Source organism: Cyprinus carpio, chromosome A13, assembly GCF_018340385.1.
Source record: "Cyprinus carpio isolate SPL01 chromosome A13, ASM1834038v1, whole genome shotgun sequence".
Taxonomy (NCBI): domain Eukaryota; kingdom Metazoa; phylum Chordata; class Actinopteri; order Cypriniformes; family Cyprinidae; genus Cyprinus; species Cyprinus carpio.
The window spans coordinates 3,163,154-3,235,242 of NC_056584.1; the positions used below are offsets into that span (position 1 = coordinate 3,163,154).

The following is a 72,089-nucleotide window of genomic DNA, read 5'->3' on the forward strand; positions in this document are numbered from 1 at the left end:
TAAATTTATTAAGATGTGAATGATTTTTTTAAAGTATATGGCTGCTCTTTTTAAATCGTTATTTAGATTCTGTTTACTTTCTGCATCATTCTCTTAGTACCTCCTCCCATCGGTGTGGATCCCTGTTAATTTTCTCTCTATTCTGTGTCCTCTCTCTCACTCAATTCTTTCCGTCTCAGAAACAAACTATCACATTTTACGCTTATTTTCATGACACTTTATAACTATATGTAATAATTGCATTTAATAACACTGAAAATTTTCAAAAAGTATAAAAAGGAGTAAAAAAAGATTATTTAAAATGCTTCTTAAAAAGACCTTGTCCTCTTGTGTGTCAGTAAAGGTATCACACTAGTGGACATTATCTGTCACACCAAAGAAAGTTTCAGCCTTTTGTGTCAGATAATGGCCTTGCTATTCCTAGCTTATATAATTTAGGGGTAGAGTTTAATAACTTAAACATATAATTTAGGGGTGTTGCACCAAAGGACAACAAAATGTAACACTTTTATAGTGGCTCAAAAAAAGTTAAATATTTAAATTCTGAGACAAAAACTTATTATTTGCACATGTCAAGGACTTCTCAGGGGGGTTCAGTAACACGACCAGAGATTGTCTTACTATAGCGAGATGAGAGGGTCTGTATTACTTACTACTGAGGAAAGCGTAACAGTCATCTTGGATCAAGTGTGCCTTAATAACCAATCACATTACAGCCTTGACGTCATTGACTTTCAGTCAGAGTTGTGTGACACTCAGTCGGCATTTACAGATACCATAGGAATGAATGAGAGTGCCATAAGCTGTATCCCACCTGCCATAAAAGGTCAGTGACTTCTCTTATAACACCATATTTTTTTCGGTGTAAACTCTAAAAATAGTTAAATAGTTGTATAGTGTAAAACATGTTGAAGATTAGCCGATAGCTTCTTAATTCATTAAATGACAGGCTGTTTCCTCAAAAAAGCTCTGAAACAAAACAGTCTCTAGTCTCCTTTCCCACATTCTGCCAAACTGTAGCGGCGTTTCACAAAATAATAGGGTATGGCTCGGGCACTTCCGCACTTCTGCCGAGCCCACACAGGGGGTTTAGCATGCCATTTGGGACAGGGCCAGTTGACATGACCTTGAATGGGGTCCTTTAACTAATTGAAGTTGTCTGTGGAATTGCCCGATTTAAAATCAGGATATGGTGCCACACCAAAGGACATGGTTTTCAGTGACAAAATTTACCAAGTTCATACACTTTTAGAATTTTTTGGATAAAAAAAAACAACAACTGCTATTTACTAAAATAGAAAATTGTTAAATCATGCCTGAGGTATTTATTAACATTTATGATTTTCTTTTTAATTTATTTTATACATGTATTTAAGTTGTAATTTATTAAACCATGCTTGTGACAGTCACACCATAGTATAATTTTGGGATTTGGCTAAAAAATTTGAAAAATCTAAAAACAAAGCAGTTTTTAAAACAACTGGTCCATGTAAGACAAAGAAACCATTTATTGCATTTTAAATTAAGACTATTTTTATCTTATGACAGTGAAAGTCATATCATGTCAACAAGCCATATTTATTTACATATTTATTTCTAGATTGCATGTAATAGATTACACTTTCATGAAAACGTGTAATTAGTCTGTAAAAGTTCTCCTCGCACATGTGTGTGTTCTCGTGACGTGTTCGCTGTTGTGACCGGCGGGTGTCGTGATCGCGCGCTTTGAATCAGTGTATCGTTTTGACCTGGAGGTTGGAAAAGCTCCGTTTCTCACATACCTAATTTCACGATTTTGTGCTTATAATAAACTGATTAATGATTTAATGATGTAAATGAGACGCTCCTTTTCTGTTACTCACATGTAGATGCGCTCACACAAAATAACGTTCATTAGTGTTATAAAAAACATTACAATGTTTTACAATGTAATCAATAATAAATAATTAATTTTAGATCACTTGTTAAAACTATAAAATAGACTAAACAATTAGCATAAGTTTTTTTTTTTTTTTTTTTTTTTTAACACGTTAAATAGCGGCGTGTCCTAATGACGTCACAGTACTAAACCGAAATAAATGTCCTATTTAAACGTGTAAAACAATTACTGGCAAACACACACACACACACACACATTCTAAAACATGTCAGCGCGATCCAGAGTTGAATTGATGTTGAAATACATATTTACAAAACACTTTTTCTATATTGTTGTTAGATATTTTTCCCCCTCAGGATACATAGACAAACAAGGTTTATCTTTTTCAATAGGTATCAGGATCAATATCACAATTTGACAGCAGAAAAACAAAATAAATGGTGTTAGTGCGGTGATTTTTTTCATAGTGTAGAATTAAATAGCTGTTTATTTGTAGCAGTGAAGAAATAAAACTCAATAGAGGCAGATGGTTCATGCCGCATAAGGATATGAGATAATCCAAGTTTGAAGAAAAACGTACTCGGTTACGAACGTAACCTCGGTTCCCTGAGATACGGAACGAGTACTGCGTATGGGGAAAAGCTCCTTTTTCCTCGATACTGAAGCATTTTTTCAATAACGCAGTGCAACTGCACTGCCATTGGTTTAATATGCAAACTTTTTTAAACCAATGACAGCGCTGCGTAGGTGCGCGAGCCTGTGGCGATGCAGTGCGCCAAAGCCCGCCAAAATGGGTGGGGCGAATGGCTATATAAGCAGGCAAATCGCCAGAGGAAATCAGGTCATTCGACTGAAGCGACGACACTGAAGCCGCAGCCTCGTGGCACGGCATATAACGCAGTACTTGTTCCGTATCTCAGGGAACCGAGGTTACGTTCGTAACCGAGTACGTTCCCTTTCGATACTTCACTCATACTGCATATGGGGAACGAATTCAACCGCGCCGTGCCATGGTAGGGAACGACAAGACTTATCTTGGACACCTTGGGGTCCAGAGGATAAGTGAGAGGGCCGGAGCCGTTTCGAACCCTTGACGCTACACTGCTAAGAGGGAGCTAGCTCCCTGGAGGTGGTATGATGACGGAGTCTGACTGAAAGAACCCGAGCGTGCAAGGTCGGGATTCCAAGTTATAGAATCTGACAAAAGTGGACGGCGAGGACCCGCCGGCCACCTCACAGATGTCCTTGATAGAGACACCACTAGACCAGGCCCATGAAGAGGCCATCCCTCTAGTATAGTGGGCTCTTACTCCTATGGGGCACTCAAGGCCCATAGAGGAGTAACATAGAGCGATAGCTTCAACTATCCAACGTGAGAGGCGTTGCTTTGAGACCGAAGACCCCTTGGTGCGGCCACCAAAGCAGACAAAAAGCTGGTCAGATTGCCTGAACGGCTGTGACCGCTCAATGTATATTCTCAAAGCCCTCACTGGGCAGAGCAAATCCAGCTCTCGCTCACCTGACAACAGAGGCAGAGCTGAGAGGGAAATTACCTGTGCAACGAATGAGAGCACTTTAGGGACGTAGCCATGCCTGGGTTTTAAAATGACCTTTGAGTCATTGGGCCCAAACTCAAGGCATGCAGGGCTCACCGAGAGGGCCTGCAAATCGCCAAAATGCTTGACCGATGCTAGAGCAAGTAGCAGAGCGGTTTTGAGCGTTAGGGGCCGAAGGTCAGCTGACCGCAGCGGTTCAAAGCAATAGGAGCATGAAATGTTGCAATGGCTGCTACGTAAACCTTGAGCGTGGAAGGGGTGAGACCCTTGTCTAGACGCTCTTGGAGAAATGACAGTATCGGAGATACGTCACACTCAACAGGGTCTTTGTTTCGTGCTGAGCACCAGTCAACGAAGACTGACCATTTCTGGGCGTAGAGCCCAATGGTGTGTAGCACGTCCCCGGGGAGGCTCAGAGGCTCTCATCGAGGGACCATACATGCAGAGCCCATGGCTGTGGATGCCAGATTGTCCTGTTCGCCTGAGAGAGGAGGTCCCGCCTCAGGGGGATCGGACATGGGGCTTTCACGGAAAGCCTGAATAGCTCCGAGGACCAAACTTGGCTCCTCCAGAGTGGGGCCATCAGGAGGACTCTGTGCCTGTCTTCCCTGACTCGTCTGATGACCTGAGGGATCAGAGCGATCGGGGGAAAAGCATAAAGAAGGAGGCTGGGCCAGTCGTGGGCTAGCGCATCTGTGTCCTTTGAAAAATAAGTTGAGCAATGAGAGTTGTTTTCTGAGGCGAAGAGGTCGACCTCTGCCTTCCCGAAAATCTCCCAGATTTTGAGAACCGTCTGGGGATGGAGCATCCACTCGTCTGAGGGGACATTGCTCCGCGAAAGCATGTCTGCTCCCAGATTCGTCTTGCCAGGTATGTGTGTTGCCTTGAGCGATCGCAACCTGGGTAATGCCCATTCCACGAGGCGCTTGCCAGTGCACAGAGGCGGCTGGACGAAAGGCCGCCTTGGTGATTTATGTAGGGCACTGTCATGCTGTCCGACTGGACTAAGACGTGGCGCCCTTCCAGGATCGCCTGAAAGGGATTGAAGGGCTCGTTCTACTGCCAGCATCTCGAGGCAGTTGATATGGAGATGGCTTTCCTCGTGCGACCACGAGCCGAAGGCTGGTCTGCCCTCGCACAGAGCACCCCAACCCAGGTTGGACGCATCTGTTGAGAGCACCGTCCTTCTGGAAACTGCCTGTAGGGGTACTCCACGACTGAACCAAACAGGGTTTATCCAAGGCTCCAGGGCTGCTAGACAGGCCTGGTTGACCCTGATGCGAAAGCGGCCGTGCCGCCAAGCATGAGGTGGGACCCGGAGTTTCAGCCAGTATTGCAGGGGCCGCATTCGTAGGAGGCCGAGCTGTAAAACTGGGGAGGCGGAAGCCATCAGCCCTAGCATCCTCTGAAAGAACTTCAGAGGGAAACAGGCTTTGTTCCTGACGGAGGCCGTGAGCTGCTGAAGTACCAGAGCGCGCTCTGGTGATATGACCGCCCTCATATTGGCTGAGTCAAAAACCACTCCCAGGAACGTAATACGTTGGCTGGGGAGCAGTGAGCTCTTGGCGAAATGGACCATGAGTCCTAGGCACTCTAAGTGGCTCAGGAGCACGGATCTGTTGTGTTCTAGCTCGGTTCGTGACTGGGCCAGAATGAGCCAGTCGTTGAGATAGTTCAGAATGCGGATTCCCATCTGTCTCAGAGGGGAAAGCGCCTCGTTCATGCACTTCGTGAAAGTGCGGGGAGCTAGAGACAGCCCAAAGGGAAGGACTCTATATTGGTAAGCCACACCCTTAAACGCGAATCTCAAGAATCGTCTGTGATGGGGGGCTATCTGGATGTGAAAGTAAGCGTCTTTCAGGTCCAGAGAGAAGAACCAGTCCTCAGGGCAAATCTGCGTGAGGATCTGCTTCAATGTCAACATCCTGAACTTCTGTTTCATGAGGGAGAGGTTCATGTGTCTGAGATCTAAGATGGGTCTGAGACCGCCATCTTTCTTGGGGACAAGGAAATAATGGCTGTAAAACCCCGATCCGCTTTCTGAGGGAGGAACCATCTCAATGGCTCCCTTCCTTAACAGTGTCATCACTTCGGTGCAGAGGACCTGAGCGTCGTCCGGCTCTACCAAGGTGGGAATCACCCCGCGAAAACGCGGGGGGTCTTCGGGGTGAACTGCAGTGAGTAGCCGTTTTTTATTATCCCCAACACCCACTTGGACACTCCGGGGATGGTCTGCCAGGCCTCGGCCCGCGTGACAAGAGGCTGGATAGTGTCGGATGGCAGGCCGCTGATTAGTGACAAGTGTGGAAGAGGAAAACTGCTCTCTTTTTGAAAATGTGAAATATTTATTGTGTTCGCCATAACAATGTCGCTTTGCGTGGACGCAACAACGGTGGGCCCAGGTCGCATAGCAGGCAGGCGAGAGAGCTTCTGGGGTGGTCCGGCCGTGGCGGGACTTTGCCCCTTCCTCTTTCTTCCCCAAAGATGAGGAGGATTTAGAGGGCGTCGGGTCCAGCACAATCCTTTGCCGGGGGCCCTGACGTCTAGGCGGTTTGGCGCGCTTAGTGGGGCGAGCTGGGTGCTGCTCCTTAGAGGGCACCGCCTGGGGGTAGAAGGGACAGGTTTGCTCTGGTGCTGAGTCGGCGCAGTCCTGGGGCGACTCGGGGCAGAGGTGGAGCGCTTGGGCAGGAAGTGTTGCATGGCCTGGGACGACTTCTGTGCTGCAGTGAAGCGCTCTGTAAAACCCTTCTACGGCTGGCCCGAAGAGACCGGATGGAGAGACTGGGGCATCGAGAAAGGCCACTTTGTCGCTCTCCTTAATCTCTGTTCGGTTGAGCCAGAGGTGGCGCTCCAGCACAACCAGGTTGGCCATGGATCGTCCGATGGCCTGGGCCGTGGCTCTCGTGTTGCGAAAAGCAGGTTCACTAGGGCTAGACTCATCCAGGGAACGGAGAAGCTTTGCCTGGAACACTTGCAATATGGCCAAGGTGTGTAGTGCTGAAGTGGCTTGGCCCGCAGAAGTGTAGGCTCTGCCAGCCATGGCAGAGGTCGTCCTGCAGGGCTTGGAAGGAAGGGCTCTCTTGCTTTTCCACCCCACAGCCGGGGGGGGGGGGTGGGGGGGGGGGGGGGGGGGGGGGGCCGCGGGGGGGGCAGAGGTGAGCAGCCACGGCCTCGTCCAGGGGCGGCAATTGCTCATTGCCCTTCTCCTGAGAGCCGTCTACTGAGCTGAGAGCTGCAGAGGAAGTGCGTAGGCGGGCCGAGTAGGGGGCGCGCCACGACTTCGTCAGCTCATCATGAACCTCAGGGAAGAACGGGGCAGAGCGCTGGCGGGGGGCCTGGCAGGTACCACTCGTCCAGCCTGCCGTGTGTCGGCTCTTCAGGGGGAGCCCACTCCAGATGGAGTTCCTCAACGGCCTTGGAGAGGATGCGGAGAAGCTCGGCATCCATCCCAGCTTTGGCGTCGATGGGCTCTAGTGACGGCAAGTGGGCGGGGTCAGAAGAGAACGGCCCAGTCTTCCGTTTCAGAAGCCGCGAGTGACATGGAGTCATCAAGCGGCTCGTCCTCCGATCTGCCAAAAGAGACAAGGTCGCTCGCTTCAGCCGGGACCCTGCTCTGGGCGTGAGAAGAGGACAGGGGACGGCTCTCTCATTGGAGAGGGTGAGGCACGCGGGTGCATCATCATGCAGAGGGGCTCTGCATGTGCCACAACTGTGGCGCGGCATGGCCGCCGCCGTTAAAACGGCGTTAGAAACGCTGGAAAAAACTCTTTTTTTGATCGCCGGATGGCGGCAGGAGATCGCTGAGAAGCGGCCGGAAGCGGGAAGCGGGCGGCCCGAGAATGGCGCTAAAAGTGGCTGTCTGCGAGAACGCCGGCTCAGCTGGTCCGCTGCGGTGCCTCTTCGACGGCGAGAGCTCATTCCAGGCGAAGGCGTTCAGCAGAGATCCAACGAAGTGAAGTCGTCGCTGAAGGAGTAAGATCTGATTTCCTCTGGCGATTTGCCTGCTTATATAGCCATTCGCCCTGCCCATTTTGGCGGGCTTTGGCGCGCTGCATCACCACAGGCTCGCGCAGCTACGCAGCGCTGTCATTGGTTTAAAAAAGTTTACATATTAAACCAATGGCAGTGCAGTTGCACTGCGTTATTGAAAAAAGGCTTCAGTATCGAGGAAAAAGGAGCTTTTCCCCATACGCAGTATGAGTGAAGTATCGAAAGGGAACTTTATTAAAGACAGATTTTCATCATCAAGTAACAGTATTTGTTTATTTGATACAAACAAACAAACAAACAAAGAGAGAAAGAAAGACTATAGTCCTAGATGAAAGCAGGTTTTGCCACAAGCACATTGAAATGTCAACTTGTTTTTACTGAATGCCATTATTGGAGGGGGGAAACTACATCAGTGTGTTATTGGTTGTCTACTGCTGCATATGATACAGTGAATATACATTTTTTGATAAGTTAACCTGCTACTGAAGATTAAAAGCACACACTGCATCAGGAATCATTCAAACCTTATTAGTAAATGTATATTTAGATGTACTATACAGGTCCTTCTCAAAAAATTAGCATATTGTGAAAAAGTTCATTATTTTCCATAATGTAATGATAAAAATTAAACTTTCATATATTTTAGATTCATTGCACACCAACTGAAATATTTCTGGTCTTTTATTGTTTTAATACTGATGATTTTGCCATACAGCTCATGAGAACCCAAAATTCCTATCTCAAAAAATTAGCATATTTCATCCGACCAATAAAAGAAAAGTGTTTTTAATAAAAAAAAAGTCAACCTTCAAATAATTATGTTCAGTTATGCACTCAATATTTGGTCGGGAATCCTTTTGCAGAAATGACTGCTTCAATGCGACGTGGCATGGAGGCAATCAGCCTGTGGCACTGCTGAGGTGTTATGGAGGCCCAGGATGCTTCGATAGCGGCCTTAAGCTCATCCAGAGTGTTGGGTCTTGCGTCTCTCAACTTTCTTCTCTTCACAATATCCCACAGATTCTCTATGGGGTTCAGGTCAGGAGAGTTGGCAGGCCAATTGAGCACAGTAATACCATGGTCAGTAAACCATTTACCAGTGGTTTTGGCACTGTGAGCAGGTGCCAGGTCGTGCTGAAAAACGAAATCTTCATCTCCATAAAGCTTTTCAGCAGATGGAAGCATGAAGTGCTCCAAAATCTCCTGATAGCTAGCTGCATTGACCCTGCCCTTGATAAAACACAGTGGACCAACACCAGCAGCTGACATGGCACCCCAGACCATTACTGACTGTGGGTACTTGACACTGGACTTCAGGCATTTTGGCATTTCCTTCTCCACAGTCTTCCTCCAGACTCTGGCACCTTGATTTCCGAATGTCATGCAAAATTTGCTTTCATCCGAAAAAAAAAGTACTTTGGACCACTGAGCAACAGTCCAGTGCTGCTTCTCTGTAGCCCAGGTCAGGCGCTTCTGCAGCTGTTTCTGGTTCAAAAGCACACGCCTGTGCACGGTGGCTCTGGATGTTTCTACTCCAGACTCAGTCCACTGCTTCCGCAGGTCCCCCAAGGTCTGGAATCGGTCCTTCTCCACAATCTTCCTCAGTGTTCGGTCACCTCTTCTCGTTGTGCAGCGTTTTTTTGCCACACTTTTTCCTTCCCACAGACTTCCCACTGAGGTGCCTTGATACAGCACTCTGGGAACAGTCTATTCGTTCAGAAATTTCTTTCTGTGTCTTACCCTCTCGCTTGAGGGTGTCAATGATGGCTTTCTAGACAGCAGTCAGGTCGGCAGTCTTACCCATGATTGCGGTTTTGAGTAATGAACCAGGCTGGGAGTTTTTAAAAAGCCTCAGGAATCTTTTGCAGGTGTTTAGAGTTAATTAGTTGATTCAGATGATTAGGTTAATAGCTCGTTTAGAGAACCTTTTCATGATATGCTAATTTTTTGAGATAGGAATTTTAGGTTTTCATGAGCTGTATGCCAAAATCATCAGTATTAAAACAATAAAAGACCTGAAATATTTCAGTTGGTGTGCAATGCATCTAAAATATATGAAAGTTTAATTTTTATCATTACATTATGGTAAAAATAATGAACTTTTTCACAATATGCTAATTTTTTGAGAAGGACCTGTATATGTATTTTAGGCATTGCCATGTTTAGTCAATAAAAATGCACAAAGAATGTTTTCTGACTTGTGGAAGTTTTTTCAGCTGCCTGTGTAGGAGTGTTAATGCTAAATTACACTCCACAACAGTGCTTAACAGTGCAACAGTGCACAACGGTGCTGGTAATTCCTCTGTAATGGTTATGTAAATTGGGGCACTTTATTTTACAGTGCCATTTCCCTGTACTTACTATGAATGTAATAGTGAATGTGTACCTATCAAGATCACATCACATTATCACAGCACTGAGTGATCAAACTGTGTATCTGCTAAATGAATGCACACCTCTACAGTATCTGCTTTATAGCAGCTGCACATGAACTTCACATTACAGAGTGTGAAGTCAACTTTATCTTAGCAGTTTAATTATTTGGTCATTTGTGGTTTGTTGGCAGTTCACAGACATGTGCATCAAATCTCAGAGTTTCTGAAGACAGAAAGTGTCCTAATAAATCTAAGCCGCAGTAAAAGATCTTCTGGGTGTGTTATGATGAACCACTGATGTGATCAGATGTCTAACAGTACACTGACATCTACTGGATTAATACCCTTCGTCATGCTGTTGCCTGTTCGTGTGGGATCTATCACTTACACATTATTAAAAACTGATTAAAAACGGACCAATTACAGATTGGTCTCGCCAAGAGTTTAGGAAGTTTTTTTTGGGGAAGACTTTTTTTTTTTTAACCTTACATTAGCTGCTTTAGAGTTACACATCAACTCTTTGTATTTTTTTACGATTTGAAATGTGCATAAATCTCTCCACGAAGACAAATAAAATCTACTGAAGGTGGCTCTGCTGGGGGTTGCTCCGCCCTCTGCTGGTGGATTTGCAGACATCAGCTTCAGACAGACATCAGCTGAACAAACCGAAAGTGAAAAAAATCATCAAACAAAAACACACTGAAATCCTCGAGGTAAGTTCATGAGCTTTATATCTTATTTGTAATAGGCTAATGGTATATTAGTTTTTACATGGACCTCATTTCAATCTCGATATTTACATTATATTTGCACCACGATCTCAATTATTAGTGCGGTGAAGATGGTCATAAAGTAGTGCCGACAGACAGCGTGCACCCTACCAGAAAGGCCCGAGAGCAGCGGTGTTGTAAGGTATATTTTTCGGTTACTAAAGATGACAGGTTAGTTGTGTGCAGGCCCAGACTCGCGGCTGATTTATTATTATTAATATTTAATATTTATGCATTCTCAATGTACCAAAGGGATCTTTTCTGTATTATTCGATAATAAATCATAAATCGGTTAGCCTTGACTGTCAGCGCTGCTATATTCGAATCGGCTGACGTGCGTTCCGTGATTCCGTCAAACAGTTCCGAACGGAACAGATGAAAGAGAGGAAGCGGCCAGAAGAAGCAGTGAAATGTAGCACCATCACTGACCTGTTCAGGGCTTCAAGTGCAGGTCAGTTTCATCTGTAAATACATCTGTAAAAGCACCCCATTATTGTCATCATTCAGAATACAGTGCTAAAGGACATCAATATCGATTGTAAAGTTACATTAAAAAATGTAGCAGAGACAGATATTAACATGGATTTTATTGTACAGTGAGGGAGGGAGCTAGAGACAGTAAGACAAAAATAATATGAGTAACAGGCTCACAGTCTAATAATTCAATAGTTTAGGCATATTAGACTTTTTCAACAAATATATTGTACTAATTTTGAGATTTAGGCACTTTAGAAATAGTTTAACACACTACCAGTCAAAAGTTTTTGATCAGTAAGATTTTTAATGAAGTATCTTTTGCTCACTAAGCCTTCATTTATTTGATCCAAATTACAGCAAAAACAAAAATATTTTTGATCAAAATATTTTGATTAAAATGTAATTTATTCCTGTGATCAAAAATCCAGTCTTCAGTGTCACATGATCATTCTGAAATCATTCTAATTTGCTGCTTAAAAACATTTATTATTGTTATGTTGAAAACGGATTCGTTTTTTAGTTTTTTTTTCTTCTCAGGTTTCTTTGATAAATAGTAAGTTCAGAACAACAGCATTTATCTGAAATATAAATCTTTTGTAACATTATAAACTTCATCATCACTTTTGATCAATTTAAAGCATCACTGCTAAATAAAAGTAATAATTTCTATAATAATCCCTCTATAATCTATAATATTTTTTATTATATTCTATAATAAAAATATATATATATAGTGACTCCAAACTTTTGGTATAGTCCATGGGTAATGTTACAAAAGCTTCTTATTTCAGATAAACGATGGTCTTTGGATCTTATATTCATCAAAGAATCCCGATGTACCCAACTGTTTTAAATATTGATAATAATAATAATAACAACAAAAATATGTTTTTGAACAGTAAATGATCATGGGATCATGTGACACTGAAGACTAGAGTAATGATGCTGAAAATTCAGCATCATTACTTTTGATAACAGGAATAAATTACATTTTAAATATATATTCCAATCGAAAGCAGTTATTTTAAATAGTAAAAATATTTCACAATATTACTGCTTTTGCTGTACTTTGGATCAAATAAATGCAGGCTTGGTGAGCAGAAGAGAATTCTTTAAAAAACATTAAAAATCTTACTGTTCAAAAATGTTTGACTGGTAGTGTATATTTGTATGAAATATAGGTTTATTAAATCTCAGGTACTTAAGTCATTGTAAGATAAATAACATTCTTTGCTAACAAATTGAAATGAGGTGATGAAGAAGAGATATTGGGGAAAATGAGGCCCCAGACTAAGGATTTAGACCTTTTTATGTGATGGTCATACAAATGATTGGTTTCAGAAATCGTCGTGGATGTATATGCTTTATTCAGGAAATAAGGGGACAAAATTGCACCTTTTGGGGTACAACAGCTTGTCACTGGAACAGGACCCGTAAAAGGACATATTTGTTCTTTTTTTTTTACCCCTAATAGGTAGGCCTACAAATTAATACCATGAGGGTACAAATTACTGCTCTTAAGTACTAATATGTATGTTGTACTGCTATGGTGTCAAGCTGTTGGTACAATTTTGGCCCCTTTTCTTGTGTGTGGCCTGGATGAGTGTGAGACATGCATCTCACTGAAATGGCATCCCAGTCTGGCCCTGGTTGTGTATCATTTTATCTACAAATTCAGAGATTACAATTTTGCAAGTCCACTCAATTCTGATTTATTGCTCTGATCCACATTATTTTATTTATTTATATATATTTTTAAATGTGGCTAATATCAGATTTAAATCACGGGCTTATCTGTAATGCACAAAATAACAGTAACAGAGAACGCACAACATGCTATTTTAAGTAAACATGGAGTGATGAAGCCACATGTATTCTGATTTTATTGTTCAAGACAGAGGACACATTGCAAAACACTTGTATCTGATTTAAGACCACTCATGGAAGTGGCCCAAATCACAACCAAAAATGTAATTCCTTGTGGTTTGTGCTGTTCACACTGTTCTGGAAAATAAATAAATAAATAAATAAAATCCTTATATGCCACATATGAGCAAAATAATCAGATTTGGCCCACTTTTAGATGCAGACTGAATGAAGCTATAGAAGAACACAGCCTCTAAATGAGCCTCTATGAGGAGAGAGAGGATGGAGATGTTGTTCACTACCAGAACCAGAGAGCAGCATCTCCAGAACCCAGCTGTTTGTCTGTGAAGAGCGATGCATCCATGGAAGTACCCATTAGATTCAGTGATGGAACAGTGACCTCTAACCACAGGTAAGACAATTACCAGACAAGGGACGGAAAATCTTAAGATAATAGTTTCCGACCTTTTTAAGTTATTGTTGGACCCACATTTCAAAACTTCCACAGTGATAACCCTATACATGCATAAATCATGCTAACTCTAACTCATCTGACTGTTGCTCAAGTCTCTAGCTAGTGAACAATCTGAGGTAAAACCTATAACTATATATTTTAGACAATACAACTTTATTGTGAATTTTTCAGTGCTTGGTGTGGTGTGTATGTTATGGTAAACCTGTTTGATATTGAAGATATTAACCCACATATCCAAATATTAATGCTGCATATTAATGCTGCTATATGCTTATACAATCTGATTCAATGAATGGTCAGGAGAAAAGGCTCAAATCCTTGAAAATGTCTGCAAAATGTGGTTTTATCTGACAGTGGCTTGATGTAATAAACATCTTTGTAGTGGACAGTGTCCTTAAAGTATCAGTAAGCTTCTTCAGTTGTACAGTAAAAGATGTGGCCCATGTAAACACTCAGCAACACCTTCGGCCACATCGTCAATTAAATGGCATTTTATGGGAAACTAAATTCATCCATCATTGCCACAAATGAGTCAGCTCCACACCACAAATTTCAAAAAAATAATCAGCTAAAAAGTTTGATATTGTTAATATTTTTTTCTAAAGAAAGACAAACACAAATAATAATAAAAGCCAAGGATTATTAAATGCCATGGATGAATATTTACACTATTTTGTAGAGTGGGGTCAAAATGTCAATTTTCACTTGAGATTTGGAGCCAGATTACAGCGGGGTGAAAATGACTTTAAAGACGGCAGCATCATTTTATTTTTACATGCGAGCAGTTCATCAGCTCCATCATGTGCTCAGATCAACTGTTATCATTGCCGTATTGTCAACCTGTCACAATGTTTGCTAATATTTTCATTTAAACTGTGATTCCTTGATTTCCTCAGTTCCTCAAAAAAAAAAAAAAAAAAAAAAATTGTGGCAAAACATTCCATTCAGATTATTTGCTAAAAACTGAGTAAAATTCAACAATTTGGACATGGAATGGATAGGGTCCTTTTGAAATTCCTCTTTAGAAGCATTGTGACCCACATTTTGTTTTTTATACTGAAAATGTATACAATTTAACAATATACTCATGGAGCCATAATAAGATCCCAATATCTCTGAAGTGGAAATATAAGGCCTTAAAAGAAAGAAAAGTAGGTTACACTTTATGGTTACACTTTATTTCGATAGTCCACTTTAGACATTCTACTAACTATAACTAACTTGTCAACTTATTCTCATTAATTTACAACTATATGTCTACTAACTCTCAGAGTAGACTGTTAGGGTAGCTTTAGGGTTAGTATAAGTTGACAAAGAAAGTGTTAGAAGATATTAAGCAGGCAGTCTATTAATACTCTACTAACTGCTAGTTGACATGTAGTTGCAAAGTTACTTACTGTTAGTAGAATGTCTAAAGTGGACTATCGAAATAAAGCGTTAACCACTTTATTTTAAGCGGTCCTTGTTACTGTGTAATTATGTATTTAAGTACTGAGTAATATTATTTAAATAAGTGCACTTCTATAAGGTTAGAGTTAGGATTAGGATTTGGTTTAGGGTTACTTGCATGTAATTATGCATAATTAATTGTTGTTATTATTATAGTTAGTACATGTATCGTGTAACAAGGGCACTTTAAAATAAAGTGTTACCAAAAAGTATGTTAAGAACCAGAATTTAAAATCATATTTAGATACCTTTAATAGTTCTTGAGTTACAAGCATGGTAGGGGGGATCTTTCCAATTTTTAAACGTTCTTTTATCTCAGATTAAAATAGTCATTTTGATCCCCCTCTATAAAATAATGGAAGTCTCAATAAACATTCATCCATGGCATTTAACATTTTGGTTTTCTTCTTCTTTTATGCATTTCTTTCACACACACACACACACACACACAAAGTCAAAATCTTTTTTTCTTTTCTTTTTTTTTTTACTTTTCCTCGATGACCTCTGTTTGAGTTGACACAGAATGGCCCATCATCATTTTATACACACACAGTGTTTCAAAGTTGTCATTTGAAGAATACAGTTCTAACTGATCTGGGATAGTTTCTTCATAAAACTATTAATACATAGAACCATTGTGTCATTGTCTCAACCGTTTTTTTTTTCTCTTTGAATGACACTTGGCTTTAGTAGAACTTGTTGCTTGTGACCTCATTCTTTCTATGTGTTGTTCTTCTTGTCCTTGCTGTGAGAATAGAGATGATTGGCTGACCTGCAGAGAGACTGGAAACCTGGAACTGGATCCTCGCAAACCAGTAGGTGATGAGCTACAGAGAGTCAAAGACCACCACAAAAACAACATGAAGAACAAATATAAGAGGTTATTTGAAGGAATCAATATACAAGAAAATCAAACTCTTCTGAACAGCATATACACACAGCTCTACATCATAAATGGAGAGAGTAAAAGAGTGAATGAGGAACATGAGGTTTTACAGATGGAGACAACCCCCAAAACAAAATTCTCACATAACACTCCAATCTACTGCAATGACATCTTTAAACCCTTACCTGAACAAAGATTTGAGGAGAAAGACAAAATAAAGGCAGTTCTTACTAAAGGCATCGCTGGAATTGGAAAAACTGTCTCTGTGCAGAAGTTCATTCTGGACTGGGCCGAGGGAAAAGCCAATCAAGATGTGGACTTCCTGTTTGTGCTCCCATTTCGTGAGCTAAACTTAATTAAAGATGGTCAGTTCAGTCTTCACAGACTTTTGCTTGCCTTTCATCCTGAACTTCAAGATCTAGACTTAAAGATTTATGAGGAGTGTAAAGTTGTGTTTATCTTTGATGGTCTGGATGAAAGCAGAATTACGCTGTATTCAGATGGTGAAAAGGTTACAGATATGACTGAGACTTCATCAGTGGCTGTGTTGATGTCAAACCTAATGAAAGGAAATCTGCTTCCCTCGGCTCTCATCTGGATCACCTCCAGACCAGCAGCAGCCAGTCAGATCCCCTCCAAATATATCAACCGTGTGACAGAGATTGAAGGATTCAATGAGCCACAGAAGGAGGAATATTTCAAGAAGAGAATCAGTGACAAGCATCAAGCCAGCAGAATCATTTCACATATTAAAAAAGTGAAAAGCCTCTACATCATGTGCCACATCCCCGTCTTCTGCTGGATCTCATCCACTGTGCTTCAGAAGCTCCTGGAAGAAGATATGAGTGCAGAAATCCCTCAAACTCTGACCGAAATCCACTTCCTGCTCATTCAGATAAAAATGAGGAATCAGAAGTATGAAGATCCAGAGAAACCCAAGCAGTCCAACAGAGAAGTGATTGTGAAACTTGCTGAACTGGCTTTCAATCAGTTGATGAGGGGCAATGTGATGTTCTATGAGGAGGACCTGAGAGAGTGTGGCATAGATGTCAATGAGGCCTCAGTGTATTCTGGGATGTGCACTGAAATCTTTAAGGAGGAATCAGTGATTCATCAGAGGAAAGTCTACTGCTTCACACATCTGAGCTTTCAGGAGTTTCTTGCTGCATTCTATGTGTTTTACTCTCATCTGATGAACAACATGGAGCCACTGGAGTTGTTTCAGGAGAGTGAATATGAATATCATGAGTATATGTGGGGCAGGTCTGGGGGAAACCCTCTGTATGCGTTACTAAGATCAGCAGTTAATAAAACTCTTCAGAGTGAAAAAGGACACCTGGATCTGTTCCTGCGGTTCCTGCTGGGGGTCTCACTTGAGTCCAATCAGACGCTCTTACAAGATCTACTGACACACACAGAGAAAAGCTCTTCCACCATCAGAGACATCACAAAGCACATCAAAGACACAATCAAGAGTAACAATGATACCGATTTTGATGATGATTATTATGATGACAGATTCAGCAATCAATTTAAAGAGCATCACAAATGTCTCACAGCAGAAAGATCTATCAGTCTTTTCCTCTGCCTGCTGGAAGTGAAAGATCAGACTCTGTCAAGAGAAATTCAGGAGTTTGTGAAATCAGACAAACTCTCAGAAAAGAAACTCTCTCCTTCTCACTGCTCAGCAATAGCCTACATGATACAGATGTCAGATGAGGTGCTGGATGAGTTTGATCCTATGAAATACAACACATCAGATGAGGGCAGATGGAGACTGATACCAGCTGTGATGAACTGCAAAAATGTTCTGTGAGTAGGATACTCATGTTATCACATAAGTTTCCCAAACCTTGGTCCTGGGAAAACCATGTTGTATGTTTCCCTAATCAAACTCACCTGAATCTACTCATCACCTCATTAAAGTCTGAGTCCCAATGTGCATACTATCCATCCTAAATTCTATGTGATATTAGTAATTTTCAGTACTATTTAGCGCAGATAGGGTGGATAGTATGCACATTGGGATGCAGGGAAAGGCCTGAAATGATAAGAGTAACATCTAAAATGTGTACTCCAGGGCATGCTCCAGATCCAGTGTTGGGAACCACAGACATAAGAAATTGATTTTTCTGTAATTGTGGCTCTGTCTAATTGTGAGTCTAATTAATATATGAAATTTCAACCCTGTTTTTATTCATATTACACAAATTTCTTATGAGCATTGAAGTAGAAAGGATATAAGAATTTGAAAGCACACTGAATAGTAATTTAAAGTATTTTTTTATTCATATTTGACAAATTTATTTTGTGAATTGTAGTGGATTTTTTTTACAGTGTAGAAACACAGCTTTCTTAGTAGTCAAAAGCTACTTAATTTGAACATGATCTATGTTCAAAGACCTTCTTGTCACACAGCATATTAGATATATGGTCAATTAAAGATTGTTCTATTGGCATTCTCAAAACAGAAAATATGACATCTCTATGACAATCTTAACAATGTTTTTTTTCTGTTATAGACTTGCTGGATGTGGTCTCTCTCTTCAGCAATGTGAAAGTTTGTCTTCAGCTCTACGATCATCAAACTCCTGTCTGAGAGAGCTGGACCTGAGTAACAATGACCTACAGGATTCAGGAGTGCTGGACTGAAGAGTTCTCACTGTAAACTAAACATACTGAGGTTGGATTTTTACATTTACTCATTCAATATGTTTAAATATGGGAATGAATAGCTGTTTGGAAGAGATCAGATTTTTATATCAAATCTTAATATCAAAGATTTTTCTTTTGTTCTAAGTAAAAAGTTCTAAAAAAATACATAATTGCACATGATTTACACAGGTTCTAATATTTTCTGCTTTGTTGCTTCTCATGCAAATGTAGTGTAGCTATGTTGCTGGTTTATACATTTTTATTGAACAAAAATACTGAATAAGAACAAGATGAGAATTTAAAAATATGAAACATAACATAATATAAAATAAAATAAAAGCTTTAATAAACTCACCACAATCACAAAAACATGACAATAAAAGATCTTCCCTATTCTAAAGTGTTACCAAAGAATTTTGAAATCAGTTCTGAATTGAATAGGCAACCAATGTTGTTGCATCGCATTGCCTGCATCTGGGTCAAAGATTGTGCTTGAATACACAGACTACAGCCAACTAGCAAGTACGGTCTGCATCTGCATGAGAGGAAATAATTTTCCATACCAACAGCTGGTAGTAGTCTGTCATTCAAGAAGGGGAGTAGATAAGATTGCGTATATACAAAGAGTAGGGGTGGAACAGTACACAGATGTCATGGTTCGGTACATACCTCGGTATGGGGGTCATGGTTCGATACGATTTGTACAAAAGGATAAGAAAAATACACTATGCTCAGTTTCTTTTCATTTATTTTGAACAGACAGTAGTACAAATTAAATTTTTTACACCTAGATGTGAAAATACTAAATATTATTACATGATGTTAAATATATATAAATTCTTGAAATATATTCAATTTAGTTTACAGATAAACAAGGGACAAAACAGTGCGACACATAACGTAGCCTATATATGCTGAGTTTCAGTTCATTTTTTTTGTTGGGTTTATTTTTTTTTTGGAAGGGAAATTAGGTTGGAGAAAGCAACATCCTGTTTGTTTTCTTTATTTTACAAAAGCACAATGTTTTATTTTCATTGTGAGTGTACACAAATAAAAGCAGACCTTTATACAGTGATGCTTTATTAATAAGTTAATAAGTGTTTAAAGTTGATTCTGCTGGTATAAGGAAACAGTTGAAGTGGTCGCGCCGGCACGCACGCACACGCACACACAAAACAAATAAGTTCCAGCATTGCTAACTTGACAGCACAGTTGGTAGTTTATCAAAATGAAATACACTGAACCAAACATCAGCGCGCAAGCCTCTGTGACACCGTTGGAACTGAAGTACAAAGCCTATAACTTACATAATAAACAATAGTTTAGCATTCAGATACGTTACATCGCAAATATGGAAATATTATTTATGCAAACTGTTGAGTGCACAAGGCTTTAAAGTGTACTCCTTTGCCAGTCTGTGAGAGACACATTCAGAGTCAGCACATGGTCAGTGTCTAGTGGGCTTTGTTTACAGGTGCACAACTCGCAGCATTTGCTGTTCTTCTGCTGGCGGCAGGTTATCAAACAGCATTTTATTGCTGCGGGTGCCCCCTTCTGGATTGAGGGTGAATTGCCTGTATACGTTGTAAGGCCTCATACACCGAACCGAGATGTCCATACCGCAACGGTTCGGTATGAATACATGTATCGTGTCACCCCTAACAAACAGTAAACAAAGCATCATTTGATGACTAAGATTAGAATTTTTACATGACTTAAGTACAGTTTCTTTTAGGGGTAAACAGTGGGGTACAAACCTTTTTCTTGGAGCAATATTGTCCTGAATTGTTTAGCTCCAACCCTAATCAAACACACCTTAACTAGCTTGTTGCAAGTAGGGTGGAGCTGAAAGTGATGGAAATGGAGTGAGACTGATAGCACAAGTTCTAATGAGCAACTCCTGCATGCCACACTAGTCTCCTTAAAAGGAAACATACAGTATATATACCAAACATATTTATTCTGTGCCGTTAACTATACCATAAAATAATCAGCATTAGTCTACATAAAAACTGATTCTGGGAGCATAATCAAATAATAATAAACGACTGCTGGCAAATCTGTTTTTTTTTTTTCTTCTTTCCTCAAATCAGGTCTTTTCAGTCAGAAAAGATCTGCCACTATTAAATTGCAAGTGATCAAATCATACGTGTGTGTCCAGACATAACCAACTTATCTGCATGGGCTGCTTTGGTTCCAACACAAATGTACCCACATTTTTGACGAGGCTTTCAAAACAGATGCAGGAAAAATGGAGGTACATAATCTCGATCTCCAAATAAGTGCCCTGTCAAATCACGGTGCAGAACTCCTTTGTTACGCAAGAAAAACTCAAGAGGCCTGCACCCATAAATATGAATAGGCCAGATTGTTTTTGTTGTGGTTGTTGTTTTTTGGTTTCCACCACCAGGTAGCAGGGTCATTAGATGTCATTGTAGTCACATGTACTGTATTAGTACTTGTTTAGCTCTGCACCCACTTTGTTCCATATGGAAAACGTTCTGCTCTCTCTGCATTTAATTTTCATTTCATCATCAGCTGCAAAAATTCCTCCAATGACGATATTATTGTTGCAGCTTGGTGGCTGTGATAAAGCGCACAACGATGAAGTATTCAAACAAACAATCTTTTAATAAGTCAGTCCAAATGGAACATGAAAACTCAGGACTAAGGAAACACAGCCATGAAAAAAATGGATCAGAATGGACATTACAACTAAGGAAACTCAGGGTATAAATACAAAAGGAAAGTAATTACGGAGAACAGAAACAGGTGTGGGACTAGTTAGAAGCCACAGAACCAAGAAAACAGAAAGGCTGATAATTATTGCCCTCTTGCATGGAGGTGGTAAAAGAAAGAGCAGGCTTATTACTTAAGAGAAAAAGAAGATGCTAAAGAAAAATTCTGGTTATTTTCATATTATATTTACATTGTCATCCTCTTCCTCACTCTCTGCGTCGTCATTATTTCTTTTTTTCTTCTCTCCTCATTTGACTGCATTGTAACCCTTTTTTGTCTACAATCCACTCTTGGCTAAAGATAGTGCAATTAAGATTTAGACAAGAAGGTATTTGGTCAGGACTGATGATATTAGACCAATATATAATTTTTTTGGAAATAACACAATTTTCAACTGTTTAGGATGAACTCTTATCCCTTTCTGAAATCTTCCTCAGTCAGCCAAGCAAGTCTGTATGAGAAAGATTACATTTTCAGAGTAACATAACAAAGAAGCTTATGGAAGCTTTCACCTTTACAGTCATAGCACTCATAGCAAAGAACCAGGTAAACTATTTGTTCTTTCTTGTCCCTCTCTGTTGGCTTTCTCAAATGCCGATCCAAGCTGGCTGCTTAAATAGCAGGGTACTGTTCTAGAAATCATCAAATTATCAAGTATAGGGAATTCCAGCTGGTTCTTACAACCAGAATAATGGAGTGTCGAGGCAAATTTAAGATAGAAGCATAAGTAAGATTAAATGTAGGTTTATATTTTTTAACAAATGTTGTACTTTATACATTTTAAAATGATAGGTGATTTCTTCTTCCAGACAACATTGTTCCGGATTCTTGCTGTCCATTTTGGCTCTGATGCCACTGAATAGCAGTTGTGGATGAAGTACACAAATCAAGTACTTGAGTTAAAGTACAGATACATATAATAAAATAATAATCCAGTAAAAGTAAAAGTACTCCTTTTTCAATTTTACTCGAGTGAAAGTCCAAAAGCACTCAATTTTTTATGTACTTAAGTAAAAAAGTACTGATAGATAGATTTATTTAGCAATTCTATATAGTCTACTTAATTTAATTTTATATTAGTACATATTTTTTTTATAATCCTACTGCTCAAAATACCTGGAATTTTCCCAAAATAACCACTACATGGAGTCAAGATATATTTTTGTTGTTAATATGGACTACACTGACGAGAGTGATGTAGTAATGTTCACTGTGAAGCTTACACTGTGATGTACCTGAGAGAAAACAGATTTGTGACCCTGGACCACAAAACCACTCATAAGGGACAATTTTTCAAAATTGAGATTTATGCATCCTCCGAAAGCTGAATAAATAAGCTGTTAGGAAAGGATTATATTTGTCTGAGATACAACTATTTGAAAATCTGGAATCTAAGGGTGCAAAAAAATCAAAACATTGAGAAAATCACCTTTAAATTTGTCTAAATGAAGTTCTTAGCAATGCATATTACTAATCAAAAATGAAGTTTTGATATATTTACGGTAGGAAATTTACAAAATATCTTCATGGAACATGATCATTACTTAATATCCTAATAATATTTGCCATAAAAGAAAAATTAATCATTTTGACACATACAATGTATTTTTTGGCTTTTGCTACAAATATACCCCAGCAACTTAAGACTGGTTTTGTGCTCCATGGTCACATCTGACCATCAGATTCTCACCACTAAGAAAAAAAATGTTTTAAAGTTTGTTGTTTTGCAGAACATCACAGTTATATATGACATGAGAATAAGGCCTGAAGTTAGGAAGAACATTTTCTCAAACCTTGTCTGTGGTGTAAAAACACCCCTGGTCAAATACTCCCAGAGGGCATCACTTCCCACTTTGATAATTACTGTAGTTACCATTTTCTGAACATCACAGCCTTTCTTTTTCCCCCAGATATAATCTATCTAGGTGGTTGAATAAAAATATTTGGACTTTATTTTTAAAAATAACCTCAACTTAGCACCAGCAAGCTTGTTAGCTAGACAGTTAGCATCAGCTACCAATATTTACTTATTTTCAGTATGGTTATGAATAAACATTCATATCTGTCTACTTGGGTGTGGTTAATTCAAACAATATAAACGTTTATACTGTTGATAAACAATATAAAAACAGACGTTACATAGGGATAAATGCGTAACATTTTAATAGAACTGTTAATGTTATGGCAGCGGGAATTTGAACGTGCATTAGTTATTTTATTTAATCTGTGTTATTTTAATGTTTTATTTTTTTGACCCAAGAGGCACAGATGCTCATGTGTTTTGCATTCAAAGCATTTCAGTGGGCTTAAATAGATCACGCTTTACAGCAGATTTAGTTCACAAACAACTGACAATTTTGACCTAAATATGATTTTCAGTTAAAATAATCAATAATCCTAAAATTCGACATTAGTAACTTACTTTTAGCAGCATCAGTCGTGCGCGCTTACAAAATCTCCCGGTTGTGAATTGAGTTCACTAGAGACTCGCACTAAACGGTTCATTTGAATCAGTGAGTTGTTGACTCTAGAACAGCTGCAATCAGATCATTCTAATTCGTGAATGAATCGTTTTAAAAAGTTCATTGAAAAGAATCAGTTCGTTCTTGAATCAGAAACCGCTTCTGCGTGTCAGAGCACCTGATATAGCCTATTATAAGGAGTAACGATATGTTTTATGAAATGTAGTTAAGTAAAAAGTATGATCTTATGCTTTGGAATGTAGTGAAGTAAAAGTTACTAAAAATAAAACTACTCCAGTAAAGTACAGATACTTGAAAAATGTACTTAAGTACAGTAACGAAGTAAAGCTACTCCGTTACTGACCACCACTGCTGAATAGACACTCTGATCTTCAAGATTAAGTGTATGGGCAAAACAACCTAGCTTTATAAATTATAGCCTTTTTATTGCCCCATCCATGTTCGAAGCATGTGTGTGTACTTAAGATTCAGCACCCTTGCCACTGAATAAAGAAACATTGATAGGCTAACTCAAAATAATAAAAAAATTGTGTACTTAAGATTCAGCACCCTTGCCACTGAATAAAGAAACATTGATAGGCTAACTCAAAATAATAAAAAACAATATAACTCAAAATAATAAAAAAATTTAACTCACTTTGTCTTGTGTGAACTTTCCTTTCAAAGCAATGGTGTGTCGTGTATATTTCTGAAATTGATCAATAAATGTGAAACTGAGAATGAAAAACCTCTTGCTTTTAATTTCTGCAAAAATTATCTAGTTTACAGAGTTTCAACCTCTGAGTGCAAAGGAGATAGAGAAAGGTCCCTGCTAACATAATGTTATACCCCAAAGTAACATTGAAAGATAACTGTATCCCCTGGACCTCTGGTCTTCACCAATCATATGCTCGCAAGTTACTGAAAAACATCATGCCACCAGATATAAAAAAAACAACAAGTACTGTTCTAATACAGTATATAGGATTCATCAATTTGATCATATCATTCATATAATTTAATCAATCAATCAGTCATGCTTCCTGCGATCTGGTCTATCGAAAAATGCATGAACAGGAACCAAAAAGACAAATCGAAATGTACATTTTATAACAAGTATCTAATTTTTAACCATAAGTATCCAATTCTAGAATTGGAATAGATTTTCGATTCCCAACCCTAGTTGTGACACAAATTAAGTACTCTCTTCTTTACTGTTCTCCTTAGATTGGTCCTCTGTAATCTCACTGGTCAATGCTGTGAAAGTTTGTCTTCAGTTCTGCGATCATTAAACTCCTGTCTGAGAGAGCTGGACCTGAGTAACAATGACCTGCTGGATTCAGGTGTGAAGCTCCTCTTTAATGGACTGAAGAGTTCGCATTGTCAACTGAACATACTGAGGTATTTAAGAACACAGATTTACTCTCATCAAACTAAACATATCAATTTAGGCTTGCCCTTGATTTCTGACACCAAACAAAATACACATTATAAAAAGTATGTAATTTTATTAAATAATTAATTAATATTAATTGGATTTTTTTTATGAATACAGACATATGCCCTATTCAGACAGTATTTTTTTTATTTTTATTTTTTGTCATGGGGACAAACTAATGTGATTTGGACCTGTTGCTGTGGGTGTGTGTAGATTGTCTGGGTGTATGGTAACAGAGGAAGGCTGTTGTTATGTGACGTCAGTTCTGAGTTCAAACCCCTCACTCCTGAAAGAGCTGGATCTGAGCTACAATCACATCGGAGAATCAGGAGTAAAGCTGCTCAACCATCCAAACTGTACGCTGGAGAAATTCAGGTATGTTGATCAGCAAGTATGAAGGTAAAATAGTAGCAAAACCTGAGAGCTTCAAATCTGAATTTGAGAAATTTGAGTACTAGAAATATCCATACTTGTAATCTGAAATTTACTTTTAAATCTCTGATGTGCAAAGTTTGAATATTTAAACTTTCACACATACACAATAATCAAAACACCTGCTTTAAATTCAGTGTCGCAGACCACTAGTTGCAAATGTGTAAACACCAATACAGGCACAAGTGTGTATTACATTTTTACTTTAGCACTTCATTTTTTGCTGTATAACCAGCACAAACCTAAATTGATTTTTGCTACTACTTTTGTGATATTTCTGTTACAAAATTCACTTACACAAATGCAAGATCTTAAGCCATTGCATTCATTGTGATGTTCAAGCATTATATAGTGGAGTGGACAAATACTGCAACACCATTTAGTAAATTCTATACTGCATATGTAAGTATGAGAATAACCATGTACCAAACTGAGATATAACCAGCTGCAGCCCCGCAGCACCACACATTTCAGGATGCATGCACCAGACCACCTGCCTCAGGTTGTACTTCCATGTCTCGATCCTACCTCGACACACACTGTTCCTTCAGTTTGCTTTCAAGGGTCAAGCATATTAGTACAAGGTCCTCCCCTTCAGGCTGTCTCTGTCTCCTTGCATCTTCACGAAGGTCACAGAGGGTGTTCTTGCTCCTCTATGGGAAGTGGGCATTTGGATACTCAACTCAACATCTTGACAACTGTTTGAGGTCTGCTACCTGACCCGAGCCCGACGGGTCCTGAAATACACTCAGGTTTTGGGTTGGGTTCGGGTTAATGTTTAATGAATAGCTTCAGGTTCGGGTCGGACTCGAGTTTGTAGCTAAAGTAAAACTATATGCAATAGACTATGCTTTCATTGATGCACACACACAATACTTGCACACAGAGATCGGAGATCATGCAGCGTACACACAGAAACACTCTGGCGCACAGAAACTTTCATTAATAAAATAGCTTTGATACTGAACTGCTGCATTATTTAGCAATGAGGCATAAAATCACTATTTTTGAAGTAACTAAGCTTTATTGCTTGTAAAGAGAGACACACAGATGCAGGTAATTCACACACACAACTTTAATCCTTCTCGCTCTCTCTCTCTCTCTAATTAATTCAAATAAATGTGATCTAGCAGAATGGTAATGAGCCATAACTGACGAAAATGACCGTAAGTTTTACCCTTTGCCTCCAAGTCATACATTAAAATCTTTTAAAGCACATGCTAGCTGTGGATTATCCCTTATTGTATAGGCTACATTTAAAACTGAACTTGTTTTGCTCTTGTGCCTGATCTCTCACCACAACACGGCAAACAGCATACGCACATTAGCTAGCAAGTTGTGAGCAACGATTGCAATACAGCAATTAGGAAAACTTCTTACAGTTTACAAGGAAAACTGCACAGTGGAATACTTAGGATGTTGTCGTTAAAACCATTAAAAAACTCAACGGAATTTATGTGACGGTTGCACCTGTTGTTCATAAAGTTTCATAACTGGTGTTTTTATTTGTTTAGCCTATTGACCATTGCATGTGATCATGAAATAAGGCATATATAAAAAGTTTGGCTATTTGTTATGAAAAAATGATTTCGGGTTAGGGCTCTAAATTAAAAGGGCTAATATGACATTGCTAAAAAGAACATTATTTCGTGTATTTGGTGTAATGAAATGTGTTTATGCGGTTTAAGGGTAAAAAAAAACACATTTTCCACATGCTGTACATTATTGTTTCTCCACTATGCCCTGCCTTCTGAAACACATCGATTTTTACAAAGCTCATCAGTCTGAAAAGCAAAGTGTGCTGTGATTGGCCAGCTACCCAGTGTGTTGTGATTGGCTGAATATCAAGCATGTGACGGAAATGTTATGCCCCTCACCATACTATAATGGAGCGACGAGACAAAACATAAAAAAAACATTATAAACAAGGCATTTGTTGCATCCAGAGGGGACATAATTACTGATTATAATGACTTATAATGTCTTTTTACATGTTGCATTGCATCGCCGCGTAAACATAAAACCATGTCTGCATTTGTGATTGGAGAAATGACAAACAACAAGCACTACTCTACACTGCTCAAAACTCCTTTAAATATGAAAATGTACAGGCTGTGAGTCAGAAGTGCTTGCATTGTGCTGTCCCAGGATTAGGAAACAGTCTTCCATAAAATGTGCTGCACACATCTGAATATTTGGTTTGAACTGTACTGGAACAGTGTTGTAAATACAACTTAACCATTGATTTCTAGTTGTGTCCTCTTTTGGAAGGCCAAACGAAGTAGTTTTGCTTTTGCAATGATACACACAGGGTCACACACGTCAGGTTTGAGAACGGCGTGGCTGAGCTTGTGGCAACGGCTTGATTTGACTACCTCCTGCTTGGTTAAAGTTGATCCGTGGTTTAACAGTGCGGAGTTGATGTATTTCCTCAGCAACCAGCTTGAATCAGCTCCAGGCATGATGAAGCGGATATCGCCTTCTTTTGGAAGGCCAAACAAAGTAGTTTAGCTTTCACAACAAAACACAGCGTCTCTACAACATGGTGGCAGCAGCAACAATACTACAGCGAGAATAAAAGTTATGCCTTTTTTCTTTGCACGAACATTTAGGTGGTGTTATGCAAATCTTCCCACACACTGACATAGACATGTGGGGGTGTGTTAGAATGAGCCATTTTAGGGGGGCGTGGACGAGTCTTAACTTTTATAAAGAATATCTCTTTTGATTTGAGACTTTAGTCTTTGCAACTTCACAGATCTTCTTTATTCACCAAGAGCTTGTAACACTCCAAAGAGAAAGAAAAAATTTAAATTGCATCATATGACCCCTTTAACAGTGCCACTCGGGTCGGGTCAGACAATCCCAGGTACGGGCTTCAGTTTAAAGCCTGTGCAGACCTCTAATGAATGGCTTGTATCAGCTCACTTGTGAGATCTGGTGTGCAAGCTCAGCCATCTTGCGCTTCTGGCCGGCTGGAAAAAAATCACCTCTCCCCTGTGCAGAGCATCTCTTTTCTCGGTATGGAGTTGGACTCTGTGAATTGAGAGCGTGTCCATTCTCTGCATTGTTGTGCATCTCTTTTTTAGGTGTTTGTTTGGGCTTTTTGAATATGACAACCACTGTAATGCTGCTTGGATTTAAGCATATAAGACTGCTTCAGCACTGGCTACACAGCCAAGTCCTGAGATCATGGCACACATCGGGTGGTCATTACACCAACATCTTTTGTCGCTTATTCAGCCCATGGTCAGACCTAGATTTTCTACAGACAGGAGTGCCCTTAGAACAAGTGTCAAGGCATGTTTTTGTCAGAAAGTTTTTGTCCATTTTAAGACACTATGCAAACATACTACTTTTACACCATTTTGAAAGTGCTACGGCATCAGTGTAGATGCATGGCCACCAATTTGCATTATTTTATTGTTTATTTTTAACATTTAACAATGTTTAATTTTTAAATAAAACCTACCCCTTTCAGATGGTAATACAGAAATATGGACATCTCTACGTACAAGCATTTCATAAAGTGGGCTTAAAGCAGGGGTTTTCAAACCTGTCCTGGAGGACCCCCAGCACTGCACATTTTGTTTGTCTCCCTTATCATGCACTCTCAAATTCAGGTCTTGCAGACTCTACTAACGAGTTGATTAGTTGAAACAGATGTGTTAGATGAGGGAGAAATACAAAATGTGTAGTGCTGGGGGTCCTCCAGGACAGGTTTGAAAACCCCTGGCTTAACCAGCCCTTTTACAGCAGCTTTAGTGTGCAAATAATGGACACTCATGACCTAGATATTTTAATTTACAATAAAAAATGCTAAAGTTTGACAGTAGTGACTTACTTTTCAAGCCATCAGGCACACATACACTCAAGCTCTGAGGATCTCCCATTCTGGCTCATTTTGAGTCAGACTTTGCCACATTGGAGTTACAAAGTTCTATTTGCATTCTGAGTGGTTTTCAGATATTTTGCTTCAAAGTTTTTGCATTCCATATACTTTGTAGATAGAACCTTTTTTGTTTTGTAGATAAAAAAGGATTAAAATGTACACAACTTAAAAAAAAAAAACATAATGTAAATAAGTTTTTATAAAAATGTCAGACAGAACCTTATAATTCCAAGGTGACACTTGGCCAGTGGCCCATTGGTTCAAAAGGTTGTCTCCTGTATTGACAGCGTAAACATCCAATATGATGAAGTATTCTGCTCTGCCTATATAAAGATCACTTCACCCCAACTTCTTACTCGTCTGCTTTTCCCACATTTTCACAGCAGCTTTATCAAGAAGAGGCTTGCTCTACATTGAGTGATGCAGGCCAAAGAGCCTGGCAGGAGGAGGAGAAGAGAGTAGTTGAATCGGTAAAGTGCTTGATAGGGACTCGCAGCGGAGACAGACATCTAACCGATCCTAATGTGTGCCCATGCCATGATTGTAGAATACGTAAATACTTTTATATAAAACGTAAATTCATCCCCTGCAATTTTTTGGCCAAGTCAAGTGTGTTCATAGAGGTTTCCATGGGCCAAAGCTAGTAAAGCTAGATTTAAATTAAAAAGACACGATATTGTCGGACACGACGTTTTATTCTTATCCAAAACAAGATGTGATATGAGTGTGATACATAGGCTACATAAATAAATACCAGTCAAAAAATATTTTGGCTCTGTGTCTTGCTTGCAGTAAAAGTAAGATGTTATTTTGGCTCTGTTTATTGGTTGGGCTGTGATCAAGGGTAAATCAGTGGGGATGCATCAGAGAGGCTAGCTGACACGTCGCCAACGCGTCGCAGATGGCAAACAAATATCTAGCATGCTAAATATCTGGACCGGTTGGTCGACTCAACATCATATGGTGTCAGGTGTCATGCCGAGCTACAGCCAGGGAGAGAGCAAGGCATGGGTTGTGGTCACTGGAAGAAAAACAGCAGCAGCAATGCGGCTTTAAGAAAAGTTTGGACACAACAAATGGATTGATTTTTTTCATTGTGCAAACATTATGCAGCACTAATTTATTTTCATTTTCAAATAAACAACTCCTGTTTCCCATCATCCCCGTTCAAATTCTTGCGTGTGTTTTTGTGACAAAACGTGGTTTGGGGATGGGATAGAGTCCTTGGGTGACAGAGTTGTTGTCAGCTTGTGTAGTATGTGACCCCTGTTGCGGATCATTTACGTAGTGTGAACACCACAACGACTTCAAGACAGCCCTGAAGTCATGTAGTCTGAACAGCACTGCTATCTGCCGACGTTTTAAAGCAACACTATGTAAATTTTGGTACTCTAGCGGTTAATAAACAGAACTGCACGCATTCCGCAGAATAACATTCTAACCGGAGCTACTTCTCCAAGTTTATGTCTATGCCGATTCACGCAGAAATGTGTTACTCCGCAGCGGTGACGACCCAAACAGGCTACAATAGTCCAAAAAAATTACTTATTATAAATGTACCATAATGATTCAGGATTAGACAAAAAGGCAGTTTGGTAGATGAATTTATGATGTACTCGCTCATTATATACATTTTGTCAATTTTGAAAAGAAAAAGTTACATAGTGTTGCTTGAAGTCGTGTAGTGTGAACTAGGTTTTATTAAGTTTTGTCTATTCTTTTCCAGTAAACGACTTTTCCAAATGGGAAGTAGTGTACATTTTGGGAATTTAGGACTATCTACCAAGTATATAGAATGCAAAAACTCTCACTCTCACCACTGAGAATGCAGATAGAACCTTATAATTCCAAGGTGATGATCTGTCTAGGCATGGTTGCCAGCACCTGCATTGCCAAATCTTGTGACACAGTTCATTGATTGTGTCATTTTCAATAGGGACCCCATTCAGTGTCGATAAGACATGACTGAACGAAAGGGAAAGTCTCGTTTACATATGTAACTCTCGATCCCTGAAGGAGGAAACAAAGACAATACGTCCCTCTTGCCACAACGTGAATTTAAATTGTATTTAGTATTGTTTTCTGCCATAATCGTTTGCAAATTAATTAATAAAAGCCAGGTGTTTTGATTAGTGTGTATGTGTGCAAAACAAAACATCAGCTTTTCACAAAGTGTAAATATCAGCTTACAAGTATGAATATATATTGTGCAAGTTCTCACATCCAAATCTACAAGCCCTTGAGTTTTAGTACACTTTTACCTGACAAGGAAGAGTTACTGCTGTGCAGAATGTGACACTGTGTGTTTTTTATAGTGAGGATCATGGAGGAGAGCTCAGGATTACAGCCGGACTACGCAAATGTATGTCTACACAACACAGACACAACTTTAGTGATTATCGTTGTGTTGCATTATAAATGTCTCTGTTCTTGTGTTCAGATGCCTGTAACATCACACTGGATCCAAACACAGCACACACTCATCTCATTCTGTCTGAGGAGAACAGAAAGGTGACACGTGTGAGAGAGGATCAATCATATCCTGAGCATCCAGACAGATTTGATGAGTGTCCCCAGGTTCTGTGTAGAGAGAGTCTGTCTGGACGCTGTTACTGGGAGGCTGAATGGAGTGGATATGCTTTCATATCGGTGACATATAAAGGAGTCAGCAGGAAAGGAGCGAGTGATGACTGTGTATTTGGATTTAATGAAAACTCCTGGAGTCTGATCTGCTCTGTTAACAGATTTACTGTCCGTCACAATAATAAGGAAACTGACATACGTGTCCCTTCAGGGTCCTCTAAAAGAGTAGGAGTGTATGTGGACATTCCAGCCGGCAGTCTGTCCTTCTACAGCGTCTCTGACACACACACACTCACACACTTACACACATTCACCTCCACATTCACTGAGCCTCTCTATGCTGGATTTGGGTTTATGTTTTATTATCCAAACTCCTCAGTGTCTTTGTGTGAAACTGAAAAGCCTGTGACCAACAACGGAGACTTCACCCGCACACCTGAATGATAGAAATACTCTCACTTTATATATTGTAGGGCTGCTGATTGTCAGGGTGTATGGTTCCCTTGGGAACCATTAGAATCCATGGAAGCTTTCTATAATATCTAACTACCAAAAGAAAAAATAATTTCTTCAGCATAAACCACCTTAAGTAAACTACTCTTAGAAGTAAAAGGTTGGAAAGAAAACATACAGGGGTTGGCACTCACCCCTAATCCTAGTGTGTATAATACGTGGTATGGAAAATCATTGTGTTTTACAGTGTGACTTACCTCCCCCCCGTTTTTTTTATCTTGGACCCCCTCACTCCTTCTCAGCTAGATATAGGCACAAATTCTTTAGTCTTGGGAACAAATACAAGCAACATTGCTTTTTATTTATTTTATTATTATTATTTAATAAATGCCAATTGCTTTGATATTTAGTTTCTAATGCAATTATATTAAAACCTTTTCTTGCTTGGTTCACTGTATTTTTATGTACGTTGATGAGTACGAACTACACCCTGACTTCTCTCCAAACACCTACGACTACTCATCTGAGTCATTTCAGTGAATTTCCAACTTCCAACTGCTTAGGTTTTTTTGGAAATGAAAGTGCTATAAATATTTTATCTATTTAATAGCCTACGAAAGGGATCCCAGTTCTGCACATAAGTGTAGCACAATATATAGCTTAATAAAACTTAGCATAATATTGCAATATTGATAATTCCAAATGTCTATGCAAAGTGTAAACTAATAAATATAATATACAAATCATGCAATACTGTACCACTCAATAAGAAATGTTTCTATGGAGGGCTTAAGCTAATCAGGTAAATTAGAGACAATCACTCTCATTTTTTATTAGTCGTTCTTTCATTTCACTAATCAACCTTTTTTATATTATTATTTTTATTATTATTATTATTAATAAACCAAATGCTCACATTATAAAATGTGCAGATTCACACACAATGTAGGCCTAGCTGTCTTTAATTTGGCCGGAATTGCAGGGTGCCTGTTTAGGGAAGATAAGTTCATAAGTTCGATGTTATTGTAGATTCTAAAGTGTTTTATAGGCTAATTAAATACATCTGAAAGTCCATCTAAGATCACCGTGATCCTTCCAAGCTACAGTACCTCCAGTGAATTTTGCCCATTCCCACCCCTGAGTTGAAGCCATTATGTTTCTGTGATTTAGGTTCTGTACATTTTGACAGTTGTGCTGTGAGAGTTCATCCTCAGACAGCAGACAGGAGCATGCAGACTGCTGTGAATGACACTTCTTACTCTGAACTCATGTTAAATGCGGGAGATACAGTAGCTATTATAAAGGTGAAGTCAGCAGATGGCGCCAACACTCAAATAAGAACTAAAACCTGCCTATACCAAAGTAAAATACACTAATTCATTAATAACGCCCCACAAGAGTCACAGTGCTACCATGTTTTGTTTTAGTCTTTCTACTTTAAATTGTCATGTGCTACTTGCCATTTCTTCATTATTTCTGAAATTTTCAAGCAGTGTGAAAACTGTTTCAAATGTGTTCAATAGTATTCCCATGATATTTTGGGGTTATATTGTTCCACCATAGAATTATATTCTGATACACAGCAATACTTTTTCTAATGGTTCAGCATGTCATTTTTTTACATTGATTTAAATAGGATAATAGTGTAACACAGTGGCACGCAGATGGATAAGAAACCTGCATACTGACGTAGCCTACATTTTGAGGTAATAACTTCTCATAGTCACACAGCCTGTTAGGAGCTATAAATAGCCTACTATTAAAGATGACAGAGATGGCCAATCAATTATTAGTCAACTTTTAACAATATGTTTTCGATAGAAATGTTAGTTTTTTTTTTTTTTTTTTTATCATTTAAAAATGTGCATGTACTATACAAAGCATTCATGCATACACTGTTGGCACAGTGGTTAACCAGAAAAAAAGCACGTCATGCTGAAAGAGTTGCCATCTCCTGGTGTAATATACAAATAAACAAAAAGAAAAGGGGAAAAAAAGCCTATATATTTACTTTTTTACAAACTGGTGTTTGTGATTTTGATGAAAAGCTATTAATTAAATGATAAAAATTGACATTTCAAACAAACCATTTTAAAATAACATTAATCAAAATAAAACAATTTTTTTCTGCATGTCAGGTGCAACATGCAAATATGTTTATAAACTCTGCATTACATGTCATTAAGAAATAACATAAATTTGTGCATTTTAATATGTTTGAAAGACAATGCCTTCCAAAGACATAGTACTGCATGATTAAATAACCCACTGAGTGATAATACAAATGGTTCGGTTTGTACCGAGCACCTCAGACCACCCTTCCGAGGGTGTTCACCCGAGTTCAGAAAACAGCGTTCACATTATCCAAACGAACCGAACTCTAAAGTCCAACAAATCTGGGTGTGCAGCTGACTAGTGACTGGTCTTTGCGTGAATGTCCACAAAACTGGAAGACTTTCTGTTGCTAGTTTGACATTGACTATCTCAATTTCTCAATTTCTTACCTCCTTTTTCAGGCCATGCATCTCTGTTACGTATTAGTGCTCCTCTAGTGTCTGCCCAAGAAGAAAATGCAGTTTAGCATTGTGGGGTTTAACTGGCGGCCTGCTCCAGATGATCCAGTGATGACTGTCCTGCATCATGCAGCATAACGTCACCTGAAGAAACAACAACACATAATACATATTTACATGTTTGCTAGAGAATATGTTAGATGGCTATTAAAATCAATGTACAACCCACATTTATGGTAAATGTTTAACTTTATTTATTTATCATTTATTTTAGTTCAATTGAAGTTTTGGTAAACTGCTTCTGATTTTCCTTGTATTTTTTCTGAGAAGTGATAAACCATTTCACACTGAGTTAATTCAAACACTAACCCTCCATGGCAAGATGAAATCACCTGTGTTTCACTCTTTTCCTCAGTAAGTCCCACAATTATGTATGAGGTGATTAGGCGCTCTTTCAATCATTATTAAGTGGTCATGTGCATTTCTGACTGCCAAAAGTGGTTTCAGTGTTTTGCACCCACAATTGTGATTGGATTTTAGTGCACTCAGTGGTTCTGACAGGTCTGCCTGGATTAGGAAGCCTTTTCTTGTAGTTCGAAGTGTTCCTCTGCATGGGCAATCAGACTATCTACGTCATGTTCTCCAAATGCTGCCTGCAGTCTTTTCTCCCAGTTTCGAATCTGTTTGAACAGGAAGAACCAGGTGCGGTTTTATATATTCTGTATTACCGCACACATCCAGAACACAGTGTACTGTCCATACCTCAAGTGTGTGATCAGTCATTATTTCCAAAGTATTTGAGGATGCAAAATATTTTCTGTACCAGTTTGTTTCTGTAATTTTCTGCAGTGATACAATTCATTTCATAAACAACAAAGAGCAGAGTAGACAAAGAGTAGAACTGTTTACTGAGCAATCTACAAACATCACTGAAGAGAAACAAATTCGGACACATTCAGACTCGCCACAGAATCTAGATCTGATGATGGTTTGTAATGGCACTCTTTTGTCATGTGCTCCAATCTCTGCATATCTTGTCTGCTTCCTGCATCCTGTTAAAAACTAATACAGTTGGTTTGAACAATAATTATTTCAAATCTAAAAAATTCACCTTTAAAATACCAAAAATAAAGCCAGTTTAATCAAGACAAAGAAATTAAAGATTTAGGTCTGAATGTTATTTAGGTATGACTGAGTTTTGAAAGCTATGTGATTGCAAAGGTTTTACTAAGGTGTTGTTAACAAATGTTTATTTCTGGCTGTAGTAATATTAATACCACGATATGAGAAGAAACATTTGACAGGAGCGTTAGACATTCTCTGGTCGAGTTCTGCCTCCAGAACTTTCCAGATCTCTCCCAAGGAACGCTCAGTAAACGGATCGACTTTTGACCTCCGCGTCAGCATCTTAGTATATGGGGCTGAAAATACTGTCTTGGGTTCACTGCAAACAAACATGACACACATACGCTAATGAGAACGTCAGAATGTATGAAGGGGTTTGACCACAGAAATGTTTCTCTCACCTCTGATGTATTGACACAGGTTTGTATACAGAGCACTTAAGGAGACAGGACACTCAAAGTTCACCAGGTCTCTCTCTAATAACATTTATAGTGTAAACCTATTACAAAAAAAAAAAGCTGTCAGCTAAATCTAAGTAATGACGATGTTGAGTAAAATATCATATATGTATTACATGTAGCCATTATGTTTACTAAATACTAATAGAACCATTTTAAAATGTAGGGGATTGTCATAATGGTTACTGAAGAAAATATAGGCTAAGAAAGATCTACATAGATCTTTATAGATCAGTCTACTGTATAGTCTAAATAACAGTGCTGGATAGTAACTGATTACATGTGATCTTTATTACGTAATCCAAAAATTAAATACTTGTAATGAGATTGTATTACATTTTTAATCACAATACAGTTACTTTTTTATTGATTATATGATTACATATTATTCACACAATAGCCTTAAATTTTGTATTTTTTTTTTGTTTATTTTGTATTATTTTTTTTTTTTTTTTTTTTTTTTGTTTGTTTCTTTATTAGATTGCTTATTGATTGATGGTTAGTTAAATATGTCATCATTTACTCTGCCTTAAGTTGTTCCAAACCTGTAGGAGTTTTTTTCTTCCGCTGAACACAAAAGAAGATATTCTGAAGAATGTTGGTAACCAAACAAGTATTTTTCTCCATACCGTGGAAGCAGTGGAGGTTCAGTACTTCCCAGTATTCAGTTCACTGAACTGAGAACCAGATCAAATAGTGGATATACTGCTTTTAAACGAGAGGTTAGTCTAATTGGACAAATTTTGTTTTCACTAAACTACTGCTGTCGATCAATTTTTAAAAAATCACACATTTTTCTGTAATTAATCGCACCTAACATATTTGTAATTATAAATATATTACACATTGAATCTCCAAATGAATGTAGAAACAACATAAAGGCAGTAAATACTAAACAACTGTTTAATGGCATCTTTTTACTAAGATGCCAGGTACCGCTGTTGAATGGACTTTTAAAATTAATTTCTGGGGATAAATATATTCAACATTACAGTAACATTTGTGCCATAATTTTTTACATTTAATAAGCCTAAAGTGTTATGGAACATTTACAAATATTGTAACTTTTAATTTAAGGTAACTTAAAACAATCTTCTCATATAATTCCAGTATAATGTCAATGTAATGTAATTTTTCACTGTTCCTTTAATATAAATGTGTTGTGTACAGTGATATACTGTATTATCTTTATCTGTCAGTATCAGCTCTCTCTGTTTGAATGACAGCTGTCTGTTCTTCTCATTTTAGACTCTGGCCTTGATACCTCAGAAGTACTGTACTAGGAAAGACGAAAGAATACTGTCATGCTGTCAAGATGATGTGAGGATGTGAGGAATTAGACATTTTGGTTGTTGGTTGGTGAATGATGGGTTGCTGCATTAATTGAGTTAATCATTTTTAATCCAATAAACATACAATATTATTTGCAGAAACTGATGCATTGTTTTTACTCCAAACATAAAAATCTGGAGGGGGAATTTAAATAAATGACAATAAAGTCATTTGAACATAGTAAATACCAAAGTGAAACACATTTTCAGAACATGTGTGTCTGCTACTGTCTGAACACCTCAAACCTCTAGATGACAGAAGCGTTAAATCGCTAGACCAGATTTTACTCAACAGTGTGTATATATTAATATCATTCTCATGTGAAAGAGCCATATGTTATAATGTGGGAGCTGACTGTTTTAATCCCACAGGCTCAGGAAGATGAGCAGGATATTGGCCAGGCCAAGTCTGCTGGGAGGCAGGAAGAGATCTTGGCCATCTGCAGGCTTCGTGGCTTTCCTGGAACACCGACAACAGAGAAGCAGCTCAAAGCGCTTGACATGGACTTACAAGATCTCAAACAGCAGGGCCAGTCAGCGAAGGCTGATTATGTCCAGACACTGTTCCTCTGGCTATTACAAAAAGCTGGAAAGGTGCTTAAACTGTCTTTTTTTTTGGCCAACGAGTCACACTCAAAATTTGCAAGCATAAAAAGGCATACAAAAGAACTTAATATTGATAGGCACTTCCTTCTTCTTATTCGTTTTATATTTCTTGACAGGTGACAACCAGCATGTACTGGACAACAGTCCTGCTGCCACATTTTATATCACAATGTAAAAGTGACGTGACATACAGCCAAGTATGATGACCCATACTCAGAATTTGTGCTCTGCATTTAACCCATCCAAAGTGCACACACACAGCAGTGAACACGCCCGGGGAACAGTTGGGGGTTCGGTAACTTGCTCAAGGGCACCTCAGTCTTGGTATTGCTGGCCCGAGACTCGAACCCACAACCTTAGGGTTAGGAGTCAAACTCTCTAACCACTAGCCCACGACAATGTCAAGCAGATTACTACTGTTGGATTATTTACAAGTTAAATGTAATCAGTAGTATTTAATTATTTTAATTATTTTATTAAAGTATTGTAACAGATTGCATTTGATTACTGTTCTATTTTTCTAAGGAATGCTTTCAAATATGTAGTATTTAAGTATTTTAATTATTTTATTAAAGTATTGTGATTTGTTGAAAGTTAATCTTAAAAAATAAAGCATATACACAAATCCAAACAGAAAATAAAACTGATTTTAAAAAATGTTTTTTTTTCTTCTTCTTTGCAACAGTTGAGAAATTGCTCATCCAAAAATTAAGTTATTATTAATTATAATTAATTAGAATTATCCAGTGCTTTGTGATTGACCGAATGCCTCAAGCGTGTGACGGAAATGTTATGCCCCTTACCATACTGTGATGCGTGTCCCAGCGCGATGAGACAAAAACAATAAAACCCATTATAAACAAGGCAAACAAGGCATTTGTTGCATCCATGGGGACATAATTAGTGATTATAATGACTTATAATGGCTTTTTATGCGTTGGGTTGTGTATCGCGCTGTGTAAACATAAAACTATGTCTGCATTTGTGATCAGAGAAATGACAAACAACAAGCTCTACTTTACACTGCTCAAAACTCGCGTTTGAATCATCAGTGACAAATCCTTAAAGGCCGTGTTGCAGGGTTAATTTTTCAACGAATTTGTGCAATTTGCTTGTTGGTAATAAACATTTAAACTGTTATCCATTGTATTTTATGTTGTTGGGTATCACAAAACGGAATAAAATATGAAAAAGTAGGTACTATCTTACAGCGGTTTGCAACGATTCTCCTTTCCCCCACAATGCATTGCATTACGTCACGTTGGGGAGAGAATTTACCAAAGCCTGCCTTGAGAGCAATATTGAGAGTGACTAGAGAGACGAGTAGTAGACGAGAGTATTCAGATAGCGCAGATTATAGATAAATAGATAAATACATCGATATAGATAGATAGATAGACTAGATATATAGATAGATAGACAGACAGATAGATAGATAGATATCGACCAACAGCGACCAAAACGCACTCACTTCCCTACAGCACCAGCTTTCCAACGCAGTTTCCATGGGACAGCACTGCCCACACAAGCACCTGCCAAACACAGCGACAGACACGCGGCTACGTTTTCACCGGAGGAAGAGATAAACGCTTAGAAACGCCCATATAGCTAGCATGATGCCTTATATTTCTAGATGACAAAGACATAGTTTACCAGTACTACGACACTATGACAAAGGTTACCTGTACTTATCTGAACTAACTTCATGATCACTGCCACTAGATATAAAGACAACGTTGATTTTTCACTCGGTGCTATCCAGTGACAGTAAAAAAAAAAAAAAATATATATATATATATATATATATATATATATATATATTTGTATATATATATTTGTGTGTGTGTCGTTATTGTGCACTGCTGCTCGTAGACTAGCTCCAGTGCTCATTGCTGCGTTGCTAAATGATAGCAACTAACCAGTGCGTTTCCCAAAACCATAGTTGCTAACCTGTTAGCAACTATGGTTTTGGGAAACGCACCCCAGGACACTTCACCAACTCTAAACTCATTCTCCTTGGACCATGCATTTAACTGGCTTTGACGGCCATCAGTTCTTGGCAATTCCTCATTTGCCCTCTAACGTCTGGCTGGTTCGAAATTATAGGGCTGCGGGCCATCATACATGTTGGCTCTTGCCACCTCTTCCTCATCCCAGTTTTTATCGCAACGTTACATTGTCCTAAAATCGTTTTTTCAACATGTACCACTTGCATAAACACTGCGTCCGTAGGCAGTATTATCTGTCCTAGCTGTCATTGTTGTTTCGTGTCCTGTGTGATGTCGGAACTCGGAGTATATCGATCTAGTACGAGTTCACGGGTGGGAAGTCACGGGTTTGACTGCCGTTCCAGTGCACTTTCACGGGTTTAAGGTTGGAAAAACATGGGTTACGGGTTGCCTGGGACGCGCGTCATACTAGGCTGAGGCTACCTTTCCTCCACTTCTCCCCAACGTGACGTCATCACCGAATTGCGTAAAAAAACCCTGTTAATACCAAAAACGTAAAAAACTGGTCTTTAAGACCATTTTTGAGACATTTTAAAAATGATATATGTATCTTGAGTGATTTATGTACCCATTAATCGACAGTGGTGGTTAACCTGCAACATGGGCTTTAACATGAAAACGTACTTACAGGCTGTGAGTCAGAAGCGCCAGACTGTCCTTGCAAAGTTGGAACTGCCCCACTTTATAGAAACAGCCTTTGTGCCACAGATGCATTGTAGGCTACTGGTTCAAGAAATAGTCCTCGTCCTCCGTAAAATGTGCTGCACACATCTGAATATTTGGGTTGAACTGTTCTGGAACAGTGTTGAAATACAACTTAACCACTGATTTCTAGTGGTGTCCTCTAGCTGTCTAAACAAAGTAGTTTCTCTTTCACAATGAAACACAGAGTGTCTTCACAACATGGCGCTGACGGCAACAGCAGGAATAAAAGTTAGAACTTCTTTCTTTGCGTGAACATTTGGGCGGCGTTATGCAAATCTCCCCACATAGTGATGTAGCCGTTTTGGGGGGGTGTGGTTGACTCTTAACTTTTATAAAGAATATCTCTTTGGATTTGAAACTTTAGTCTTTGAACGTTACAGATCTTCTTTATGCACCAAGAGCTTGTAACACTCCAAAGACAAGGGGAAAATTGAAATCGCATCACATGACCACTTTAACATCTGGAGAAGACAAAAGAAACTAATCCATCAAGACATTTTAACTTCAAAATTTTGCAGTTAAAATAGCCATAATCCATAATAACACTTCCTCCAGTGAAAAAGTGGTCTGAATGAGGAGAGAAATCTGCACAGATCAAGCACTGTTTACAAGCCAAAACAATCCATAACAACTCTAAACAAATCTGTGAGTTGTTATGGACTCGTATTTTATCTGGGGGCAGACCATCTTGATGGATTGAAAATATAATTAAAAGATTTAAGGCATATGTTTTGAGTAATTTTATCATTAAATTGTTTGTATGGAACTCATATTGTATTGAGCCACTTATTACAATCATAATGTCTCAAAAAAATCAACAAACTCAAATAATAAAGAACACTCAGTTAATCTTATACTACACATAAGCAACCAGTCAGTAACGATTTGAGTCTCATGAGCATGAATACACCTCAGTAACAGTTATTGGTTTCCTTCGAGTCAGCTGTTTGCAATGAACAAATCAAACAACAGTAATTGCACAACAGATTAGCTCAACACATTGAATGTTTCAAGGGGTTTAATCAACTTATACAGACAATATGATCTTATTATATATATTGTGTTTTCAGCGATATTGATCCTAGAACAAGATTCCTCTCCAAAAACATAGACCTAGCTACAAGCTGTTCCCGATCTGGATGTTTGGCACAGTAAGCTAACCGTGCTGGAGGAACTCCAGTAGTGATGTGATGATGATTGTGTAGTATACTTGCTACAGTATTATTCTACAAGCTGTTTTCTATATTTCACTAGCTCAGTGGTTCTCCAAAAACATAGACCTAGCCACACACACATATGCACATATACCTCCAGCACGGTTAGCTTACTGTGCCAAACATCCAGATCGGGAACAGCTTGTAATCATACCATGCAGAACCGTATTTTGGAAATGCAGCTTAAACTTTTAAACCGACAACAGTTTTGCTTTATTGTGGTAAATTATTGGCCTATCAAGGGTTCAAATCAAAACTATGATTTAAGCAAAGTAGACAGTCTTATGTTATAATTTAACTATGAATATATGGCAGTCTGCACAAGTGTGTGTAGGTCTGTCAGATGGGAGTGCTGCAGTCGTGCTCTGTGTCTGCTGGGATTGGTGCAGCTGGCTCAGAGCGACAGTCCTGCAGCAGCTGAATGAGGTCAGGCGGCTCTTAAAAATGCCTGCCTCAGTTTCAGGCCAGCATTGAATTAGAAGGTTCCCATCAGACTGGAGAACCACCCGAGCAGCTGACCAGTAAGTACTCTCACTAATTCACTAAAAAATAAATTATGTTATATACTCATTTCAGTCCAGACCTGTACTGTTGTCCATATATCTTGCCACTCATCTAGTACCAGGGCGTGGTGGCAGCAGGATAGCTAGGGATGCTCATGTGTCCTTTCCCTTGGCAACTTCCTTCAGATCCCACAGTGTTCCTCTCTGTTTTTTTATGTCATATGGACTAATATTATGATGGTTGTATGGGGGTTTGGAGCTTGATAATTTAAATCACCATCCACTTGGCAAGTCCCTGACAGTTTCAGGATCCAGTTGGCTTTGTTTGCATGATTAAAAGGCTTTACATTGCCAAAGCATTGGTAACATTAAAGAAAAATTTAGAATAAGGTTTGACTGGAGTTTTGTTCTGTGGTTTAGCTGGACATGTCTATATTGGGTGTTTGTACCATGGTTTATAAGTGGATACCAGACCTGATGGGTTCCATAACCAATCAAATCATTTTTAGCCAGATTCTGTTTGGGATATCTAGATTTTTCTTAATAGCAGAAGAAGCTCTTTGTGCTTTGTCAGATCTCAGGTCATCACAGCCTTTTGTGATTTTGTTTTATTTTTATAATGTCTAATCTGAAATTATGATGTTGGTCTTGGAGGTCTAGATGCAGCTGTTTCTAAGCCACTTGGTGATAACTCATCATTAAATACAATCTTAAGTAAATATAAGCTTGAAGGGAAGTTCTTGACCAGTCTTCTGAGGACAGTTTACGCTGGAATTCATGACAGATCAGTGGATGATGAGGAGCTGCAAGACTTCTTCAGATTCAAGTGTTGGATATGATCTTTTTAGTTTGGGAATGTCCTCCATATGCCTTATTTAAATCCACTCTGTACATTAAACAGATGGTTTGATCAAAACCCATTCTGGCATTTTCTGGCATACATTTTAGTCAGTGTGAAACAAGATATTTATCATGAAAAAAAAAACAAAAAGAATAGGGTGGGACCACAGGGAACTGATTGGATTATGTGAAGTGGACATTACAGAAAGACATCAGCCTGAAAAACAATTTAAGAGGCAGAGCAAATTATTACAACTTCCTGCAAAAAAATGATCTCTATGAAGAATTTCATAGAGGGTTTCAGGCCCCATCATAGCACAGAAACTGCACTTGTTAAAATTACAAATGACTTGCTTCTTGCGTCAGACCAAGGCTGTATCTCATTGCTAGTTTTACTTGATCTTAGTGCTGCGTTCGACACCATAGATCACGACATATACATAGATTACAAAACTACACAGGTATCCAAGGGCAGGCTTTAAGATGTGTTTATTTAAATGGGGAGTCATCTCATTTATCACCAGTAAAATATGGAGTGCCACAAGGATCTGTCCTAGGTCCTCTGCTATTTTCAATATACATGTTGCCCCTTGGTAATATCATTAGAAAATACGGAATTAGTTTCCACTGTTATGCTGATGATACTCAACTATATATCTCAACGAGACCAGATGAAACTTCTAAATTATCTAAGCTAACAGTGTGTTAAAAATTTAAAAGATTGGATGACCAATAATTTTCTCCTATTAAATTCAGATAAGACAGAGATATTACTTATTGGACCAAAAACATTACACAGAATCTCGTAGATTACAATTTGCAACTAGACGGATGTACTGTTAATTACTTCCTCTGCTGTCAAAAATCTGGGTGTTATATTAGACAGTAACTTGTCTTTTGAAAATCATATTTCCCATGTTACAAAAACAGCATTCTTCCATCTTAGAAACATTGCCAAGCTACGAAACATTTTACCTGTTTCTGATGCAGAAAAGCTAGTTCATGCATTCATGACCTCTAGACTGGACTATTGTAATGCACTGCTAGCTGGTTGTCCTGCATCCTCAATAAACAAGCTACAGGTAGTCCAAAATGCAGCGGCTAGAGTCCTTACCAGGTCGAGAAAATATGATCATATTACCCCAGTTTTACAGTCTCTGCACTGGCTACCTATTGAGTTCCGTATCAGTTACAAAATATTATTACTTACTTATAAGGCCCTTAATGGCTTAGCTCCTGCGTACCTAACTAGTCTTCTACCATGCTACAACCCATCACGATCCCTAAGGTCACAAAACGCTGGACTTTTGATAGTACCTAGGATAGCAAAGTCCACTAAAGGAGGTAGAGCTTTTTTTTCGCATTTGGCTCCCAAACTCTGGAATAGCCTTCCTGATAATGTTCGGGGTTCAGGACACACTTTCTCTGTTTAAATCTAGATTAAAAACACATCTCTTTGGCCAAGCATTCAAATAATGCATCTCATAATCATGTACTGCAGTTATATCTGATCAAATGCGCATTATTATTCTTTAGCTTGGGTTAATCTAATTAATTTTACTTGGCTGGAACAGCAGCTATGCTAATTATGTCTCTATTTGTTTCTCTGTTTTGCCAAAGGATTTACATCCCGTGGTAACTAGGATTTACACAAGCTCCAGTCTGGATCCAGAACACCTGAGAAGAGATGATGCCAGCCCCTCAGATGACCTAAGATGATACTAACCCAGAGACAACATACAGAACTACCACATTTTGCTATAAGTTTGATTGCATAATTGCTGTTAATAGTGTTAATCGTCTGTTTGTTTACGTCTTTGATTGATTTTTCTTAACATTTCTGCCGTATGCACATAAGCTGACAGTCATCACTGATAAGCTACTACTAAATATTGTAGAAACTTATTTTTCTGTAAAGTTGCTTTGCAATGACTTGTATCGTAAAAAGCGCTATACAAATAAACTTGAATTGAATTATTACAATTGATCAAAGACTGCAAAGACAAAATAATTATATTTGTCTTAAAATAACTTTACCATGGTGTTACAGACCTTCACATTGTGCATAAAACACCAGCTAACAAAGAATTCACAAAGAATTATAACACTTAATTGTTTTCTTAAAAAACAAACAAAAACAAACTCAAATAAAACTGCACATATAAACTTAAGATATACATGTGGCATTGTAAACAGTCATCAGATTTTCCAATTTGTTTGGGAATAACTGTAGAGAAGTGAACTCAGGTGAAGTCAGACTGTGTTGAGTTTGGTCACAATGAGGACTCGTACAGACTGGTCAAATGAAGAGCAAACACAGAGCCCCTGTTTGTCCGGGCTCCAGTCAAGACTGGAAATAGGTTGTGTGGACAGAGTGACGTTCTGCAGGAGGTTCACCGAGCCAGCGACGCCCATGTCTACATCATCCGCACCCTTTTTAGTCCTTTGGGCTGGATACTCACTGTGACAATAGAAACATCAATCAAAAATGGCACAGTGAGAATAATAATGAAGTTTTCTTCAGATGTTAAAAATATTATCTCAAAGAAATGACTTACTATTTCCATAAATGCAGATTTCCGGCTCCACCGGCTGTCATGAAGATGTCGCGGTTTTGAGGCAAATGCCTCACTTGCCATATTGTGGACTTGTGAGCCTGAAATACAGAAAGCAAATGGTGAACACTTTCAAAAGAGTATTAAGAGTAAGGGGCTGTTCACACAGAAGACGTTGTTCCATTCCAATGTGCTACTTTTCCATTGTTTTTCTATGTAAATGCGCACTAGATGGACGTGTATGACCATTGCACTCGCAACTTTTACAGCATCTCGCACATGAGCGCTGTGTTAAGTCGCCTTGTCAAGTTAAAAGAATCAACTTTTACAAGCAGTGCCTCTCATCAATATAAGCTCCAAAACAATGGACCAATCTGAAGACCCCGGAGGCGGGGCGAGTGTTGCAAGCTTTGGTTTACAGTAGCAAGTTGGCATGGCAACTGTTTTATTTGATGGCAACATGGCAGAGAAGGCACTCATATCGTCTGTGTCTGGATACCCTGAATTATGTAACATTTCTTCAAGCAATTATCACAACCGGTTTCTTAAAAAACGAGCCTGGAGAGAAATATTTCCGTTATTACCTCTCACGAGCGCTGCGTCTCACGTCTTAGTCACAAAGACACTTTCTGTGTGAACGGCCCCTAACCTTTTTGACAGTAAATGTGCAAAACAAAGATTTAGAATGCAAAAGCACTATACAGGTATCATAAAAGTGTCCCTCGTGACTCATACGCTACAATCCAAGTCTTCTGAAGCCTTTGTATGATGAACAGACAGAAATTTAAGTCATTATTCAGTGACAGTTCCTCCCTCTACAATAAGTGTCTTCTGTAGGCTTTCTTTGATGTTGAGGAAGAAGTTTGATTGATTTTTCAGTTATTTGTCATCATATATTGGTTTGAAAATCTTATATAATACTTTTAATGCTGCTTTTCCATCATTTTTGAAGCTTGAAATCTTCAGTGCCCAATTATTGTAACTGCATGAAAGCAAATGAAATGATCATTCTGCACATAAATAAATAAAAAACAAACATTTAAATACTATTCCCTTCCACTCTGTTTAAGCTGAGCAGAGTCTGGCCCACCTTTTCAGACACTGAAGCGAAGCCTTTGGTGGGGTGCTGGGTCCTCATGTCAAACACATGGAACTTGCCCTCTAAAGATGTGGCCACTAGTTTGTTCATGTTGATGTCTTTTCTGTCAAATTCAACAGAGCACACCTGCCAAAGACAAAAAAAATAAAAAAAAAATTGCACAGAGGTTTTTATCTGTAACACTACATCTACTCAAAACTAGATAGCTCCCACTATAATGAAGCAGCTCTGTACACCGGACGCCCCCGCTGCGTCGAGCTGCGCCTTCACTCGACGGAAACCCTGTTTCTATTCCTGATGTGCTGCTTAGCCACTTTACAATCCCTGGCCATCTGATATTTAAATCTTATCTGATGGTTACATCAAAGCCAGTTTGTTACATTTATAGTCTCCTAATTTAAATCATCTTTTAATTTTAACCATATTTATACACAGGCAACGCTGTGCAAATGCATTTCAGATGAGAGTGAATGACTAAAGGACATTGATCAGATGTTAATTTGATGTTGCTGTAGCTGAAGTGTACTTAAGCGCACACAGCTGATCGCTCTGTGGTTAGTGAACACTCACGGTCTACACAGGCAGCTCCACAGCACTGATTAGGTGTCGGGAGGGGTTTAATAATGTACACTGAAAAAGTTTTTAAAGAAGCAACATGCAGAAATCCAAGCTAGGGATGTAACAATTCACCTTTTTAAAGAAGCATCAGCCGGTGATGATTCGGATGGGTTTAGTTTTATGATTAAAAGTGGTTGAGATGTTGGTGGAGGTTTATATGACCGTGTCTCTGAGGGGAACTCACTGTCTTCAGAAAATTTTTAAATGGTAACGCTGCTTTGTGTAACCAAGGAACACTGTATTGCTGCTGCTCCATCAAGCCGTTGAGAAACAGAGTTGCGACATGCTTTGATCTCGCCGCTATGCGCTCACGTGTGTTTCACTGAGCTCTCAATAGTTCCAATCTGTTTGAATGGGTTTAATCAGGACAGACAGCAATTTCACTGTATATGCATTTTTCTAGTAAATTATTAACACACAAAGTGCATACACTGACTATAACAGCATTTGATAAAGACAGCATTAATATGTTTCTCATACTCCTTGGCAGTCCAATGTGACCAAACACATTAAGTGTTTTTAAATCAATTAATAATTGTACTATAGTTTAGTTTAGTTCTATTTAGTTAATATTTTTTGAGATTTTGAGATTTTCTGAATAATTATGACCCCATGTATGACCATTTAAAATTTTACATTTTCTGTTATGTTTATTACTTAAAATTAGTGTAGTATTTAGGGTTAAAATAGAGAAAATGTTGTTTTTAATTCTAGTGCAAAGAGGCAAATTAGAGGCATTTGGTGGCCATAATATTCATATGTAATGCCATGATTTAACCACTAGATGCCCATATGGATGTTTAATAAATATAGCCTACATGTAGTTTTGGATTTAGATTTATTTTTTATTGTTACATTTAAAAAAGGTTAATTACACCCCAGTGTTATTTTAGGATATTCACAATAGCATACAACATAAGTGAATATCTAAAAAGGCAGGCAAATACGGAATTTAATGCAATAAAAAGTTTAAAAACCAGCTGCATTCATCAAAACTCTTTATTGTATTCCTTGAATGGGCAGTCTTCACTGAAACACATTCAACCTCCGACAGTTAGAGAAAGACTGCAGAAAGACTAAAAACCTTAAAAATATGACAACTAGAATCTGGTTATGGTCGCTATTAAGGTGTTTCTCATGTTATCTAACTGAAATTATAGTATAACTGTATAACTATTATCTAGCGCTAAACGTTAACTATAACACGCTTCATAAAATACTACTGAATAGATTTCTGAGAGGTCAACTAATGCATTAAAATGTCAAAAAATGCTGTAATTTCTTGAGAAACACTAAAGTGAATGTGCTTCAGTGCTGGGACTATTGGCTGCTCTGTGGCACGCTTTACTTCCGCCTTCTTCAGTTCCTATGGAAGCGTGTTCCATAAACTAAAGTTAGAGTATTCTGTTTTCACTTCAGATTTAAATCAGAAACTGCTCATGCTGCATGTACACAGAGTCTTTGTTTGGACTGTGATTAAAATACAGGGGTTGCCTTTAGGGTTAAATGGAAAGAGCACAGACAAAGTTTGTTTATATGAAGATATTTATGTTACTTGTATTATTTATTTATTTGATTTGGGATTTTTTTTGTTTTGTTATTTTTCATATTTAAATTTCACAAAGAATTGTGCAGCATTTTGTCTGAGAAATAATGAAACCTTTTCATTTATTATTTGTCTTAAAACGTCAAAACGTCTAGAATCATCAATAGCAACATCCCTAATCAAAGCACATTCACGTTTAATGTGTCTTACGCACTTACCCCGTTTTTGATGTTTGTCTCCCATCGTAAAGACATATTTCTGAGATCAAATAACTTGATGTCACCGTTGTCGTATCCAGCACACACACAGCGGTCCTGGTCATTGAAAGCGTGACCTGGAGATAAAGCACAGCACGCTGCAATTAGCTTTTCTGTGCTTGTATTTCTAACTTGAATCCACAGACAGACAGATTTTGTTTGAAATGTCATTCTTCGATTTCCCTTGAAGTAAATAAGGGCCTTAAACTTCTGAACACATTCCAGTGTGAGTTAATGACATGTAAACTTCTGACTTTCCAGGGTCTGGGACTGATTTTTTCTGGTATTGTTTTTTTTGAGGTATTTTTTTATAGAGGTATGTATCGACAAATTTTTTTGAATTGTTTTTTTTTTAGATGTTTTTTATTTGCCTGGAAATGACCATTTTACAATACAGCAGGGCTTTTCATACTTGAAGTAGTTAACCCTGGGTCACTCTAAACCTCGAGTGAACTTAATCCAGGGTTATCTTGCTTCGTGTTTCACACCGCTCACAATTTCCCCGGGGTTAACAATACTTCCTGCGTACTCATAAACTGACCTAAACGCCGGGTTAACATTCTTATTTGCATATTTGCTGTGTTTTTCAGAATATAAAGGTAAGAAGCCGGGGTTTAAGCGCAGTGTGAAATGCTCCACTGATATTTTCAGGTTTTGCATGAGCATGAAAACTCAGAATGAGGGTAAAACCGAAGTTTTAATGGGAACTCTACAATAGGAGTCACGAAAACACCCACCAAAAGCAACGGTCCAGCAGTCTCTCTTGGTTTCTCCCTCCATGGGCTCCATGTTCACCACAGGTGTGTCCTTCTGCCTGGAGTCCCACACCTTCACTGTGCCTGTTAATAAACCACACACACACGATTCTCAGATGACATTATCAGACGAGAACAAACCAAGCTTGAGCTGAACTGGATGAAGTGATTACTGTCTCCTGTAGAGCTGCTTATAGCTAAAATGAATTTCATAGTTATTGAACTGAACTGAATCAACACGGAACTGACTGGAGCTGAATAACGACATTATTGTCTTTCCTCAGCTGTTAGGAAACAATATGTACAGTATAAAGCATTTCAGGGTCAATTCCTAGCTAAATAAAGTACATTCTCCATGTGTGCATGATCAAAAGTGGCCATGTTTTCAATGCGATGTGTAAAGTGAGTCTAGTCACCATCTCGGCTCCCAGTGACGATCTCAGGGGCCCCGTCACCGATGCCCAGTCCCCCCACTCCGTCAATGCTGTTGATGATCTCCTTGTGTGCTTTCACCGAGTACACCGGGCTCTCCGGCACCTCCAGATTCCTGCAAAGCAAGGCTTCAGTCTCAGACTGCAGCCCGAAATACAGACGAAAACAGCCAAACGTTATCCTACCAAACATTGAGACTGCCGTCGAAGTCCCCTGTGGCCAGATGCCTCTGCTGGAGAGATGTGGCTCCAAACGTCCCGCACTTGATCGGCTTGGCTTTTTCTATCTGGAAGAAAGGACAAAAAATTATTACATGGAAGTTTATTAAGATGTAGTTTTTAATGGATTTTTTTTAATTAGTTTTTAACTGTCGGCACATTTAAACTGCTGAAAATGGTATAAAAAATGAATAAAATAAGGATAACTGTATTTGCTGTCAAGTTGGAACTGATGAGTTAAACTTTAAGCGCGTGCTCGTTTATCATGACGAAGGGGGGGGGGGGCTTCGCTGTTGCCATGACAACCAGGGCGTCGGGAGTTTTCTAGAAAGAGACTAATCTGTCTTTGCTGATAAACGTGTCTCAGTCTTCGCTGTCCGGCGGAATGGATCTGACCTCCCTGACCAGCTGCAGCTCCCCGTGCTGGATCTCGTAGATCTGCAGGACTCCGCTTCCTCGGGCGAAGTTTCCCATGCACACAAACTTGGCGCTGCAGGGAATCCACCTGCTGTCAAACACCGTGTAGTTCAGACTCTTCTGGATGTGCGCGATGATCTGCGGCTTCTCGAGCGCTGATGACATGTTGCTTTAACCTTTCACCTTCAATTAAAGAGCAAGAACCGGTCAGTTCGAGCGATTTCAACAGTGGTGCGCTTGTGTTTCCGTTTGCGATATAAGGACCCTCCCACAACACATAGCTGCCCTACTCTTAGCCTGACCAAAATCAACAGCAAATCTTTATCACGCGGATAGATTATGATATAAGTTCATTTAATATATATATAAATATAAAAAAATATTAAATAAGTTAGAATCATTTTGGCAGCTTACATGGAAACGCATGATTAATTTAATAGGTAGTGGCACTGGTTGGGCAGCAGTAAGGTCCTTTCTGTCTGTAACATGGCAGAAGCCACATGTTCGTGGTAAACATCTCTGCTGAACAGTAGCGTCTCAAATCTATTCTCACGATGGAGTCGGTATCAGACACTGCGGCGGAGGTGAGCGCGACCGTGGACTGTGAGGGGGACACGGACACGTTTGAGAAGGTCAAGTCAAAGCGGAGTCACAAACGGAAGCGGGACGCGGCTGAGGTGGACATGCGGCCCGAGGAGACCGTGGTAGCGGCCAAGAGACCGCAGTTCCCGGCGTTATCAGGAGACCAGCTCACGGTATGAGCTTATGACCCGCAACTCGACCAATACACGAGGAACTCTCTTCACAAGCGTCTAGAGCTTGTTTTGAGTCATTTTTAAGTCATTTTGAATCGGTTCTCGAGTCAAAAACCCAGCCTTTAACCTTCACGATGCGTTCAGAACCGCTGCAGGGTTTGAGAGGAGCGTTGTTTAATAAAACAGACATAACACTTTTAACTAAAGACACCTTCTATCTGATCAGCGACTTCTCAGTAATGAGGGAACGTGAAAAAAGTTCAGTTTAGTATGTTATTGCCACATTTTTACTGCATTTATCCCTTTTGGATTCATTAAGAAATTGTGATTTTTTTTTTTAATATATAAAATTACACTTGAACCACATCTAAAAACTGATGCTGTATGTATGTGTGTGTGTGTATATATATGTATATGTATATATGTATATGTATATATATATATATACACACATATGTATATATATATATATACACACACATATGTATATATATATATATACACACACATATGTATATATATACATATGTATATGTATGTTTATGTGTGTGTGTGTAGATGATAAATCTAATTGTTGTCTAAAAATTAATAAGAACATATAATTAACAGTATAGTTAACCACATCATGATCACTCAGAAATGTTTTGAAACGTACATATTTATTTCTAAAAAAAAAACATATCTATGTATCTTTCAAAATAATTGTAATAGAAATAGTTTCATTCCCTTACTAAAAACTGTGCTGTTTTTAGAAATGTGTATGCATCTCTTATGATGAGGGTTAAATCTAAGCCCACGCTGTCTGTCTGTCTGTGTCTGTTCTTGGTTCCCTGTCTGATGTTTACTGGGCTTCAGGTGAAAGTGTTGTTTGTTTCAGGGAGGCACAGCTGAGATGCGGCGGGTGCCTGTTCCTGCTCACCGTTACAGTCCTCTGAAAGAAAACTGGATGAGAAGTTTTTAACCCATTGTTGGAAATTTTGAGGTGCAAGTGCGATTCAACCTCAAAACCAGAAACGTGGAGATTAAGGTAAGTGTTGGCAGTCATTATAGGTTGATTTATTAGTGTCAGATCATTTCTAGCGAATGAAGTGGTGTTCTGTTGCAGACGTGCAGGGAAACGAGTGACATCGGCGCTCTGACCAGGGCTGCTGACTTCGTGAAGGCGTTTGTTTTAGGCTTTCAGGTGGAGGTGAGTGAGACTGAGGCTGTTCAGTATGACCGGGTGAGAGATTGAGTGCTCAGAATCATACTGATTTTTGATATATGCATAGGGACAGAGATCCTGTCACAACGCTTGCGAGTATGAAGGCATTAAGACAGAGATGTTGTAAAAGCTCTGATTTAATTCATAGTTGCAGAATCATCGTTAAGAGTTTGATTCTGTGATCAGTTCTTACTGTCACTTTAATGAATCAGGTGCAAACGCTCATTCAGTTGATTCTTATCACTCAAAAAATGTTTGACAATGTTAGATTTAGAGGATGGTTACTCTTATAATTCACTGATTCCTTTGGTTGGTAAAAATACACTCTTTAAGTCATTGCAGTGCAAATACATTACCATTCAAAATCTCTTCTGCTCAACAGAGCTGCATTTATTTGATCACAAATACAGTAAAAATGGTGAAATATTACAATTTAAAATAGCTGTTTTCTATCAGAATTAGAGCTGTCAATCGATTAAAAAAAAAAAAAAAAAAATTCTGAATTGAATCACAATACATTTATTATTATTTTTGGTATATCACCCAGCCCTTTCTTTCAGTGTTTTATTATTATTAAATGGTCCTCTTATCGACAGTTTGAGCAGTGATGTCATTACGTGTCGCTCCACAGGATGCTCTTGCTCTGATCAGATTAGATGAACTCTTTCTGGAAACGTTTGAAGTCACAGACGGTGAGTCTTTAACCTGAGCCACTTCACAAGAGTGAGTCTTGTCCGGGCGCTGATTTCTCCGGCTGTGTTTGCAGTTAAACCTCTGAAAGGAGATCACTTATCCAGAGCCATCGGCAGGATAGCAGGGAAAGGAGGAAAAACCAAGTTCACCATCGAGAATGTGACGAAAACCAGGATTGTGCTCGCAGACACGTGAGTGCACTCCAAACACAACCGCTTGTGTGGAAAGTTCTCTTCAATCTTTTTGATGAATTTCATGATTTTCCACTAGAAATGTAAAAGGTCTTGGGCTGGGGATATGGTGAATATTCACAATGTATTTGTATATTTTACTTTATTTTTAAGGGATTTAATATATTGCAATATTTTAATGTACTTTTTATTTAGCCAGAAGATTTTGATTAACGTGAGAATTTTGAGATTGTGTCATTATATTTATTTTATTTAGGTGGGAATTTTTGATTAACGTGAGAATTTTGAGAGCTTTTTCTTTTGTTTTTATTTTTTTTCTATACAGGAAGGTTCATATTTTGGGATCTTTCCAGAACATCAAAATGGCACGAACAGCAATATGCAACCTCATTCTCGGTTAGTGGAAATTTAATGCCTAATGTTTGCATCTGAATGAAAAAAAGAATCACAATAAGAGGAAATATTTCTGCTTTATGTACCTTTCACAGGAAGTCCTCCATCAAAGGTGTATGGCAACATTCGTGCGGTGGCGAGCCGCGCAGCCGAGAGGTTTTAACACACGAAGAACACCGCTCATGGACTGATGCAGAAATAATGATTTCCATTATTAGTGCTATACTGGCCTGTATATGTGTATGAATGATATGAGCGCCGGTGGACGGCCGGTTTCTCATGCAGTGGAGCCTCAGATAATAAACAGAAATCAGACACGTGTGGATCCAATAAGTCAAGTTTTACATGTTTATTGTTTCATACAGTATCAAGAAGTCCATATATCCCATAATAGTTGATTTGATGCAGCATGCAGAATAGACATCCCATAACTGACGAGCTTCATACATGTGACACCATTTCATTCACCAAAAGCTGCAGAAAACCCATATTCTTAAAGCATGAATAACTGGTTAGATCTGTATTTACAAAACAAAGGGGCAAAGGATGCGAGCTGAATCTGACTGAATGCTGGAGCGAATCTGAAAAGAATATACGTCTGTCTGAGTCTAATTTGGCAACTTATGTAATGCATTTCATGGTTCTTTTGATATCGGTTATAAATTTCACATCTTAAGTGTGAATCGATGAAACGAAGCATGCAGAAAGGAACTAGTTAAAACGAGCACAGCAGAAGCCTCATGTGTGTCAATATTACTGGCGTATAATGTTGAAATGCTGAGATCAGATGAATTTGGTTACGCTGCTCCTGTCATGCGTGTAAACATTCAGAGTTTTTGATTTGAAGCTCCAGTCTTGCTGAAACGATTATACTTGATTACATCCATCTTTACAAGCGTTTAGACGCGTTAAAGCTCATGTGTATTGACCGTCTGTGGATGTCATGCATTTATCAAAGCACACGGATCTCATGCTGCCGTTAGAAAAGATGGATGTGAAAATAATCCATGTATTAGAGATGATCAGACACACTAGATGAACTATCAAAGCAAGTGTCTTTCCATTGAAGGAAAGATGGCACAAGCAAAAGTACTCTGAAACGAATACAGGTTTGTTAGGGGTTCAGCTGTTAAAACTTCAGTTGTTTAATGTCCATTTAAAAGTCACTGAGCAAGATTAGTTTATAAAAGAGTGAAGTTCTGAGATCCTGCAGCATCTTCTCACAGATGAGACATTCAGACACTGATTGTAAGTGTGACTTTAGCGTCCAAATAGATTTTGTGTTCGCCGTGTTCATCTGCGAGTGTCATTAAGTGTGTAGGTGAAGTAAACCAAATCATTATTATTTTTTTTTTATCTTGGTAACTTTCTACTGTACTGTCTCAACGCTTCCGACCTGAAGATGCACTCTCCAACAATATAAACATTATATCACGATTGATACAAAAACAGTTATTGAACATGATTTGAAATGCTAGAAATAGTGTAATATCACAGAAGAAAGCGAACACTGCCAACAACATTGTTCTGCTTGGCACGTCATACCCTACGTCTACTTATTATATCATACTTAATATTTAAAAAAAAAAAGACAGCACAAAATAAATATTAAAAAAAGAAGCATTAAAAAGAAAAACGAAATAAATATGGACAAGCCAATGCTCTTTCCTCTTGAAGTGAGATGCTCTTTCAGTGTCCATAAGCCCATAAAGTGCTACACCAGGTTATCAAGCAGACTGGAGTTCAGTAACACTTACACAAAAGTGGCTTAAATACTTCCATTGAAACACATAGAGAGCATCTGCTGGATATCTTGAGCAGGTCGTCAGAGATGGAGAGGAAAGCGGATCTGCTGGAGATGGACGTCTCGCTCACACAGTGGACTCGCTCACACATCCACCACCATCTTCTTGTGTATATCCAGACCTCCGACGACCTGAGGACGGAAACAAGAAAACCATGACTACATTTACTGGTGAAAATCTCTACATAGAAGTAAACAGCTTTTATTAGGCTAGTCTTATGACTGGAGTCGCCGTCTCGTGAGAACTGGCTTCATTTTAAACATCAAAATATTTTCATAAGGGGGAAAAAACTGCTTCTATAGTGCATCTATAATTTAATGTCATTCAATAAAGTTATTAAATATGCTGTTCACATATATACACACACGAGACTTACAGCACAGAATTCCTCGAAGGATATTCTCCCATCGCCGTCCTTGTCTGCGTTGATGATGGTCTTGTCCCCACTATCTGCGGCAGCTGCGTGTCCTTCAGATTGTTGCCCACCATCATCTTCAGCACCTGGAACAGCTCTCCGTTGGAAATGTAGCCATCCTTGTCCATGTCATAGATCCGAAAAAAAGCGACTGGATCCAGAAAAAACAGCTAAGTATGAGACCGAGTCAAATGCTGTGAGATCAGAGGTGAAGTGTGTTGTACTCACAGCGCAGTTTCTGCTCTTTATCACCCTTCACACTGAACTGAGAGACGCCCTCTATGAACTCTACACACACAAAACAACCCGTCATTAACCCAATAACTCAAGCACACATTTTCATTTGAAAGTTTAAGTTATGTTGTTGTGTGTTTTTGTCATTTTTAGTACTTTTTATGTCCATATAAGCTTTTATGAATTTTTATTTTAGTTCTAGTTAAAAAATGTAAGCTTTTTTGTTTTTTTATTTTAGTTCTAGTTAAAAAGTTCAGGTATTTTGGTTGTTGGGGTTTGTTGTTTGGGTGACTGTGGTAGTTGATATATTTTGGTTATTAGGTTGTTATTTTTAGGTGACTGTGGTCATTGTTGTGTGTCCAGCCAGCCACTGGCAACAGTGTGTAATCACTGTACTAGGTTTGAGGTTGAGGTTGGTATATATGCATAACGACATCAATTTAACTATCACTAAGCCCCTCCCCTCAAACGCAGATGAGCCAATGGCAGTCGAGTATCAGCTGCACGGGGAGCATAACGCGGACATCTTTAGGTTTCAGTGCCATAGAGAAAGATTGGAAGATCCGAAACCTGCATCGTTTTTATGGGGTTTATGCTTCAAAAATGGAAAAATGATGTGCCTGTGGTACTTGTAACAGTGATTCCAGGTATCCTGAGAGGATAGGCAATGGAATTTATTTTATTACATTTCCTAAACCCAAACAAAATGTCCCAAAGCATTCACCCCCAATCCTAATGAAGACAAAAACATTTGTTTTCTGTTTGTCAGACTCTCATTAGGTTACAATTTTCATCTGCCCAAGCAGAATGTTAGTGTCATCCGTGCTTTAGCAAGGTATCTCTGGCTAAAACCAGCTAACGTTAAAGTTAGTGAGTCAATGCTATTACAACCTAAATAGCGAACTGTTCTCACATCATGTACAGTGAAAGTCAAAAACACATAAACGAAGGTCTGCTTTTCAGTGCCTCTCCATATTAAACTGGTAAATGTACATTAATTTAATCGTAGTCTGCGATACATGAACAGTGTTGATCCAGGATGTTATCTGTGATCGTGACGAACGTAACATGATGCTTCTCCCACTTGCATTGTGATCTGTAAACCCTTGCTTCCAAATTAATACCCACAATATTTATTTTAAAATCTTTTATATATCCCTCCATGCCAGGCATATTTAAGTCTTGAATGGTGATCCGTCTGTGTCCAAAATTTAAGCTGTCAGTTAGCAACGCTGTTTGTTTGTCTGAGTTCGCAACAGTAACTAAGGGGGGCGGGGCTTACCGATAGATTAATTGTGCCCGACAGTCATTTTGAGGATACCAAAGGTCAATGGTTTCTTCAAAACCCTGGGGGTCATGGCTGAACTGAGCGTTCATGTCTTCTGTAACAATTTTGAGTTCATGCCTTGGTACTTTGTCTATCATAGTCAGTAGCACATTGTAGAGCTCATCCTTTTCAGCGTGATCTTCCTCGGTGCATACACCTGAATGACAGATGTTTGTATACGGGCCGATGCAAAGCGTGCTGTGATGATCCGATCACTAAGTGTCTTCCACCCAAGCGGCAACCTTCCAACACGGAAGTGACTCAAACTACAATTAGTCAACTGGCCGCTAGAGACTGGCTCCAAAAGAGAGTCAGTCCCATAGACCCCCCCATGTTAACATGCCCAACTTTACAGCAGAAAAAAATATGTTTTACAGCCTGGTACAAAAAAATGATTTTGGTCTATATAGCTAATTTTGCCCTTCATGACAACTGTGAGGGGGGTGATTTTTTTTTTTAGAACTTATCCGTTTAAATTATATTAAGCCTTAAAGTTCTGCGTTAAGGGCGTGGCCACTTGAGTGACAGGTGGACCGCCGCTGCTTTTGTCAGTGTAGATATGTTTTAGATTATAGCTCCACCCATGTCAGCCGCCTCTACCTCTTTGCCCATTTTTCGATTAACCAGGAGTGACGCTCAGCCAAGATGGTGGCGGCCGGCTCCGCCCACTTTAGGCTTCAAAAATGCTCTTCAGAAACCTATGGGTGACGTCACGGTCACTACGCCCATGTTTTTTTACAGTCCATGGTTCCACTCAACCAGGGTGTGTATCGCTTGTTTTCCGAGGACCACGGACGTGTGTGCTGTCATTGCAGTAGTACAGGATCTTTTTACCATCACTTCACCATTCCCTGTCCATCGCACTTCACTGATGCCCAGCAGGTCCACGATGTTGCTCAAATTCCTTATGTAGCTGATGCAGCCGGCCGCTTTGTGATGAAGCTTACATATGTTTCAAGTTCTCATTCGGGTGATCTTCTTTACAGTAAACATCATATCCATCATGGGTTTTGACCTGATACCTTCATATTTAGGATCTACTGTAGGTACTACTGAGGATCCAAGGTCCTGCGTCCAGTTTCATTCAATGTATTTTGTCTCGTCGTTTCCATTGCAAATTTTTGTTTTTTACGGGGACTGGTTACTAGCCCGACGACCACCAAACCCTCCTGCTTTCGCACAGAAAGGGACAGGTAATGAAACTTTTTTTTAATTGTTTTAGTTAACTATAATCATCACCTTTCTGAAAAAATATAGAGATCTTTTAATCAAAACAGAATTGGTGTGAGAGAATGTGAATGTTCTTGAAAAACGACACAAAGGGCTTCTTTTCACGATGTGATGCAACAGGTCTGAGCTACTTTAAGCTCATTTGTTGAAGTACTTCACAGCTGCAAGCGTGTGTGTGTGTGTGTTTGTATTCAGTGCTCTCAGAGAAAACATTCAATAAAGACAAATTCTTAGATTCATTATGAAATGCATTCAAATCATCACGTGGCATTTCACTAAACCAATCTACATGTGAAGGCCCCCATTTCACCTAACAATCAAAATGATATATTACAAGCCTATTTTTAAGAAACATTAAAATTTAGTTTGTGCATCACAGCATTACATTTCATGATGAAAATATAAAATAATAAAAATAAATAATAATAGCCACCCCAAATTCCCAATTCTTCTTATTTTAATGCAAAAGCTCTCATTCCCTTTAAAAATGTGATACAAATAATTATTATATTTAATGTAATGGTATTTTTTTGTTGCACTGCCTTTATGCTGGTTTAGTTTACATTTAAATTTAAGTTATATAGATTTTTGTACTAATAAGAATCACATTTGCATGTAAAATAGATGAAAAATGTGCTTACTTGTCAAGAAAATATGTCACAATGCAAAATAATAAATAAAATCATAGTCCCTAAAATATGCCTAAATATAAAATATACAAATAAATAATATAAAATATGTATAAATATACATTTTTACGGTGACAGAATAATGATGATTCTGGGGTTGAAATGTGACCACCTGCGCATGTTTTCGTGAGATGGCATTTAAAGTAAGATTTCCACTTTCAGATAAACAATGCGTTTGGTTTCTTGTGGCAGCTAAATGTTTTTCTCGCAGGCCTCACCTTTAAAATCCACCTCTCCGTTGCCGTCCGTGTCAAAAATCTCGATGACCCTCTGCACCAGTGGATTCTGCTGTAACTCGGGCAAGGGACATGAACTCCTCCACGCTGAGGGATCCTGAGTTATCTAGGTCGAGTTTTCTTAAACCTCTGTTTCCCAGCCTTTTAATCTCATCAGCATCGACTGGCGTGGACCGAGCGAGAAAACGGCAGACACACACAATAAACACAGACATGGACAACATTAGCAAACACTTTATCCAGCACACGTAACAAACGCTCGCCCGTCTGTCGGAGCACAAAACCACCCAATCCAGCCACTATCTGTGCTTCAGCCAAACAACACAACAAAACCGTCGAACGCAGACAAATGAATGAATCGTGGCACACTCACATCTCGTGACGGGATCCTTAGCTGCCGCCGGCATCGCACGGGTCACCACACACAGAGGTTTGCCCATCGCACTGTACCGAAGAGCCATGCGGATCCCACCTCACTGCTAAATACCACTGCTGAGCTTTGAATATCAAACTATAAGCTCATTCAGATTCAGTCACATGACCCTTCAGTGGGCCTCTCCAGCTCTGAGCTCTTTACACCACAGCAAACTCTAAAACATTACTGACACCAACGTATTTGTATTTTTTTTACACTGCCGGTCAAACGATATTTATTGCTTTTAAAATACATCAAGTCTGCATCTATTTAATCAAAAATAAGTAAAAAGCTAATATTGTGAAATATTATTACAATTTTAAAATAGTTGTATTGTAAAATGTAATTTTATTTCTGTTATGCGCAGCTGAATGTTTAGCATCATTACTCCAGTCTTCAGTCACATGATCTTCAGAGAAATCATTCTAATATGATGATTTGCTGCTCAAGAAACATTTCTGATTATTATCCATATTTTTGTGTTAAACTGTGATATACTACCATTCAAAAAATGTTCTTTCATTTTCAGCAAGAACACGTTAAATTGATCATAAGCAACAGTAAAGTTTTATCATTTACAAAAAATAAAAGCAGGAGATTCAGCTTTGATCACAACAATAAATTACACTTTGAACATATATTCACATAGAAAACAACTGTTTTAAATTGTAATAATATTTCACAATATTTCACTGTGTTTTTGATCAAATAAATACCTTGTTGAGCAGCAGAGACTTCTTACAAAAAACATTCAAAAAAACATACCGACTCATGCTTCTGAATGGTTGTGTAGATGCAAGGTACATCCAAGATTTTATGTCCAGTTCTAAGTCTTGTGCACATAATTTTGTTTAAATTAGTTATTCTAGTTTAAAGGGGTCATGTGATGTTGCTAAAATGAACATTATTTTGTGTATTTGGTGTAATGAAATGTGTTTATTGATGCGGTTTTAAGGTTAAAAAAAACATATTATTTTCCACATACTGTACATTATTGTTTCTCCTCTACGCCACACCTTTCTGAAACGCGTCGATTTTTACAAAGTTTATCATTCTGAAAAGTGAGGTGTGCTGTGATTGGCCGAATACCTCAAGCGTGTGACGGAAATGTTACGCCCCTTACCATACTGTGATTGTCTAAATAAAACAATTTGCAACTATTACTGTTATTACACTTCTATACCACAAAACTTATTATGCTTGTTATAAAAGTGTGTGACGTCACGTGCACTACCACCAGTGCCAGTAGACAACCGCGGTGGACACTGACGGCAACCGTCACAGCCCTAGCTACTCTACACTGCTCAAAACTCCGCGTTTGAATCATCAGTGGCAAATCCTTTACATATGAAAACGTACTTACAGGCTGTGAGTCAGAAGCGCCAGACTGTGCTCGCAAAAAGTTGTTATTGCCCCACTTTATAGAAACAGGCACCGGCATTGTAGGCTAATCTTACAGGAAACAGTCCTCATCCTCTGTAAAATGCGCTGCACACATCTGAATATTTGGGTTGAACAGTTCCGGAACAGTGTTGTTAATAAAAGTTTAAACCACTGATTTCTAGTTGTGTCCTCTTTTGGAAGGCCAAACAAAGTAGTTTCGCTTTCACAATGAAAACAGCAACTCCACAACATGGCAGCGGCGGCAACAGAGAGAATAAAAGTTATGCTTTCTTTCTTTGCGTAAACATTTGGGTGGCATTATGCAAATCTTCCCCACATAGGAAGTAGAGATGTGGGGCGTGTTAGAACGAGCCGTTTTAGGAGGGCGTGGTTGACTCTTCACTTTTATAAAGAATATCTCTTTGGATTTGAGACTTTAGTCTTTGCAACTTTACAGATCTTCTTTATGCTCCAAAAGCTTGTAACACTCTAAATAGAAAGGAAAAATTGAAATTGCATCATATGACCCCTTTAACAGACTTGTGTTACCAGTCAGCCTACAGGTGTGTGGATCATAAAGAGCATGATATCTGTTCTCCCTGTGCTGGCTATCACACAGTGGTAATAACACGAATATGTGCACAGCCATCCACACTGCGCTCACGATCAGTGACCGATGATGAATCACCAAGCATTAGGCTCATTGTAATTAACCCTGTAATTAATTGTAATTAATGCAATTAGAAACACTGAGATGATCGAGAGGACTCTGTTGAAAGCATGACAGTCGCAGGTCCATTAGTACAATGACCTTCACCGAGGGTCTGATGTGAGAGATGGGGGAAAATCACACATTAAAAAGATTACAAACCAACACAAGAAACTGGAATACTAGACTATGAAGCCTGTTTCTGTCACTCGACAGCTTGGGATGCGTATGGCCTCTGCCACACGCTAGTATGACACACATTACTACCCACATTTTTAAGCAGGTCATTTGCATGAGCAAACCTCAAAAATGAACTCTAAACTATCGCACGAGTATAAAGAGTTGAAGAGATTACTAGATGACGGTGCATTTTTGTGAGCACCAGTGAACTACAGCAGACTTTCTCCTAGTCCTGTAGGTTTCATGTGCGAATCAATCGAAACTTGCCCATGGTAGAATAATAAAAAGAGCTTAAAATCAAAAATGTGATCGAAAGCGTAGCACCAAACACCAGGACATACAGAAACTATGCAGGTGTGAGGTTTCAAACCAAATGCAAAACAAGAAAAAGAAGAAAACAAGATCCAGCCACAAAAATAAAGGCAGAAGCTCATGTAGATTTAGTCTACAAAATACGTTTTGCATTTGGCAATTTTTTTGTGACCTAGTCTGATCTGATCTGGATCTCTTTGGGACTCAATGATCCAGTTGCCATGATTTCTCAAGTTCAGACAATTCACAATTATCAGCGAGTCGAATAACACACAGAATTTCAGTCTGATGTTTGAGCCTTCGAGTCTTTGATGACACTTTTCATGGCACTTTTGCATCCTCATTCATTTTTATTGTATTAAAAAGAGTGACTAGTATATTACTAATACAAAGAATGAGGCCTCGGTTCCTCTCCCAGAGAGATCTGGGGTGCTTGAATGGCGTGTGTCATTTGCATGAGACATCTTTAATATGGCACAACAATTGGTTAGATTTGACAAATATTAACTAGCTCTTCTCGGCCTGCCTACCGCAGAACCTCCTGATCTCTCGCTTGTTTTGCATTCGTTAAACATTTGCACACATCAGAGGGAAGCAAAACCAATTCAGAAGTTTCAGAGCTAAAAATAAGCCTCAGCATCTCTGGAGGCAAGCTTTTCTTCATCATATTTAGCTTGATTCATATCTGTTTCGCAACTAGGGATTCAGGTAAGAGTGACCACGCTTCAATCACCATCTAGGTTTGATTAGCATTTTAGAAAATTAAAGTATTGTATGCAAATTGGGTAGAAATGTAATGATACTTACAATGTGAGCACATTTCCAGGGGATAACGTTGCCTCATTTCCCTACAAGATGAGAACATACATAAGCAGATTTTCATGAACTGTTTCTAAATGTACTACACACGACCTCTCTCATACAGGCATACATATTAAATAATAATAATAAATAAGGCATCATGCCTTTAGGGATCAAAAACTCTATTTGTGAGACATTCAAAGTCAGTAAACCATTAGGAAGATTTCAGATGACCACAACACCTGTGAAGAGACGTCACCAACTCTGAATCAACACACAAAACCACCACATTAACCTTATATTGTAATAATCACGATTGCATCGTGTAAGCATCAATCTTATCTTATAACATACCTCTCATTTGTAATGTAGAAATACTGGACTTCTGTAAAGCTGCTTTTGAAACGATATGTATTGCGAAAAGCACCTCATCAAGTAAAAGTAATTTAAATTTAGTATCCGAGGCATTTTAAAATCGCGTCTATGATGATGTCGAATATACAGTAATCTTTATATAGTCAAACTAAAAAACAAAATAAATTAACATTTATAATCTAAAAATAAAATTCTTTTTTGGTGATGCAAAAGATAAAACATAAAAATAATTTTTCTTTTTTTTTTTAAGCACATTACGGCACTAAGTAAAAAAACTAATTAGCCTCCGTTTGATGGTCAACTGTCAACCTGTTACTTTTTAAATTATTTTGAAACTTTTTTTTTTCATTCTCCTTCAAACTATAGAAAAAAACAACTAAATACTGATGTTTCTATGTTCTTTGAAAAAACCCGACTTGTGGGCATAACCTGTGATCGCAGTGACACTAACCAAACACTGCTCTGTTTCTAGAAGATGAAATACTAAATGGCTCCACTCTCTGTATCTCCCATCTGCTTTGGATTTATTATTTATAATAAGTCCCATTCAGTTCAAAGGGCTCAAAGGTCCATATTCTGATCTCCTGTCACAGTAGTGAGCCACCAAGAGCAGCTTTTAGCTTAGTTTAAAAAAAAACATTTCGAGTCTGGGCTTCTTTGTGTGTTTGGACTGAACATTTAAGCACAATGTCGGGTGAATTGTGATGTGTGTGGAGTGTAGGCTATCGCAGCAGAGAGCGGGGGCTTTGTGAACGGATCATGTGATCAGTGCCGCCAGCGCTAACAGGAGACCCCGAGTGACACCCGCTGCTGGGGACGGGGCGGCTAGGACTCGGAAAGAGCTACAACACGGGGTCGGCCTGCAATCGGAACGATTCTAGAATAGTTATTTTAATTTTATCTATTATTATTTCAAATATTTTCTGTCTTGTATCGGGGAGAGATTTTCCTCTGGAGATGTTTTTGCAAAAACGTTCAGGCGTAAATTCAAATGTCATAATCTTTCTACAATTAATACGTCACACTACAAATACAACTGATTCCTGCAGGACTCTTTGTGGTTTTGTCTTGGCAATCCTCAGAGACGAAACATCACAGATCTATGAAAATAACTGTGAAAGCAGATGAAGTATATGCAAATGCAAGTGGCCGCAGTAAAATGGCATCTGAAGTTTTTTTGAAGAGTGGGACTGGGTTATTAATACCCAGATCCCCTGAGTCTGAAAATAAACAAATGACACCAATGAATTATTCACGGTTAGACCTTACTATCTACGAGTAGGAATAAGAAAAAGGGAAGCACCGCAGCTCAGAAAAGCGAGCATAGACAGGAAAAGATGGCGTTTTTAAATGAAATCCTGCAATCATTAGTGGGCTCTTATGAGAGGTAAATGAACTCTTTCGTGGGGCTGAACATTGTCCCTGGAAAGACCTAAGAGGCAAACACTCAGAGCAGTTTATAAATACTGCATTCGCCATTCAGGAGTCAATTAGACCGCACAAAACATGCACTGCGCAGGAACGCACACGCCCCTTGCTCCCTGCAGAGCCCTGGCACAGCAAACATAAATACACAAACCAAACTCGCTGAAACGTCGTCTTCAATGACACAGTGTGAAAATGAACAGAGAGAATGTCAAATGTGTCATGGCGGGGAGAAGCTGCTTAAAGCTGGTCATATTCATAACTGTCTGTCTTTGATGTCCTTTTTGGGCTCATTGCCAATTACATTTAAGCAAAACGGTTTTGAGGCCAAAGAAGTGGTTTTGTAATGGAGATGTTAGACTAGACATAGAGGAAACATCTCCACCACAACACTTGTCACACACACACACACACTTTAATATACTGCATTTTTCCACAGCTCATCATCCATTCCTGAAAATCCACAGAACGAAGATATCCTTGACTAACATGGACATGGTTGCTGTGTGATTCTCTTCTGTGTTGATAAGGTTGAAAGCACGGACTTTATTTATTCTAATAAAGGAATTAAGAGGCTGGGTGATCAAATTTTTCATATCAGTAGATATCGATAATTATCACAATGAATTTCACAATATTTATTTTTAAAATTGAAAGGCAGATTTTTGCTCCTAAGTTGAAAGTAGTGGAAACCAACCATTAACTGTGGTTTTAAACTCATAACATGACAAACACAATGTTTTTTAATTATTTATAATTTCTATGTCATATTTCGCTTACGAAAAAAATATCTCTAATAAAAGATTTTTTTTTTTTTTTTTGTTCTAATGCTTTGATACTGTTTCAATTCATACCAAACAGGGTTGTGTTGCCTAACATTGACAGGTGTAATCTTCAGCACAGTTTGCAGTGCAGGCCGCAATATTAATACATCATCATACTGTTTTTGAGCTCTTAGAAATGAAAATTTGATAGATAGTTAGGCGGGCAGTATATAAATCTATCGTTCAGACGCAAAAGCAGGACATCTGATTAACAGCATGATGTTTCGATAGTGAAAAATGTATTCTGACTGGTTGAGGTTTATTAAAATTAGACCATTGGTCAATCCAGAGTACATACAGAGCTATCAACCAGAGTTAAAACCACACATAATAGCACCTCAGTACCATGGTAAAATTACAGGGTATAGGGAAACACTTATTCACTATTTACTAACGACTTGTTCCCGGCATAAATTCCTAATTGTCGGCGCTTATTAATAGTCAACCATATGATAAAGCGCTAACAAACAAAAAGTATTGTAAGTTTAGAGGTAGCTGGCGGCAGATTAGGGATTGAATAGAATTGAAGAAAGTTGATGCATCCCCGAATTAAGGCATATATTACGTGCTTGATTAGTAATAATGACTTACTAAGTCTAGTAATTCGCAGTAATGAAAGTCATGCTAATCAAGCAATGGTTTGACTGATCTGGATATCCACTAGTAACAACCGCCTAGTCCGATGGTGGTAATAACTGAAATATCAGCCCTAAAACTAAAGATTATTATTTTCATACTAAAAAAGGTAAAATATTGCACAAGTCATGAGTAACTAACAGGGGAGGAACTGATATGATCGGTCTTCATTGCTCCTTCAACACATGCCACAAAACATGGACTAATGCTCACAAACAGGCTGGTACACTCAGTGCAGGCCTCCGCTTGACTAGTGTGTTGGTGTGTGGTGTGTGTGTTGTAATACCTGAGAAAAAGCCAGCCGCTAGAGCATCTCCTATTAATCTCCACGCAGGAACCAACTCTAGCTTTACATGTCAGAACAGACTCTTCCTGTCTAGTGTGGCAGCGGATTTCTCGAACGAACAGAACAAACTGCCAGTGTACCAGACCTCTTACGTGACGTCGCAGGGTTGAAGAACTCTAGAACACCTTGAACCCCTCGGCATACCTTAATTAATCAACTTATTAAATGGGTCCCCTGAACCTTGTAATCTAAGGGCTCTATTATTTTCCATGATGGCAGAAAATCATCCAGATCTGCCCTAGCACATAATGCAAGTTATCTAGTGGGTGCATACGGATCGTAGATTATCCCTGGATCCGTGCGGATCAGGCTGCACTGTTCGTGCACGCATGTGAATTCGCAGATTAACTGTTATAGTTTAAAAAAAACCATCATGATAGTTTAATCATTTGGCACATGTTTTCTTTGGCGCATTGTTTTGTGTGTCCTTGCGAGTTTAAGCACATCCCGCAAGTTTTTAACTTGTGCACTGTTTTACGCGCGTGTGCTTTGCTGCGTCAGAACAAACAAAAAAACTGCTGCCGCACACACCCGAATCACACAACCCGAGGCGCCACAAGACGCTCAGAGAGAGACAACCCGCGTGAACAGAGAATTGATTCCTCTTTCACATACACCAAAGCTGTGTTAAAATACCCCGTGTTTGGCCATATTACATTCTGCACCTGAATGCTAACGTATCACTGACTTTATTTGTAACCGTGTTTTGTTGTATTAATCTATGCTTGTTAATTTGTTGTAATTGTTCTTGTTTACTTTACTTTACGAACGTTTATTTAAGCTAGTAGTTTTTGCTGGGTATAGAAGTACGTTAAAGTAAGCTTTTACTACTAATTTTTGTTTTTTTTCTTTTTTGCTGATTCAAAATTTAAAACACAAGTGAAAAAAACCCCAAAAAAAAAACCAAAAAAAAAAAAACTGGGGGATTTCAAAAATGTCTAGCCGAGGGGGGTCCGTGACTCAAAATTCGAATATGATCCCAACCGCGGAAGTTTTGTGATTCTGTTGCACCACTACAAGTAACTGTATATGGCAGAATGTCACAGATTAATCATAGTGGTTGATATGAATAGTGTCATGAATATAAAGAAGCAAAAAAACAACAACTGATATTTATTCATTGAATACATTTCAAAACACAATGAAATTGTTTTTGCTGGTTTTTTTTGCCTTTATATTCACCACAACTATTTATGATATAGCACATTTCAAAATTAAAATGGCATAAATCCAGAAAAATTAAAAACAGCACAATTTCTGAGAAAAAAAGTAGAAGTACGACTACTATATTAGTAAAACCAAACACCAACAAAACATAGAAAGACATTTGTATTAGAGTTATTGTGTATTAATTAAAAATTTTTGATTAGTCACAATTTAAGTACACCATTAAAGTGGAGGCCAGAACGAGTACTATAGAAAAACGGATAACAGAATTGTGGGGGGAACACAAGTTCCACAGGGCCCAAAAAAAAAAAAAAAAAAAAAAAAAAAAAAACGCCCTAAAAATGTGTTAATCCTTTTAATAAACCATTGTTAACGATCGTATAAGTTTCATGATTTCTATTAATTGGACATACTTTTTGAATACTAAATTAATTAATTAATTAACCATTAAAATGGTAATCCAGAAAAAAAATCAAAGAGAAAAAAAGAATGGGGGAAAAAAACTGATTTCATGTGCCCTGTGAATATCAGTGTAGGCTATATCTCATATATATGGCATAGTTTACCCAAATCACATTGAATCGAACAGATCCCAATGAACATATCAAGATGGTCTCTGCATGACAGTCTCGTTCTGTACGGAAAGGCCATTTAAAAGCCATTACTGCAGAAGACTGTTTGCCTAGAGCTGGAAGCTGCTAAATCATTTACTATCGTGCGAAGTAAAGCAGTCTCTCTGGCTGCAATCGATCATCACCAGAAAACCGGACAGAGCCTAGATTTTAACACCAACTGTGTGGGCCAACAGTATAAAGCCAACTATGATGTGGCAGCTTCTCTGTCAAACCTGCTTCGGTCTGACCGCTCGGAAGAAGCTTCATCTTCAAAGGTTTCTGCACTATAGCGTCACAAGTTTTCAAAAATATTGAAATATCCATTAGAGCCATTTGCCTTGTGGGGCAATGGCGTATATAACTGTAGATATAATCCCCCGCTCACCCGTTCTTCTATAGAGCTGGGCATACCAACACAATATTTGTAATATAGTCCATGAGAAAGAATTCGCCGGTAGTCAAGGATTTTTGAAGCATTTTTGTGAGAGGGCACTGAATAGAGCAGCAGCCACATCAGCAGTCGGTCATAAAAGACTGATATTGGAGCCTAGGTTTTCGTTTGCAACATGTCACAAACACAAACTCAAGCGTTTCAGGGTTTGCAGTTTGACCTCAAGCCTGGACAGCATGGCAGTGTTTGACAACGACACCACCCCCTCCCAACCGCGCTGTCAGTCTGTCACAAGACTCTTCCAGAAAAAGACATCGACTATGCGCACAGTTTTATTAAAATGAAGAAGCCCTAAGGACCTGGAACAGAATGTGGTAGGAGCAACCTAGTTTTTGTGCTTCAGTTAACTTTAATGAAAACGATCAGCTGGAAGTGTGCTGCTTTCCAAGGTATTGGCTATTATAGGTGAGGCTCTGGAATAGCATCTTCTTGTTGGTTTACACTGCAATCTGTAAGTCATCACAATAACAACTAAGTGTAATGAGTTTCTGGTGTATGACTTGTAATACCAGAACTTCACTACTGAATTTCTAGTGAAAGAATACATTTTAAGTCATTGTGATGATGGTACATCCGACAATACCGTGGAAGTGGATCTGCTATAGTATAGTATAGTAGTAGTTTCTTGTAACAAATACTGTGTTTGTAAATCATTCCAATTATCCACGGTATTATTACCACATCGGATACAACCACAACACTGTATTTGTTACCTGGGCATGAAGCAATTCGGTACTAATTCTTGAAAGTGCTGAATGTAGAGTTGTGGTACTGCAGGCCACAGTGTATGGATAACTGTATAACTCAAAGAATCTATAGCTATAAAAATGGATTATAGTGAGAATGAAACAATTTGAAAGCCGTATCCAGTTCATCTTATTTTATCAAACTGTTGATACAGTAATAGCAATGGAAATGGCTATTGTTGTAATGACTGTCATGTCTGTATGTACTAGTCATACTTAATACTACTCTGTGCTTTACAACTTTAAAATGCCAAGCAGGCAGCGCGCGAGGCACCACAAGACTGTCACTCAGGTAAGCGCGCTCATTGTGCAACCACCTTTGCAATGAGAAGGAGACACTCCACCTGGCAGATGCAACGATAGGAAACCCATAAATCGTCATGCTAGGACCGCTTAGAACAAACACTGAATTTGGTGTCCGGCCCCCCCAGGGGTTGGCAGGATGCATTTGAAACTACGATATGTGGTATTATTGTTTACAGTGCTGGCAAACGTGTGGTGTTCCTTAACCATTTTGGGGGGCCTGCGCGAACGGAATTCGCCCTCGGAAATAGAACAGCAGTACATGACAGCACAGAAATGAGAGGGAAATTCTGCTCTTTGGTCTTGTTGTTTTGTGAAGAAAAGCCTGGTTTCGAGACACAGCAGGCAGGCGTAGACCCTATTTCTCCCGTCCGGTTTCCGTGGTGGCTTTCACTGCAGCAGCAGCGAGGCTGAGGAAGCAGCCGCAGGCGGAGGGAGGGAGGAGCGGAGGAGGCTCGCTGCTATTGGGACGACGCGCGAAAAGAGGCGGGGCAAAGAAGCGCTGATGGGGCGTGCTTCGGCAGCTCTAATACATACGGGAACCCTCTGCTCCACTCCCTCCCGTTCACGCTTCACTCAAACACACTGGACACCTCTAATCCAGTCGCAAAACACAAAATTGGCACTTTTACTCGCTGTCGTTTGGTCATAC

At 38.9% G+C, this 72,089-nt stretch overlaps 3 protein-coding genes and 1 pseudogene across 3 annotated transcripts; 2 read left to right on the forward strand and 2 right to left on the reverse strand.

Moving 5' to 3' along the window:
* Positions 1-10,434: 10,434 nt before the first annotated feature.
* Positions 10,435-32,637, forward strand: LOC109082694 (NLR family CARD domain-containing protein 3-like). The gene is given in 10 exon segments (XM_042768408.1): positions 10,435-10,513; positions 10,632-10,712; positions 13,131-13,325; positions 15,595-17,535; positions 18,246-18,364; positions 18,367-18,406; positions 24,807-24,980; positions 25,231-25,392; positions 31,657-31,703; positions 31,782-32,637. Coding segments are annotated over 8 exon segments (3,225 nt in total). The 5' UTR covers positions 10,435-10,513; positions 10,632-10,712; positions 13,131-13,170; the 3' UTR covers positions 32,369-32,637.
* A 12,986-nt stretch (positions 32,638-45,623) lies between these two features.
* On the reverse strand, positions 45,624-51,879 carry dnaaf10 (dynein axonemal assembly factor 10). Its single transcript, XM_042768409.1, has 8 exons — positions 51,558-51,879; positions 51,129-51,229; positions 50,928-51,058; positions 50,494-50,595; positions 49,718-49,833; positions 47,327-47,461; positions 46,240-46,337; positions 45,624-46,142 (listed from the first exon to the last, which is right to left on the reverse strand). Exons 1-8 carry the CDS (start codon positions 51,741-51,743, stop codon positions 45,935-45,937), a joined length of 1,077 nt encoding a protein of 358 aa, XP_042624343.1. The 5' UTR covers positions 51,744-51,879; the 3' UTR covers positions 45,624-45,934.
* Positions 51,880-52,028: 149 nt separating this feature from the next.
* On the forward strand, positions 52,029-55,147 carry LOC109100525 (RNA-binding protein PNO1-like). Its single transcript, XM_042768410.1, is given in 7 exon segments — positions 52,029-52,333; positions 53,211-53,360; positions 53,439-53,522; positions 54,169-54,229; positions 54,304-54,421; positions 54,747-54,817; positions 54,910-55,147. Coding segments are annotated over 7 exon segments (753 nt in total). The 5' UTR covers positions 52,029-52,132; the 3' UTR covers positions 54,978-55,147.
* Positions 55,148-56,699: 1,552 nt separating this feature from the next.
* On the reverse strand, positions 56,700-61,418 carry LOC122147174 (annotated as a pseudogene).
* Between the last annotated feature and the right edge of the window lie 10,671 nt (positions 61,419-72,089).

Excerpts from the sequence above, each read along its gene's own strand:
- dnaaf10 (XM_042768409.1), bottom strand. The coding sequence starts at position 51,743 with ATGTCATCAGCGCTCGAGAAGCCGCAGATCATCGCGCACATCCAGAAG. Across the intron at positions 51,059-51,128 it reads GACGGCAGTCTCAATGTTTG|GAATCTGGAGGTGCCGGAGA; the intron begins GTAGGATAACGT and ends CTTGCTTTGCAG. Across the intron at positions 50,596-50,927 it reads CGTCACTGGGAGCCGAGATG|GCACAGTGAAGGTGTGGGAC; the intron begins GTGACTAGACTC and ends GTTTATTAACAG.